We start from the raw sequence: 72,089 nt of genomic DNA, 5'->3' as shown, positions 1-72,089 counted from the left end.
CTCACATTTAAATAAATTAATATTTTTCCCCCAAAATCCCATCTCTCACATTTAAATAAACTAACATTTATTTAAATCACCTTTATCCTCCACCCACTTGCATTGTCCTACAAATACAAGTTGCACCACTATTTTAAATAAATAAATAATTTATTTAAAATACTATTTATCCTCACCCACTTCAAACCTTTAATGGCTTCCTTTAAAGTGTTCAATCCTTTAATGGCTTCCTTCTAGAGTCTTCTCAAGCCTTTAATGGTTTCCCTTAAAGTCTTCAAACCTTTAATGGCTTCTTTCTAGAGTCTTCTTAAGCCTTTAATGGTTTCCCTCAAAGTCTTCAAGCATTTAATGCTTTATCCTCTTTTTTCTCATTTAAATAAATTAAGATTTATTTAAATAAAATCCAAAATTCACATTCACACTTAAATAAATTAATATTTATTTAAATGTCTATCCAAATGCAAATTGCACCATTTAATTGAAATAAATGATTTTATTTTAATTGAAAATCCCAAAACTCCTCCCACTTGCATTCTCCTACAAAATCCACTTGCACTCCTAAACCCCTTCTAGATTCTTCTAATCACTTCCAATTTAGCCTAATCCTATCCTAATCATTGTCAAATTCCTAAATAAAAGGAAGTCACTTCTCAAAAACTTCCAAAGTCTTCAATAACCATTAAAGGATTTATGTCTTCAAATGGTTAACCTCTAAAGTCTTCCAAACCATTAAAGACTCTTAAATAACCATTTATTGTTAACTCACATTTGACCTTTGGTTAGAGACTTTCCTCTAACTTAACCATCCTTTTAACTCATGGGTCTCTTCAAAGAATTTATTTCTTTGACTAAGGTAACCCTTTAACCCTTGCACATTCATTTATCCCTCGGATAAAAGGAATATCCATTAACCTAACCCTAACCCAACCCCCTAGGGTAACCATCATGTCCCCTCAAGCATTTAATGCCCCTTATCTCTCCTCTCAAGCCTCCTCATGGTGACACTTGTCAACATGGGATTGGGTTGAAAGTGTCACATGGATTGAAGATCATTCAATCCTAACCCTTGTTAAGATTACTCAATCTTAACCATCCAAAACCCCATTTCTTCTATAAATAGATCTCATTTCCTTCATTATCATCATCCCATGTTTTTGCATCTGGGTTATGGTATTTTCTTGTGTGCAAGTTATCAAGGAGTCTCATTTGCCTCTCTTTTAAAGCTTAAGCATTTAGGAGGATTCTAGTATTAGAATTATCATGTTAGCATATCATATCATGTTAGCATAGCATGTTAGCATAGTATTATAGCATTATCATAGCATGCTAGTTTCTTTATCATAACTTAGTATTATCACAACATTATCATGTTAGGATAGCATATCATACTAGCATAATCTTCATTTTAATCTCATCATCTTGCACCATATCATAGATTTTCATATCCATATCATGCTAAGATCTTAGTTGCACTTGCATTTAGATCTTTTATTAAATATCCCTCATTCTTTAGGTAGTCATCCTAGAGATCAAGTGCTTTGCCAAGCTGAGAGCCACCTTGATTTGAATGATCCTTGGAGATAGAGAACAATGAGACGTGCTTAGAGATTTTATTTCATTTACTTATGTTTTATGTTTCATTGATCTCTAACATAATGTTTTATTGGTGTGCTTGAGTTGTTTGTGTCTTGTTTTGTAGATTCCACACTTTTCAATATACATTTTTGGCACCCACCGTGGGACAACCCAGAAATTTCTAACAAATTTTCTATAGGTTCACACTTGGATATTCCATTGCATATGTGGACCTTTCTAATCTAATTTGTCTTACTTTTTCTTAGCACATGGAATCATCAGAATAGTGCATACTTGCTCCAAAGTAGTGCTTTTGTAACAGGAAGAGATCTAATTTTTATAACACAACATGGAAATTTTAGGCTTTTAAGCCCACAATCTTGACTAACTTTTAAAAGGGGTTTCATATAGGTACTAATGTTTGTTGTAGGTCCAAAGGAGTTAGATTAGATTTTTTATTCAAGTTTTCATTTTACAAAGGATAAAAAGAACAATCAATCCTAATTATTGTAAGTTAAAAAGAACAAACCACCCCTTTGAGTCACCCCTTTGTTTTAGCAAGCGATTTACTTTTATTGACCATGCGATTTGCTTTTGTTGACCAGGATTTATTGCAAGTTCAAAAACAAATTTCTATGTGGGATTAAAAAGAACACCATGCTTGTTAAATAGAGGATAGAAAATCATTGCTTTGGAAGGATAAAAAGAACGCTTGGATTTTGTGTATCGAAAGTGGTAGGCATATGCTCTCCCCTTAATTGGGTGAAAAAAAATCAAAACCCACTCTTTTTATGCTTTTTTTTTACTTCAATCATTTTTCATCCTTTAGAGGGTCTACCTTCCCAAAGCCTTGAGGGGGCTAGTGAGAAGGGTACGGCCCAAGTGAGTACGGATAAACACAAGTAATCTAACTCACTATAATTAAATCGCCTTTTGAGATGAAAATATTAGGAGACGAAGCATATTTGAGTTATATCTTTTGAGTTATATCATATTGAGCACTTTGTAGGGCCTTGAGGTCTCAATCACGCTTGTGTGACTACATCTTGTTAGATATTTTGTTGGGCTATAGGCCTCAATCATTCTTGCGCGACTTCAAAGGATATCATCAAATGAAATCCTTATTACGAACCATAGAAATAGAAACTTGGAGCCGAGTCAGTTTCCATACATTAGCAATATCATAGTGCAAGGGTGGGGAAGAATTTTCCCCCAAGATTACTCACCATATATCTCCCAAGATAATTACCCAATTGTGAAACAATTCTCTTTGGGTTAATTTCTAGAAAAAGGCAAAAAAATGGGCGCCCTCTAGGGGTTGATAAGGTTGTTTGAGCTAATGGAGTATCAAGACTAGTGGGCTATGATATTGTTGATGACCTTTGAATAAAGTGTCTATCTAATGTGTTTTCATATTCTCTTTTAGCATGAGGGTTGGTAGGGGTTACTTGAGGAGTAGTATAACCATTTTTCACTAACATCCAGACATCAAAGCCTAGGGAAGACATGTAGGTTTCCATTCTTCTACTCCAAAAGGCATAGTTGGTGCAATCAAAGATAGATGCTTTAGAAGATGAGGATTCATTCCTAGCCATTATGTTCACTAACCAAAATCTACCCAAGCTAGAGAAATATTTTACTATAGAGGGAGCCTAGGCTCTAATACCAATTGATGAACATAAATGGGCACTGAGAGGTGGGGGTGAATTAGTGTATTTTTAAAACTTTTAAGTTCAGTGTGTAGGTTTTAGAAATGTAATGCAAGCATAGACACACACACACAAGAGAACATCAAATAAGACCAGATATATGAGGAAAACCCAATGTGGAAAAAATCTCGGTGAGAATAGCTACTGGAGTCTACTACTCCAATCTAGCCTCACAAGAAATCACTGATTACAATATGTTTTAGGGCAGCAACCCAAGGAGCACCAACCCCTAATATTCTGAGCACCAACTCAAGGAGCACCAACCCCTATTTTTAAGAGCTACAACTAAAAGAAGCACCTACCTCTTCTCTAAGCACCCACATAGAGATTACAATGAATATAGATTCAAATACAGGTTAGACACCTTGCTACAAATGAATTTTTGTAGCACCTTACTGATTACCCTTTTTTCTTTCCTCTCTTCGCTCACTGCACCTTGTTTAACTTTGCTCTCCTTATGTTGCTCTATTTGTTCCTGCTCAAATTCTTGTTGCCTCTACAAGTCTTTACCTTCTACACTTTGTTTGTTGATATTTTCTTCTCTTTGTCTCTAATTCTGCAACAACTCTAAGCTCACACTCTCTATTCTCTCTATTTACCTTGCTTCACTAGCTACAACTTCACCATTCTCAATCACTACTTTTCTTGGTTGTAACAAGCACTATCTGATCAACAACAACTACTAGCCAACAATTACCTCTCTACGGTACTTCATGTCTATCTTTGTCTCTTCAGAAACCACTACCTCTGTCCAATCTCATTTACTACTCTGCTCTATTAGTTCTTCATCAAAGAATTATTTTCCCTCTAGATCAGTATTAAAAAATGATTCATTATATCTGTCTAAGGATTTGATCAGTAGAAGATTAAATTTTCTCTCCTAAATAGACCAACTGAATTAAATGACTCTTCTCTGGTTTCCTGGACGTCCTCTATACTGGGTTGCTATTTTTAGCAATCTAAATTTTCCTCATAGATTTGATTCTACCATTTTCAATCACATCTAGCCCTCTAAAAATCTCCACCTAGTTCGCCATTAATGTCTTCTTCATCCTTTGTCAACCTACCCAAACAAGATCGACAACTACTTCCATCAGATGCACTAACTCTACAAATCTGATTTGTTCTATCCACCAAGGAGCCAAATGTCTTCACGTTCTTTGTCCAAGTCAGATGGTCACGATCGGTCAAAATCCATGTGGACAATTGGGTTGCTCAGATTAGTCAATTTTCATGTTGTGACTAACCTTCGTGTTACGCTGACATATCACACCTATCAGGTTTATGATAATCTATTATTTCAATCCACTATATTTCCATATTACTCATATTGGGTTAACTCATTCTGATACATCTCCTTGAAGCTCTTTCAGAATAGCTTTAACTATCTGGCTAACATCTAGCACTTACTCCACCTTCACAACTTATCATGACGACCATTTTAATACCTTTGATTCCTTTCGTGGGCATTGGTTACTCCAATGAAATTCTCACCTTAGATTTCTGCTATCGCCATAGGATATCTTGAAGCACAACCTCCATGTTGATTGATCTTATCGGCTTAGGTTACCCGAAATGGAAGACTATGAGTCAAACAACCACTCATCGGAATAGCCATAACTATCGGCATAGAGAAAACATGTTTGATCAAAGAACAAGTTATACCAATGCCACACTATCAGCCTCCCTTTATCGGAATAGCTATCCCAAAATCTCAACTTCATGGTGATAAACTTCATCAACATAAGTTACTCTGATGAGAACCTCCATCGAAACAACCAACACTATTGGTTTATCACTTTGATACTAACCCATCAAAACTAACCTATTCTAATGACCCAGCGAGAACATGCATCAGCATAGCCATTCTAAAATCAAACTCCAATTTACCTTCTCCATATCGGCATTTGTTATTTTGATTTACTCACCAAGGGGTCTTCTCAACATTTTTTTCTATCAGAATAGCATACACTATCGACATAGCAGAAATTTGTCATTCTGCCCTCAGTAGCTACTTTGATACACATCCTTGGTCTTCTAGTCGACATAGCTATTCTGACATAGTGATTGCCGAAGTAGTTAACACAATCAGTATAACACAAAATCTTTATGTCTTATTTGTTAGCTAACCTGATAAGTGGCTATTACATTATGATCGGTATTGCTATCCCAATATGATAACTTGCACAACACTTGATCAATATTGCTATCTCGATATGTCTGCATGATAACTCTACAACTTGCAACACTTGTTGTTTCTTTGCATCCTCAAGTCATCCCTTGAGCACTTGTTGACATCAATGAACAAGTTATACCAATCATTATATTGTAAATCAAACCAGTGATAACATTGGGGATTTGAAAACATCCTCACAAGAACATTCACTCAATGTTTAGCTAAGGGATGACCATTTTTTTCATGTTTTCTATGTCTGCTTGTCATGAATATTGAAACATCTTGCAAGTTACAAATCAACAAATACAACAATCAGTTTCAAAGACAAAGAGCAAAGAGCAACCTTAGAGAGAAGAGAATTTCCCAATCCAACTAGCACCTTTGGAAGGGGTATCAAATCTTTAACTATCTTAAAAGATAATATCTCATCCAACAAGATTAAGGAGTATCAAAGATAGTGATCAAAGGTTTCATCATCCAACGAATCTTATCAAAACAATACCAAGTTAGGTTCTCAAGTTGCCAAATTAAGTTTCCACATCGTGAAGCTTGACTCATATCATTTGACACACTTTTCCATGGGGGTAGATCAAACTAAACCTCTACTTGTCAAGTAAGCTTGATTATTCAAAACAAAGTATCCATATCAACCATCAAAATCAACATTGATCATTTTGTATGACCACTCCCCATATTTTGAGAAGAATAAGTCTTCATGAAAAGACCAAGTTGAAGAAGAGACAACCTAGTCCTAGGGCCCTTACCAAAATGAGTAAATTTCTCTACATCAACCACCAAATATTTAAATCACATCATGTTTTCTTGCATCATATGCAGTTGTATCTCCAAAGAAAAACCAACGAATTTGACAAAGAACCTTTGAGAAGTAGGGCTTACATGAACAAAAAGCAGCATTCAATCAACGCCTTAATAGTGGAGGAAGGATTAATCCTGCCTTATTTACAAAGTTTTACATCAATTACAACAAAGCTTGACCTGAGCCACCAACTCCACCAAGAACCCCAATAGAAGAGGAGGAATTCACTACTATAGAGGTATATTAATGCCCATTGGCCCTCAATCTCAAAAAGGCAAGGAATTGGATCCACAACCAAAATCTAGCATGAGTCGTAGGGAATCCAACCCTTTTGACGAATACGTGAATATGGAAGAAGAAGAGATCACCAAGGAACTCATCCAACAATGCCAACAAAGCATTGCCTTCCAAAAGGTCATGGAAAGGCTTATAGATGCAGACAAACAAACGTACCTCCTCGTGCTAAATAGCAAAGGAATCCCAATGCCTGATGATTTTGACATAGAAAATTGAAGAAATGAAAGATTCCCAAGAACAAGGCCAAGAGCCTACACATTAACTCAAAATCAAGAACACCTAGGAGGCAATGATACCCAAGACACTGCCCACAACTAAGACGATACCCACAATCATGATGACACTAGTGAACAAGGGGATGCTCATCATCGAAGGTCCAGAGAAGGAAATGTGCCTCTAGCTCTTATTACAAAACAACTCCAAGCACTCCAATGACAAATGCAAGTTATGCAACAATGGTCTACAATGAAGTATTCTTTGGAGGACATTTGTCCTTACCCTTTTGATAGGAGGTTAAACATGATAACTTTCCCACCAAACTTGAATATACCAAAGTATGATAAATATGATGGTAAGAGTGATCCGCGTGATCATGTCAGGGAATTCTGTACTATGAGCTTGGAGTTTGCTCATAACGATACATACATGATGAGGCTATTCCCAAGAAGTTTGGGAGGGAAAACAATGGAGTGGTTGTGAAAACTCACACCTCTCATCAGATCATTCTATGAGTTGGTGAATACATTCATTACACAATACTCCTACAATATCCAACATGAGATCACTATGCTTGATATATGCAACACGAAGAAAAAGAATAATAAAATATTCATGGTCTTCTTACAATGATGGAGATGTATGGTCTCAAGGTACCCGTGTGACGTACCTAAAATGGAAAAGATAGAGATCTTTATAGAGAATTTGAATAGTGAAATGAGTTATCAACTCGAACTACAATGTCTACCCAATTTTGCAAAGCTGATAAAAAATGACATCCAAGTAGAGGAAGCCTCCATCAAGAAAGGGACCTTGAAGTTCTCCAAGGAAGGTGTTAGTTCGTCAAGCAATAACACCTATAGCCATCAATATAATAATAACAACTCAGACAAGTCCAAGTTTTGGACGAGAAACAAAAATATCGTTAATGATGGTATAGTTAATGCCAACAATGTAAGGTCTAAGAAACCAATGTTGACTTTATCAGATAACACACCATCCAACAATGATCAAAGAAGTGCCAATCCAGGCACTAACAATTATCAATATGCTCCCAACCAAGGAAACAACAATTACCAAGGAAATAACAACCACAATCAGGGGAACAACAATAACCAAGGGGGACACGCTACCACTCCACCTCCCCTACATTGAAGAACATATACACCATTGGGACAAACCCTGTAATCTGCATTTTGAGAACTATTGGCAAACAAGATCATCACATTGCCAGTCATAAGCAAATTTCAACCCTGAGTCAAACCACCATGGTGGAATGACATATTATTGTGATTATCATAAAAAAAGGGGCCTACAACAAATGATTGCATGAGGTTGAATAAACTAGTTCAAGATATGATAGACAAGGGAGACATAACGATCAATTGACATAAAACCAATGGTGATCATGAGGCTTTCAAAAATCCTCTTGCTAATTATGATAAGGGAGGAGCATCAACACCAAACAATAACAAAGGAGACCGCATCAATCACATATACGAAAACACCATAAATCACATATAGGCATGTGACAATCAAATAAATGTCATAAAGATCAAAGATAAACAAGTGTTGGAAAATGCACACTCCAATGAGAAATTGTAGGTGATTGAAGGTATTTTCATTGATGGAAACCTTACAATCATATGACTCCGGTAGGTACTGGCACTGATAGACTCTACATCAACATACAGTTCACCGGCACCCTGGCTGACATGATTTTGTTTATTATATTTTGTAATTAATTGTAATATCTTTTTATAAGCCGACAAGGAATATTGTAATAAGGCTCATATATAAGTATGAGATCTTAGAGAACATTTTTAATGAGGATATGTAGATGGATATCATGTGCGAATATTCAAGCAGATTGTAAAGTAAGGTTTATGATTATTGGAGAGCTTAAACCGGTACTAAACCTGGCATAGCAGATGCTGATCCGAAGCAGTACATGACATTGGATTTATATAATCCATTTTTGTAAGTCAATGAGACTTCTCTTTTGTATTTAAGTAGTGAGCTTTAGGCAGTTGGCCTTCCTGCATGTGCAGGCCCCTATTGTAATAGTAATATTCACCTATTGGCCAGTAAGTGAATATTGTGGGTCACAAATCCCACTGAGGTTTTTCCCACACCGGGTTTCCTTGTTAAAAATATTGTGTTATGGTGTGCCTTCTATGTTGTGGTTGTTGTTCTTATTTACTGCATTAATTCTTGTTTACCGGTATACTATTTTGAGATGCAATTCATTTAATAAGTTAAGAAAATCCATTAACCGGTTAGATACTGATTCACCCCCCCTCTTAGTATCTTTCGGAATCCTAACAATTGGTATCAGAGCCCGGTCCTCTATTTTCAAAAGCCTAATAGCTAGAGTAAGATTCTGACACCGGTACAACTGAACAACTTGAATCTCTTGCAAATCAACTTTTCTGCTACTGCAAATCAACACAAGGAGAAATTCAATTAAAGTTCAGTTTAACTTGATGAAATGCTGAAAAATTAGAAACCTAATGGAGACACTAATGGCCTTGGCTTTGAAGTTGGTGAAAGCTCCGATACTGCAAACAATCATGATCATAGTAAATCGGTAAGATAACCTAATTCTTATAAATTCAATGGGAAATGCTTTAACTATAACAAGTATGGTCATAAAGAAAATTAGTGCAGATCTAGAAACCATTAGAATAATAATGCACCCACTGGTCAATGATCTAAATGCAACAAAATTGGTCATAACTCAGAAAATTGTAGAATGAATGTAAGATGTTATATTTGTGGAAGATTTGGACACTTATCTAATCAATGCAAAACACATACCGGCATAGGATATGGAAAAGCTATTTAGAAAAACAATGTGACTTGTTATGCATGTAACAAGATTGGACATATTGCAAAATTTTGTAGAAGTAAGGCATCACTGGCAAATAACAAAGGACCTAGTTTGAAAGGTAAAGAAAAGGTTGAAGAGGTAAATCAAGAATTTTCAAAACAATGGATTAGAAAGTCAGACATGAATGTTAGTGAAGCTATTCCTTCACCGGTAGAACAAAGTATCACTTCACCGGTAGGAGGTTCTTCATCTAAGTTAGAAATAATCCTTTTGGGGTATGGCAACAAATTGAAAAACATGCTAGTTTACCCTCGGTTGATGATGAGAAGTTGAAATACTTCTTTATCGGTAGATGAGTTAAGTTTTCACTTAACCGACAAGCATTAAAAGTGGCAGTTGAAGGAAATGATACTATAAAGCAAGTGTTTTGGCTCTTTTTTTATTCACCGAGCATTCAAACATCTAGAGAGTGCGAAAACCCCGAGCGAAGGCATCCATAGCGAGAAGGGAAGCAAATTATCCAAGCAAATCACCCTAAAGGCAGATTAAGGTATTTATAACTATGGCTTCCTCCTCTACACCTGAATTCATTGCAAACCCTACTGTGATTGAAGTTATTAAGCACCCTAGACCTGTGTTCAAACTTATTCTTGAAATCGTGAAGAAAGATGATACCCTAGGAGCATTTTCAAAAATACCTAAGGGAGTAGTTTATGCAGAAGATCCTAGAATCTATATACATTGTCATATTGAGGAACTAGGAGCTGAAGAAATAATGAGCTTACATAGAACTGTAATTTGTGATGAACATGGAAATGTTAAACTGGAACACAAGATAGTGGAAACCCTGGGTTTTGTGGGCATTCTTAATATCCCTGATTTTCCTAAGGATGTGATAAGGACTGTCTTGAGCAGAGTACATGGGGAGTTCTTTTGGTTGGATTCCATCCATAAGATTACCAAAGAGGCAGTTAGGGTAGTGACAGGCTTACCTTCCACCGGTAGTAGGCCTGACAAAACCAAAAAGGTTCCAAATGACACTGTGATGACCCTAACCAGTGCAACTTTTGACAAAAGATCCCTAAGAGTAAACGATGTAAAAGATATCAATGTTAGATTTGTTAGCATGATTCTTGGATACAAGACTACACATGCCAACTGACTAAACTCAGTTTCTAGCTTGTGTATCAAAAGTGCATATGACATGGTGAATAACAATGCAAAGATTGATGTATGTGAATGGCTAAAAGATGAACTGATAGACAATTTAAAGAAAATTAAAGGAGATAAGAAAGGGACTTTCATATTTGGCAACCTGCTTGTATGTTTAATGTTGTACATTACTAAGGAAGTTCCTAGTATTGGTAGGAAAGACTTTGGTTTTGATATACCGATAGGGAAACATCTATTAGACATACTGAACAACATGGGAGATGATAAGGAAAATAATATAAGTGAATATTTTCAAACTTTGAAGGCTAGGATGAAGACTAGAATAAGGCTATCTCAATCTATTGTTGACAAATACCAAGAGGAGATATGCTTTATGATCAAGAAAGATGAAATTTGGATGGAGGCAGTTGTCCCTAGGACTGTTTGGGTTACAGAGATGGGATATGAGGTAGATGAGAACATAGTTGAAACCTATGCAAAAGCCCTCTTAGAAGCCCCTAAGGAACCGAAAGAAAAAGTATTTAGAAATGCTGAAACCATAGAAAGAAAAATCCAATCAGAGAAAAGGATTAAGAAAACTGAACAGATAGTCAGGAAAGGAACAAGGTAGGCCAAAGAAATCAAAGAGGATGTATTGAACAAAACTAGTATTAAGGAGAGTGAATTGGAAGGACTACAACTGGAAACACATCTTTCACCGGTTGTTACTTCCTCAGACAGTGGGATTCCAACAAAATTCAAAAGGGTAGAAAGAAAGAGAAAACCCTCACTGGTACCCTCACCTACACCCAAAAGGACAAGACAAAAACTATAGGCAGTTAGGCCTCCGACTAAGAAATTGACCTCAAAGAAAAGAAAAGTGAAAAAGGTTATTCCTCCTTTTGACAAACTTCTGAATGAGATAACTGAAGATGGAAAATTCACAAACATTAGCAAGTTGTATAACACACTTTCAAATGATGAAAAAGAAAGTATAGAGAATAGTGTTATACTACATCTTGATATCTATAAGAAATTTTTGATGGAAATTGTTGATGATGTACCAAATGACTTGTACAGAAGGCTAGAAGCTTGAAGGGTAGCTATTGTGGAATTAGATAAAAAGATCAAAATAGAAAAACTACTTGCAGTTCACCCAGTAAACTCAACTCAAGAGATTGATGAGTTGATCAGTGAGGCCAACCGGACTGTATTCTCAACTAGTCATCGACATTTAGCATTAATGCCAGGAAGAATTAATGAGATATCAGAAGACATTGCAGATAAGTGGGACACATTTTTTGTTGAGAAAGAAAAACAAGAAGAGCTTAAGAGACCAATGACTTTTAAAGTGTATCAAAAGGAAAAAGATAAGGATAAGGGGAAAGGAAAGGTAGGTGGACCTCCAAGCATAAAGACAACTGATAACTTGCCCCCACCTCCTTCTGATACTCCACCAGAAATAGAGAGTATGGAAACACCACATGAGGATACAAATCCTGACTCTGAGGTGTTATACACAATGAACATTGACACATAGGAAGTCAATATTGTGGTGGATAAGGAAACAACTGACAAGAGGGATGTGAAAACAAAGCCACCAACAAGAAATATTGCAGTTGATAACACTGAAATTGGAAATGAGCAACAAACTGAAATATCAAATGATCCCCTAGATATAGGAGATGCAGGCACCATAGGTGCACACACTAATGTATCTACTGAGCAACCGGCAATTAACATGACTGAAAAATCTACTAAGTCACCGATAGTAGATTGTACAAAGGTAAATAAAGAGAAACTGGTAAATAAATCAGAGTTATAATAAGAAAAATCGGCAGTGGATAACATAGTAAAATCTTCAGTGGCACAAGCAAAGAAACCATCAAGAGAGAACACTGAGAAACTGATAGAGCAACAGGTTCATACTAAGAAAAACTTTGAGAAACAGGTAGAGCAACAGGCTCCTTCACAGACAGTGCCACCGACTACATCTGACAAGCCCAAACCTCTGGTAGTAGAAATGCAAACTCAAACAGATCCTCCAGAGAAAGAGGAAAGAAAAGCTATTACTACCACCAGTGGATTGCAGATTGTGAAGACAGTTGGACAGTCATCCAGAACATCCTTAACTAAATTTAGGCCTACTAATGTAACAAAGTGTAATGCACATGCATATAAGGCTATTGATGACACTTTACCAATTTTGAAGATGATAGCTCCAAAGTGTAACATAGAAAATAAAGATTCTTTGAGCCAATTAGACACATTGTCTAAGTATATAACTAGCAACCTAATAACACTGGATCAGATAAATGAAGACACCTTCAGAGAGAAAATGAATAAAGAGAAGGAAAAATTCTTTGAGGAAACAGTCAAGAAGAATAAGGAACACATGGAAACCTTATTACCAGTACTTGGTAGAACAATTTTGGAATTTAAGAAAATGTACAGAGATACATGTAAGACTAACCTTTTGACAGAGGACATAGATTTAGATATCAGCAAAGCACATAAGGAAATCAATAATATTGCTGACAATTTAATAGGATCATTAGATTCATTATCCATTGTTGAAAAGGAAATTGCAGCTTTTGAGGAGAAAATTGAAAAAATGGAAAAAGAAAAAGAAAGAATAAAATTTAAGGCAAAGGATTTGAAGTGCAAACTAGGTCCTAAACTGGATAACCTCATCTCTTTGAGAAAAGAGATTTCTGAGGCCCTTGTTCCAGGACTTAAGAAACCGAAAGAGCAAATGCACATACTCATCGGTACAATTCAGAGAACAAAAGCAACAATAAAGGACAGTGAAAGCTTCAGCAACAATCTAAATTTTGCATTAGTGGACATTTATCAGATTGTAACCCACCGGTTATAGCGAACCAGGCAGGAGCTACACTCAATTGACATTGAATGACCTTTGTCATTGATGCCAAAGGGGGAGTAGTTGAGGATGAGAAAAAGGATAGCAAAAGAGATCATCAGCTCAGGGGGAGTACTCAATTTTGAAACAGATAGTTTTGGTAACATAGTTTTGGTAAGACAAATTTTGGACAACACTTTTGGATATACTTTTTGGCTTTTTCTCATGAGTGTTGGCATCAATGCCAAAGGGGGAGATTGTTGGCAAATGCACACTCCAATGAGAAATTGTAGGTGATTGAAGGTATTGTCATTGATGGAAACCTTACAATCATATGACTCTAGCAAGCACCGACACCGACAAACTCTATATCGGCATACAGTTCATCGGCACCGAAAAGATTGATTACCAGTACCCTGGCCGACAGGATTTTGTTTATTATATTTTGTAATTAATTGTAATATCTTTTTGTAAGCCAACAAGGCATATTGTAATAAGGCTCATATATAAGTATGATATCTTAGAGAACATTTGTAATAAGGATATGTAGATGGATATCATGTGCGAATATTCAGGCAAATTGTAAAGTAAGGTTTATGATTATTGCAGAGCTTAAACCGATACTGAACTTGGCATAGTAGATGCTGATCCGAAGCAGCACATGCCTTTGGATTTATATAATCCATTTTTGTAAGTCAGTGAGACTTCTCTTTTGTATTTAAGTAGTGAGCTTTAGGCAGTTGGCCTTCCTGCATATGCAGGCCCCTATTGTAACAATAATATTCACTTATTGGCTAGTAAGCGAATATTGTGGGTCACAAATCCCACCAAGGTTTTTCCCACACCGGGTTTCCTTGTTAAAAATATTGTGTTATGGTGTGCCTTCTATGTTGTGGTTGTTGTTCTTATTTACTGCATTAATTCTTGTTTACCGGTATACTGTTTTGAGATGCAATTCATTTAATAAGTTAAGAAAATCCATTAACTAGTTAGATACTAATTCACCCCCCCTCTCAGTATCTTTGGGAATCCTAACAACAAGAACATGTATTGGTAAATGTGACAACGAGGGCTCAAAAATATGTCTTGAAGGGGAACACATCAATAACAACAATTATCCCCAAGACTCAATATAACTTGGTTGACCAACTATGGAGGACACCCACTCAGATATCAATACTTGAGTTGCTAAAAATCTCACCAAAGCATAAGGATATCTTTGAGAAAGCTCTTGTCGAAACAATAGTTCCAAACAATCTGTATGTCAGTTTGTTTCGAGCCATGGTGGCCCATATGACAATACCACATAACTTATCCTTCTCAAAACATGATGATGTCCTTGAGTCATCTGCATAACACCCCGCTCCATATCAAGGTACTAGTATACAAAGATCAAGTGAAAAGAGTGCTAATAGATGGAGGAGTTGGTCTCAATATATGTACCTTAAAACTTATATGTGTGTTGGGCTTCTCTAAGCAATCTATTGACCCTAAAAAGAAGATCACTATCAAAGCCTATGATGATGAAGAAAGGTCATCCGAAGGAACAATGGTACTACCCATTCAAGATTGTCCTTGGATCAATGAAATGCAAGCGGTACCTTCCACGTACCATCAATGTATCGAATTCCCATACAACGGACAAGACATTTCAATATCAGCAGATACTAACCCCTTTCAGTACTGCAATGCTATGGAAGAAATGCAAAATACCCTAGTTCCACACAACAGGGAGGCCCAAGCTTCCTCATCATTCAAAGATCAAGAAAAACTCAAAACATTATCCATAAACTTTGAGAAAAAGATGAAGATAAAGGACCAAGGTATGGGGAATACTCTTTTGAACCCCTATTTCTATCTAAATTACTAGCTTTGCCAAAGTCTCATGGACAACCTTCCACATCAAGACATCAGGCAACACAACCCATCAAGAAGTTTGATGGTAAATTTATCCAAATGGGCAAACTGGCTGAAGAATTAGACGACAAAGACATCCTCAACTGGCTATACAAGGATGAGGGAGAAATCAGAGCTGATGCCCTAGAAGTAGTTGTTCCCACAAAACAATATGGCAATGGGTTTAGAATCATGCAACACATGGGATATAAAGGAAAAGGACCTATTGGCAAGCATTAAGAAGGCATCATAGAACCCATGCAACCCATTCACAACTTGTAAAAGACAAATCAGGACTTGGGTATGGCCAACATATTCAACCTGTGCAAAAGAAAGACCACCATCAAAAATCCCAATGGAAAGAAAAGGTGATGCATAACAAAGACTCATGGAAAGAGGTGCTACACCATGCAACGAAAAAGACAAGAAAAGAACAAGAGTAGGAAGAAAATGGGAGACAACAAGAAGAGTTTTCTATCCAAAGAAAGGAGGCTTCTTATAAAAAAGTACATCGTGTACAAGCACCTAATCAAACTAAATGCAAGCCACAACCTGAGGAGATTACTACTCAAAGAGGGAAATCTGTGGATGAGAAAATCCAAAGAGTACAAGGAAACATGAAACTTGAATCAGAACAAGCTACCAAACTTGTGTCAATTATTAGTGACCTTTTCTCACCTTGTAATATACCTATTAGATTCAGTGGAGTCACCTGGGATAGCGATTTTGAAACAGATTCCAATGAGTATGAGTGGGACACTTGTTCTAATATTATTGAGGATATTGAGGTGGATACAATCTATGCACACACACCCATTCTTTATGAGGGACAAAGATCGAGCTCTAGATCATTTGAATTTGGACCATAACATATCTATGAGGCTAGTGAGAATGAACAACTTCAATATGAAAGAGGCAATATCAATGAGAGTACCATCGAAAACCTTGAGACTGTTATAGACCTTACCCATGCTATGCACAACTATGATAATTTATCTATCATGACCCTCATAGTAGAAGACCTTGACCCGCTAAATGACTATCAATGAGAGTACCATCGAAAACCTTGAGACTGTTATAGACCTTACCCATGCTACAGACAACTATGATAATATATCTATCATGACCCTCATAGTAGAAGACCTTGACTCGCTAAATGACTCCCTACCTCTTATATATCCCGACCTCATAGATTGGGAAGAACCGGAGCATAATATACCAATATTCTTAAATGATAAGGTCATTGTTTAATACGTCTTCTCTGTTAACCCAGAAACATGCTCCACCAATGAACCACATAGTGATATATGTGATCGAGAGAGTGCCAAGTCTCTCAGTTGCAAAAAGAATAAAATTGAAAATCGATCTACTGGTGAAAACCATCTAATGGCAATATTAGATCACAAAAAAGTAAAAACAAAGGATGCATCTAATGGTAAAAGCCTTTTTGAGGTACTTGAAGATGGGAGACTTGACATTCTTCTTGAACATTACCAGGAGAGGTCACCAATCTTGATTGAGCCAACTCAATCAATAAATATCAACACTCATGCAACAGGCAAAACCATACATCTAGTAGAAACACTCACAGAAAAGGAAAAACCAGACTTTGTCAAATTCTTCAAGGAGAAGCAAATCAATTTTGCTTGGTCTTATGGAGACATGTCGAGGGTAGATTCAAATTTCATCATGCATCACTTGTCTATCACTCTTGGAGCTAAACCTGTCAAACAAAAATTAAGGAATATGAACCCACATGTAGCCATATTGGTAAAAGTAGGGCTGAAGAAGTTACTTGATGTAGGATTCATCCAACCCATTGATTATGTGGAATGGATCCCTAACATTGTGCCAATATCTAAACTAGATAAAAGCATCAGAATCTGTATAGACTTCAGAGATATCAACAAAGCTTGTCTGAAAGATGACTTTCCTTTTCTAAGCATCGACACCATTGTCGATCTAATGACAGGACATGCTATGTTATCCCCATGGATGGATTTTATGGCTACAAAAAAAATCAAGATAACTCCGGAAGGTTGGGATAAAATGACATTCACGTGTTGATGGGGTACATACTGCTGGAATGTCATGCCTTTTGGCTTGAAAAATGCTGGTGCAACTTATCAAAGGGCCATGACAACAATATTTCACAACAAGATGCATACTTTTATGGAAGATTATGTGCATGATTTTCTAGCTAAATCATTCACAAGAGCAAAACACCTAGACATCTTGGATAAAATCTTTCAAACAATAGACTAATTTAATATCAGATTGAATCCTAAAAAGTGTGTTTTCAGAGTCACATCCGGAAATTTTTTAGGATACATTGTATCAGAAAAAGGCATCAAGGTGGATCCAGCAAAGGTTCAAGCTATTATGGAGATGCCACCTCCAAAGAATATAGTCAACTATGATCTCTTCAAGGCAGGCTACAATCTATCACAAGGTTCATTACTCAACTCATAGACAAATGTCTCCCATTCAACCATCTACTTCATAAAAATGTACCTTTCAGATGGGAGGACAACTGTGCAGAATCATTCCACCAACTCAAGAAATATCTCATGAATCCATTGGTTTTGGTACCACCAATAGCGGGAAAGCCACTCATCCTCTACATATTAACAACAAAAGTGTCATTAGGGGCATTACTAGCACAAGAAGATCCAAAAATAAAAGAAAGGGTAATATGCTACATCAACAAGACATTAAATGGATACGAACTCATCTATACATTCATTGAAAAAGCTTGTTTGGCAATGGTGTTTGCTTCTCAAAAGTTTTGCCACTACATGCTAGCCCACACAATTAAATTGGTAGCAAATATCGGCCCTCTAAAGTATCTACTTAGTGAAGCCACTCTCATAGGGAGGTTAGGAAAATGGGTCATGATCCTAAGTGAGTTTGACATTCAGTACACAGAACGGAGGGCTATCAAAGGACAAGCAATAGCAGATCAACTAGAAGAAGCACCACTATTAGACAAACACCCACTTTAGGTGGAATTTCTAGATACATATGTACTCACTGTTACACCAAAGCAATGGATCTTATACTTTGATGGATCCTATACAAACCATGGATCAAGTGTTGGCATCCTATTCATCACTCCAGAAGGACACACAATTCCGAGATCCTATAGGTTGATGTTCCCATGCACCAATAACATTGTTGAGTATGAATCTCTAGTGACAGGTATCAAATTAGCCATGGAATGGAGAATCATAGAGTTGAAAGTTTATGGGGACTCTCAGTTAGTTATCAATCAGATCAATGATGACTACCAGATGAAAGATGATAATCAGATGCCTTACAAATGCATGGTGGATGATTTTAAAAAGTAGTTTATACACATTACCTTTGAGCATATTCCAAGGTTGGACAATAGAGATATTGATGCAATGGACACCATTGCCTCATTCCTATAGATTCCAGATAAACAAAATCGATATGAATTCTTGGTGGAGCAATTATTTTCCCTGTCGTATGACAATTCAGGATCCCAAGTCATTTGTGCCCTGAACGGTTCTGATTCCCCCTTATACGAGAAGATCTATGTTTATCTTAAAGGTAATACCCTCCCACTAGACCTATCTCCTAACCAAAAATGAAGCTTTATACAACAAGTCGCCTGCTATACCTTAACCGCTGAAACACTTTATCACCAAGGTCTTGATGGTACTCTTCTTTGATGCCTCAATCGTAATGAATCTAACTCTTCCTTACATGAGCTTCACAAAGGTATTTGTGGCACACATTCATGTGGTCCTACTCTTTCCAAGAAACTTCTAAGGATGGGATATTTATTAGTCCCAACCAGTGCTGAGAGGGGAGGGGTGAATCAATACTTTGCTGGTTTTATGCAATTAAAACTTTTAACTCAAGTCTGCACTAACTTAATATTCATCAATATAAAGAATTACTGCAGAAGAATATGCATGCATGAAAAGATTCACATTGACACCAAGATTTATCTTGTGGAAACCCAAATGGGAGAAAACCATGGTGTGAGTAGGATCTCACAAAATTTGTACTCTTTTGGAGTACGCCCGGTGAAGAGCCATCCCTGTTAGGAGATTACAAAGACACTATTAGGTGCCACTTGGTTAAGGGATTTTGTTTAATGCCTCTTTGTGCCTTTACCCTGTTAAAGGTATACTGGTTAAAGAACTTAGGAACATCAATTAAGATGTCACCCGGTTAAGGGATTTAAGTTGCAATGGTTAGAAAGCAACAAAAAGATGATCTGTTGGAGTAGCTACTGATAGCTTGATCAGATCATAATGAAAATCATGCTCTGTCTACACTGATTGTGTCTGCTTTGCACAACATCGGTTTTCTTCTTATACCTTTGGCTCTGCACTCTACCGGTTCTTTGACCCTCAGCTCTGCACTTTGTCGGTCCTTTGACCCTTGGCTCTACACTTTGCTGGTCCTTTGACCCTCAGCTCTACACTCTGCCAATCCTCTGACCCTTGGCTCTGCACTCTGCCAATCTACCTCATACACTCTCTGCTCTGCTAAATATTTTAGCACTTCCTCTCACTCTACTCTACACTTCAGATCGCCTTTCATAGGATCTCCTCTTTGCAAATTTTATGATCAAGAATTTTTGAATGAACTCAAAAATACTTTATGCACTTTCTGTCGTCACCTTCAAGTGTTTCCTCAATCAAAGCAATCACAGATTTCAGAGGATTTCAAATTCAAAATCTCCCACTCTTTCTTTGTGTGCCTTGCAACAATTCCACCAACTACTCAACCAATTGTGCCACCACATTCCCCAAAACTAGTGACTTCTGGGTCAAGTTCAGTCTTTTAAATGTGAACCAAGAAATCCATAAGTAATCATGGCCTAACTACATGATGACTAAAGTTGAATTCACCAACCTTTAGTTTGGTGTAAACACAAGCTCACCAACTCACCTTTTGCTACTGCAATTGAATAACTAAGCATCACTCTAAGATTTTAGGAAAACACCTATCTTCCTTCTGCTTAACTCGTATACCACTGTGCTCTTATTTGTCAGTTCATCCCTTGATGTCGGTTTGTAGTGCTTCTATCAAGTCTCTTCTCCCATTTGCTAATGAGGTTCTAGTTTTCATACAACCTCAAGCCTTCTTGCCTAAGTCACCTTTTGTGACTTCATCATCATTAGAATGACCAACTTGAAGATTTGACCTCAACACTGATCTTCTTTAGTAACAAACCGGTTAGCTTAGTTTGTCTTCTCTTGAGCTGATTGAACCTTGATCACTTATCACTTATGTTGCTTGCATGTTGTTTAAAGTTCATCACCTTTTCTACTGAGATACACCACTCCATCGGTACAACTCCATCGGTCAGTGTTAGACATCAATGACAAAACTCAACAAATATACTGGTTCTCTAGATTAACCGGTTTTATCACAGCCAACAATATTATTGGCCAAGAATGGAGAAAGAGTCCAATCAGTTTGATACAAAATTCCCTAAGTGCCAAATTCATGGAAATCTCATACATGCGCCAACACAAGAGTTGTAACCATTCACCACATCATGGCCTTTTTGTCAATGGGGACTCAGCCTAGTAAGACAGATTCATCCTTCCTCATCAAATGGACACAAGTTTATCATCACAGCCATTTAGTACTTCAGAAAGTGGATTGAGGGAGTCCCATTGACTATAGTTATTGACAAGAAGATATCATCATTCATTTTGAACTACCTCATATGTCAGTGTGGCATCCCTAGTTCTATTATCACAGATAATGGACAACCTTTCAAGAATCAGGATGTCCAAGAGCTTTGTGAGTGATTCCATATCCAACATCATTTTTCAACACTATATTATCCACAAGGGAATGGCCAAGAAGAGGCCTCAAACAAAATGATCCTGGAGATCCTCAAGAAGATAGTGAATGATGTCGGTAAAGATTGGCATGTCCATCTTAACCCTACACTTTGGGCATACAGAACAAGTATCCGCACACAGGAGCTACACCATATTGATTGGTGTATTGATTAGAAGCTATCCTACCTATTGAGGTAGAAATTCCATCAGTCAAGGTATCATTGAAAGGCCTCATTTGAGATGAAGAGTATCGAGTCAAAAGGATGCAAGAGCTAGAGCTACTAGATGAATGTTGACAACGTGCCTTTGATCATCTTAAGGCATATCAACAACGAATGTGTCAAAGTTACAATCACAAGGTCATACCAAGGGCATTCAAAATTGGTGATCTAGTCTTAAAAGAAAATCCTTGAAATCAGAAAGATTGGGAAAAGAAGGGAAAATTTGAACCTAACTGGTTAGGACCCTTTGTCATCATATTGACTTATGGATCAGGAGCATATCAGTTATCAACTTCAAAAGGGGACGTTCTTGATGAACCAACCAACAACATCCATCTAAAGAAATTCTACACTCGAGTCATCCAATGCACAGATCAAGCGAAAAAGCAAAAAAATAAAAAAAAGTATCAAAAATCCTCACTAGGGTAAAAACCTAGCAAACAAGCACCTTGTGACACAAAAAAAATAAAAAATCAGAAAAATACAAAAAAATGAAAAACAAATAAAAAAATGCATTAAAAACAAATGGTGAAAATCTCTATCTATTGATACTCACATCATATCTTTGATCCATCTGATCTAAACCAATAGCCATCACTGAACACTTATACACGCAACTTTATCCCAGACATACTTAGCATAGTCACTATCCTTGATTATCTAAATCAGTTATCTCAATTATATCTCACCATGGCTTGGTAATCAATGTAAATATCCATATCAAAGTAGTATCAACATCAAGGGGCAAAATCCTGACCTCACTGGGGGCATTTCGCCTTGAGGGTTTTAGACATTAGACAAAACATGTAGCAAAACAATGAAGATGAAGACAACTAACAATGACCACAACAAAGCAAGAAGGCTAGACATCACAAACTTGAACTGATTTCAACTGGACAAATGGTCTATTTGCCAGATGTTTTATTTTGACAAGAATACATTTCAGATAGCATGCATGTTTACTTATGGTTGTCGATCTTTTTCCTTATCATATCTCCTAAGTGAATCAAGGATGTCTCAAAGACTAGAGAAGCAAGGGAGGAATGCGATGTTTTCTTTGTCTATTGTTTGGGAGTGAAGCCTTCTACTATACAAATTTGTCTGATGAGGTGATCAGGTAACATATCACTGAGGACATTTCGGATTTGTATTGGACTAAGGTTAACTCTTGTCTATTTTATGCAAGCAACACTTAGGTCATCTTGGTTCAATTATACCTCGATGCTTGTGTCATCTTGTAATATCAAAAATCATGTAAGTTATACTCGGGTTATCATGGTTCAAATATATCATGCTGCTTGTATTAAATTTCAACATATCAAAGGCTCAATGATGATAAAAAGGAACCAATACAAATTTGATCGAAAGAATGACTATCTTAGAGGGTACACTTCATATCATTATCATATCATTTTAAAGTAAATTTAGTTGCATTATCATATCATTTTAAAGTGCATTTAGTTGCATTATCATATCATTTAAAGTACATTTAGTTGCATTATCATATCATTTAAAGTACATTAAGTTGCATTATCAGATCATTTAAAGCATTTAAAAGCATGTTAAAGAGCTTCATCATATCAACAACACGTCTGTATTTCAGTATACATATCATCTGCACATGCACATCATCATCATACGTAAGTGCATAAAATCACCCCTTTGCTCCCTCAGATGCACCAACATCAACACATCTAAATCTGCCTACAACGTGATATCAACAAAATGCCAATTACCTATCAATCAATTAAATCAATCAATCAGTTATCCTATTCACTCACATGAGATCTTAATCAATCTCTTTGAGCACCTCTTAGTGATGAGAGTCATGCTATCATTCGAGAGTTTTGATCATAAACTCTTATCAATCAGGAGGGATCATCTTAGCCTATCCTATCAATGACATAAGTCATGCTATCATTCACGAGTTTTGATCAGAAACTCTTATCATATCTATCCTATCAGGGGAAATGCCATACAATCATCTAACTTGGATTTAAATCAATAACTCTTATCAATTGGAAGGTTCATCAAAACTATCCTATCAAGGGCAAAGCCATACAAAATTCAAAACCTAGAGTTAAATCAATATTGAAGTCGGTGGTCAGACAAACCTATCCTATCAGTGATGTGATCGCGATCATGTATCTTTGTCTTATACATGATGTATCCTTCCTAAAACCAGACACGATCATATATCTTTGTCTGATACAAGATGTATCCTTCCTGAAACTAAACACAGTCATCTATCTTTTTCTTATATAGGATGTATCCTTCCTCAAACCAAACACAATCATCTATCTATGTCTTATACAAGATTTATCCTTTCTAAAACCAGATGTTTTGAACTGTCTTTGTCTTATGCAGGATGTATCTTTCCTAAAACTAGACACAATCATCTATCTTTGACTTACACATGATGCATCCTTCCTGAAACCATATTGGAACTTAATCCACTCAATCCAATTAATTTTATCAATCATCTAACTGAGCAAACGCATCAACGCACTCAAGAAATTGACATTTTCTTAGAAGATCATATCAAGTTAATCAACAACATCAAGTATTTAATCAGGAAATGAATCGATTGTCCAAATCTCAAAAAATTATAACTCCTCGATTCATCTCCAGAGGGGGCATCATCATCGCATCATTATCATGTCAAATCCAACAATCAATATCAAGATCTAGGGCATCATATTGAAACTTTTGGCAAACAACACCATATCAAAAAAATTGGCAACATATCGAACAATTTTTCTTTGAATCAACATGTGCACACACATCACTTCAAAGAGGGGCAAAATGTAGACACCTATTTCTGTCCACCTAATTAAATGAATTTTATATTTATTTAATTACCATTCATCCAACTATTAATTAATTTCACATTTAATTAATCTTCCATCCTTTTTCAACTATTAATTAAATTAATACTTAATTAATTCATCCCAACCCTCTTCTCCTATTAATTAAATTAATTATTTAATTTATTTGATTTAATTCACTTAACCAAATTCAGACCATTAATTAAATAAATAAATCAGATTTGTTCAATTAGATCTTCTCTCACATTTAAATAAATTAATATTTTTCCCCCAAAATCCCATCTCTCACATACCTTTATCCTTCACCCACTTGCATTTTCCTACAAATACAAGTTACACCACTATTTTAAATAAATAAATAATTTATTTAAAATCTTATTTATCCTCACCCACTTGAAACCTTTAATGGCTTCCTTCTAAGAGTCTTCTCAAGCCTTTAATGGTTTCCCTTAAAGTCTTCAAACTTAATGGCTTCCCTTAAAGTCTTCAAACCTTTAATGACTTCTTTCTAGAGTCTTCTTAAGCCTTTAATGGTTTCCCTCAAAGTCTTCAAGTATTTATTGGTTTATCCTCCTTTTCTTCATTTAAATAAATTAAGATTTATTTAAATAAAATCTAAAATTCACATTCACATTTAAATAAATTAATATTTATTTAAATATCTATCCAAATGCAAGTTGCACCATTTAATTGAAATAAATAATTTTATTTTAATTGAAAATCCCAAAATTCCTCCCACTTGCATTCTCCTACAAAATCCACTTGCATGCCTAACCCCCTTCTAGATTCTTCTAACCACTTCCAATGTTGTCTAATCCTATCCTAATCATTGTCACATTCCTAAATAAAAGGAAGTCACTTCTCAAAACTCCAAAGTCTTCAATAACCATTAAAGGCTTTATGTCTTCAAATGGTTAACCTCTAAAGTCTTCCAAACCATTAAAGGCTCTTACATAACCATTTATGGTTAACTCACCTTTGACCTTTGGTTATATATTTTCCTCTAACTTAACCATCCTTTTAACTCATGGGTCTCTTCAAAGAATTTATTTATTTGACTAAGGTAAGCATTTAACCCTTGCACATTCATTTATCCCTTGGATAAAAGGAATATCCATTAACCTAACCCTAACCCAACCCCCTAGGGTAACCATCATGCCCCCTCAAGCATTTAATGCTCCTTATCTATCCTCTCAAGCCTCGTCATGGTGACACTTGTCAACATGGGATTGGGTTGAAAGTGTCACATGGATTGAAGATTATTCAATCCTAACCCTTGTTAAGATTACTCAATCTTAACCATCACACTCCCCATTTATTCTATAAATAGATCTCATTTCCTTCATTATCATCATCCTAGGTTTTTGCATCCAGGTTATGCTATTTTCTTGTGTGCAGGTTATCAAGGAGTCTCATTTGCCTCTCTTTTCAAGCTTAAGAATTTAGGAGCATTCTAGTATTAGAATTACAATGTTAGCATAGTATAATAGCATTATAGTAGCATGCTAGTTTCTTTATCATAACTTGGTTTTATCATAGCATTATCATGTTAGGATAGCATATCATACTAGCATAATCTTCATTTTAATCTCATCATCTTGCACCATATCATAGTTTTTCATATCCATATCATGCTAAGATCTTAGTTTCACTTTCATTTAGATCTTTTATCATATATCCCTCATTCTTTAGATAGTCATCCTAGAGATCAAGTGTTCTTCCAAGCTAAGAGCCACCTTGATTTGAAGGATCCTTGGAGATAGAGAAAAATTAGATGTTCTTAGAGATTTTGTTTCATTTACTTATGTTTTATGTTTCATTGATCTCTAACATAATGTTTCATTGGTGTGCTTGAGTTGTGTGTGTCTTGTTTTGCAGATTCCACACTTTTCAACATACAGTAGAAATTTTTAGAGAAGTGTAAAAAATGAGGTTCAAATGAAGGGGACCTTCGAATGAAGGGGGATTCAATTGAAGGCAGTTTCGAATGAACTACCCCAATATAATTAAAAATTAGCAAAATAATCATTAAAGGAGGTTTTCTCGAAAGAGGAGATTCGAACGAACCCCAAAGGGTAGTTCGTTTGAACACTCCTAGTTCGAGTAAACACCCTTCGATTTTTTTCTCACCATCGCATTTTTCCTTCATGGGTTAAAGTGAGAACCATTATTGTGAACTCACCCTGTTAAAGGGGGAGATTGTTGGTAAAATATATTTTAGGTATGTTGAGATGTTGTCAATGATGGCAACTCATATTAGTTTCGGTATCCGCACTTCATAGTTTCATCATTTTGAAAGATTGAATGGAGATTGATTAAGTCTGGTGAGCTCCAGTGATAAGGATAGTGTTTTCTGTAGAATGTAAAGTTTTGGTCAGCAAATTATCTTGGTTGTGTATTTTGCTTTGTGGATCTGGGAGAAGGTTTGTGGTCATGTAATTTGTCTTATTCCAAGGTTATAACCTTTGATGTTAAGTTTGGTGTTAGTTAGTAGATTGGGTAATCATGTTTTTGGTAAGAACAGTGTATATCTGTTGTAACATGTGGTGATTCGCTTTGTGGATTTGGTGGATTGATTATGCATTTGAGGATGATGAGCTATCATGGGGGAAGAATGTGGACATTTTTTTTTGGTCCGCATATGCATTGGAGTTGGATTTGAGCCAACTTATTTACACATTTCATCTTTTGTGTGTTGTCCTTGAAGTTGACTTGTTGGTAATCTAAATTTTTGTTGCGGATATATAAGACCGATTATTTGATGATTTCATATATCAATGGTTATGTGTAAAGCATATATAAGAGATTGTGTGCAATTTCATGTCTGCATGGACTTGATTTAAGCTCTGGTACAATATTGATTTTTAGATTAGAGTAGAGTTGTCGAGTAGAGAGAATATGAGTCGTGAGCTTAACCGGAACTATATTCAGGCATTTGTTGATGCTATTTCATAGTTAAAATAACATTTTAATCTCTTACAAATATTTGTAATGCAACGAGCCTTCCAGGTTGTAGCCTTTACTTGTAATTGGGAAATGAGCTCTAGGCAGTGTGCCTGAATACATGTGCATTCCCCTTATGTAATATTTTTATACTTCTAATAGAGTATACTACTATTTTGGGTTTGAATCCCATCATGGTTTTTCCCTGAACTGGTTTTTCATGTAAAAATCTTGATGTTATGGTGTTATTGATCTTAGTTTTGTGTTTCTGCACTTTATTTTCTTTCATATGGATTAAGTGGTTTAAAAGATAGATTAACAAAGTTAAAATTTGTAGAATACTAATTCACCCCCCCCCCCCTCTCAGTGTTCATTGATTCCAGCACACTAAACTCAAACCGGGTGTTGGCAAGACACACCATAGGTCACACCGAAATGTCCATTGTCACCAAGACATGAAGCCTGCTATATTGAAAAACAAGCATGTCGATGTAACATATAGATGCCAATGAGAGATGAAAATAGTCTTGCCAATAGTGCAAGCTATATCGAACTCCAAACACATGTACCAAGTGAGCTTATCTGAGGTCCCACCAAAGGGGAACATATTGGTTACATACACTCCTCTATGTGGACTTCCATATGCTGATGTGACAAAGCACGTGTCACATCAGCCCCTTTAGCCATCCTCCATGGGCCCCATTTTGGTATAGCTCTAGAGGTTTGCAAGAGGCATTTTAGTGTCATATTGAAATGTTGAGTTTGTTAGGTCCCGGAGACAACTGAGAGGGGGGGGGGGGGTGAATCATTTGTCAAATAAATTCAAACCAAAAACTACTTAACCAACCTTAATGCTTAATACCGGTAAACCAAACTCAATGCCGGTAAACAGTTTATCAGTTAATTGCAGTACTGGTAAAGAATAATGCATGAAACAAAAAAGACAATAACATACACAACGCATAACACCAATATTTGTACATGGAAACCCTGTAAGGGGAAAAAACATGGTGGGAAACCTTACCCACAATTAGATGATACTACTACAAATAGTATGTGTATATAAATGGGTTCTGCACATGTAGAAAGGCCAAGTGCCTAGAGCTCACTACTCAAACACAAATAGGAGTCATACTGACTACAATTGGATGGTTAAATCCAATAATGATGTACTGCTCAAAATAGCATCTTCATATGTTGGATTCAAGACCGGTTTAGTTCTGATATGCCTTCAGAAAACCTTACCTCAACCTTCAAATGATGTCTACATGTATAGCTCTGTTTATTCTCGCATATACCGAATTACAACCCTTTTTACATTCACACACTGATCTCACAAATGAGATCTTACATTTATACCATAACCTAAGACCAATTTTAGTAGGTAGACTCTAAAAGATATTACAATAAAATCAATTACAAATAAAACAATAGCCGATGCAATATTTGATGCATGATGTCAGCTCAATGCATTTACAATAACAACAAAATCATCTCCATAGCATGTCGTGCTGATCTGGAATAGAGAAGCTTGTTGGTGCTTATCCTAGACCTATTTGCCGATAACAACAAATATGCAAACTCAAATATACCAATGACTAAATCTTCAAGACAAATTGTCCAGATGATGTATTTTCCATAACCAAGTCTTTTCCATATCATTCCAAGTGTCGGTGAACAATATATCCTGCTGGTGTACCGGATACCGATGACTGTGCATAAGTCACTTGCTTGCTAGTGAAAATTGCCAATTCTCCAAGTGCCAGAGTTGATAAGTGTTAATAGGTGTTGACATCAATGACAAAACCATATCAACATATCCAAAATACCAACAATATCTCCCTTTGGCATTGATGGCAACACAAGATGGAAAAACCATCAAAGTGCCAAAATAGAAATACCAAATACCAAAAACCAACGATCTCGCAAAAAGAGATCAAATCTAGAAATCAAAATTCAGGTACAGAGAATAATCAATCTCTCCCAAAATAACAATCTCTCTCCCTAGGAGTTGTTGAGACATGGACCAGCTAAGACTCGAACCTAGGACCTTCCATATGCTACTAGAGTGCTCTACCACTGAGCTACTGGCCCCTCTTGGACCAGTCCATCATCGGTCCGGGTGTGGCTTATTTCCAACACCAACACCCCCCTTAAGCCACACCTCTCGTGTGCTTGGGGCTCCTAGCCTAGAGCTGGCTCTAATACCATGTTGAGACATGGGCTAGCTAGGACTCAAACCTAGGACCTTCCATGCGCTGTTGGAGTACTCTACCACTGAGCTACTGGCCCCTCTTGGACCAGTCCATCGTCGGTTTGAGTGTGGCTTATTTCCAACACCAACAAGAGTAACATGTGTTTTTCCATATCAATCTCTCCCCCATTGACATCAAATTCCAAAGCAATACAAAAATCAAGTTCAAATACAAAATACCAACTTATTCAGTATACGAACTACTCCCCCCTGAGAAGTAGCTCACCTCATCAAAGCCGGAATAAAAGATTTCTCTATTAATTCTATCAGTTGATGACAAACATCAACTGTCTAAGTCTCTACCGGTGGGGGTATGACCCCAAGCTGATCTCTGAGATATTCAAAAAGTCTCCTTAGGCAAAGGCTTAGTGAAAATATCTGCAATTTGCTCTTTAGTATTCACATAAACCAGTTTTACTTCTTTTGCTTCAACATTCTCCTTTAGAAAATTCAGTTTGATAGAAACATGTTTAGTTTTAGAATGTAGTACCGGGTTCTTAGATATATCAATTGTTGCAGTGTTATCACAATAGATAGTTATAGGTTCCTTGAATTTTACCTTTATGTCCTTCAACATTTGCTTAAGCCATAATACCTGTGTACAGTTAGTTGCTGCTGCAACATATTCTGATTTTGCTATTGATAAAGATGTGCAACTTTGTTTCTTACTCAACCAAGAAATTAATCTGCTTCTAAGAAAAAATGCTATGTCAGTGGTTCTTTTTCTGTCATCTACATCTCTTGCCCAATTTGCATCTATGTATGCACATAATTCAAAGTTTTCATCTCTAGGATATGATAGGCCAAGATTTGCAGTGCCTTGTAAGTATCAGAAAATCCTTTTTACTGCTGATTCATGATTTTCTCTAGGATTACACTGAAATCTTGAAACAATACATACTGTATTCATAATATCAAGTCTTGTTTGTGTCAAATACAGTAAACCTCCTATCATAGATTTGTAACTAGTTGGATTAATAGGTGTAGATTCATCCCTTAGTGATAATTTGTCATTTGTAGTCATAGGTGTGCTTACTAGTTTAGAGTTTTCCATCCCAAATTTCTTTAGTAACTCCTTCAAGTACTTAGAATGACTCAAGAATATACCTTTATCAGTCTATGAGATCTACAACCCTAAGAAGAATTTTATCTCTCCAATCATAGACATTTCAAATTGTTGTTGCATTTCAATAGAGAAGTCTTTGCATAATCCATCTTCTCCTCGAAAGATTATATCATCAACAAAAACTTCTATAACCAAGATGTCATCATTAGTCACTTTATAGTATAAGTTGTTGTCAGTATTACCTTTAGAAAAACCAATCTTCAAAAGATATTTATCCAATCTAGCATACCAAGCTCTTGGAGCTTGCTTCAATGCATATAAATCTTTCCTTAACCTACAAACTATATCTTTGTTATCTGTCAAAGAAAATCCATCAGGTTGCTCAATGTAAACTTCTTCTTCAAGATCTCCATTCAAAAATGCACATTTAATATCCATTTGATATACTTTGTAGTTCTTGTGTGCTGCAAAAGCTAAGAATAATTTGACTGCCTCAATTCTAGCTACCGGTGCAAAGGTTTCATTATAATCAATTCCTTCTTTCTGAGAATATCCCTTACACACTAGTCTTGCTTTATTTCTAATTACCTTACCATCTTCATTAAGTTTTTTTCTGAATACTCATTTTGTTCCAATTACATTTTTGTCTTTAGGCCGAGGAACTAATGTCCATGTGTTATTCTTTTCAATTTGTTCTAATTCTTCTTCCATAGCTTTGATCCAGTGTTTATCTTCACATGCCTCATTAATTGATGATGGTTCAATTTGATAAATAAGGCATACCTCTTCATTTTCCAGTCTTCCTCTTGTCATAACTCCTTGATATTTGTTCCCAATTATCTGATTTTTTAGAGTGGTTCAATCTTACATATCAAGGTGTCTTTGTTTGCTGCAGTTCTTCAGTTACAGTGGAATTTTCAGATGATACCAGTGTAACTGGATTTTCATTCTGTACTGGTGGGTTCAATGTAGGTTCATTTGTCAGTATCTCTGTTGCCGGTTTAGATTCTATATACCTTGAAGTTCCTCTAAACTGTTCATCAATTTTCACATTTGTACTCTCAACAATTTTCTGCAATCTCTTGTTAAAACATCTATATGCCTTTCTCTTAGATGAATAACCAAGAAATATTCCTTCATCACTTCTAGGATCAAATTTGCCAATATACTCATCTCTTCTAATATAGCATTTACTTCCAAATATTCTGAAATATTTAAGAGTAGGAGTAATACCAAATCATAGTTCATGAGGGGTCTTACTAGTTTCACCTTTGATGTGAACTTTGTTGAATGTGTAGACTGTTGTGCTTACTGCCTCTCTCCAATATACATGTGGTAGATTTTCTTCTGATAACATACTTCTAGCAGCATCCAAAATAGTTCTATTTTTCCTTTCTACAACTCCATTCTGTTGGGGTGTCTGGGGTGTTGATAGTTGTTTTCTAATTCCATTTACTTCACAAAATGTATTAAATTCCTTAGATGTGAATTCACCTCCTTGATTTGATCTCAGACATTTGATTTTCTTACCGGTTTCATTTTCTACCATCACCTTGAATAGCTTAAATTTTTCAAGTGCTTCTGATTTTTCTCTGAGAAAAGTAACCCAACACATTCTAGAATAGTCATCAATGATTAGCATGAAATATCTATCACCTTGTAAGCTTTTAGTTCTAACTTGACAACATAAATCAGTATGAATTAAGTCAAGAGCATTATTGGATTTTTCTGGAATACTTTTAAAAGATGCTCTAACTTGTTTCCCAAATTGTCATTCCTTACATACTAGATTGTGAGGTTTAACAATCTTAAGTAAATCTCTAAATGCTTTAGTTGTACTGATTTTCACAATGCAATCAAAGTTTACGTGACAGAGTCTCTTATGCCATAACCAACTTTCATCAATATGTGCAATCAATCATGTCTTTTCATTGTTATTCAAATGAAAGATATTACCTCTAGTTTGATTACCGGTTGCAATTTCCAAACCAATTTTGTTCATAATTTTGCATTTCCGATTCTTGAATTGTAACTGAAATCCTTTTTCAATTAATTGACCAACACTCAAAATATTATGCTTTAAACCTTCAACATAGTAAACATTGTCAGTATTATGCATACCATCAAGAGATATAATACTTTTACCTTTGATAGAACAAGCTTTATCATCTCCAAATCTTACTAAACCTCCATTATATTCCTGAAAAGTCAAGAATTTACCTTTATCACCAGTCATATGATGTGAACATCCTGAATCAATGATCCATTCATCCTTAACTTCAACTTTAGCTGCTAGGGCCTGCTCTACCGGTTGAACAGTAGGTGTCGGTTGATCTTCTATTATAGCAACAAAAACCCATCCATTGTCTTCCAGATCCTCATTAGAATCATCAGTGACTCCTTCATCAGCAAGATAACAAGGTTTTTCTTTATTCTTCTTAAATCTGTATCTCTGATATTCAGGGTTAGGCTTGTATGTTCTTCTAGATTCTTCTCTCAATCTAGCATGTATATTAGGGCATCTTGAAGCCATATGACCAATCTTATTACAGTTAAAACATTTAAAGGGTGCTTTACCTTCATACTTACTTCCAACTGGACCTTTAGGAATTTTCCTTGCAAATAGTGCTTCTAGTTCTTCAAGTTCTTCATTTTCTCTCCTACTTTCTTCAAGTTCTCTTGCATAAAAGGCTTTCCAATCAGATTTGTCAAATGATGATGCAAATGATATTGATGCCTTAAAGCTAAATCTATCTTTATAGTAGCAACAGGACCAAATTCCTCAATTTCAAAAGTTGAAAGTTTTCCAATCAATGTATCCCTAGTTACTAATGTATTAGGCATTGTTCTCAACTCATTTATAGTAGTAACTTTCATTTTGTATGCTAGTGGCAATCCTCTTAAAACTTTTGAAACAAGTTCATCTTCACTTAAGGTTCCTCCACAACATTTAATACCCAAAATAATTTCATTTACTCTTTCCATAAAAGCAGAAATCCTTTCATCTTTTTCCATTTTCAGATTTTCATACCTAACCCGGAAGCGTTCAAGTTTTGCAATTTTGACTGTGGAATCTCCTTCATTCAATGTTTCCAAATGGTCCCAAATAGCTTTAGCAGTAGATCTATCACATAATCCCATGATTTGTTGATATGATAATGCACTCAAAAGTGCTTCCCTTGCTTTGCAATCATTTTCCTCATCTTTAGCCAAGTTAGGTGGATTAGGTTGACTTTGAGTAGGAGCAGTATAGCCATTCTTTGTAACATCCCAAATGTCCTTTCTAATGTAATTCAGATGTGTCTCCATCCTAATCTTCCATATGCCATAGTTGGTTCCATCAAGTTTAGGACTGTTGTTCCTGAAATAGTTAGAAGATATTGGATCTCCTCAAGCTGTTAAACTTATGCAAAACGAGGACTAAGCTCTGATACCAATTGTTAGGTCCCAGAGACAACTGAGAGGGGGGGGGGGGGGGGTGAATTAGTTGTCAAATAAATTCAAACCAAAAACTACTTAACCAACCTTAATGCTTAATATCGGTAAACCAAACTTAATGCCGATAGATAGTTTATCAGTTAATTGTAGTACCGATAAAGATTAATGCATGAAATAGAAAGACAATAACATCCACAACACATAACACCAATATTTGTACGTGGAAACCCTTTAAGGGGAAAAACCATGGTGGGAAACCTTGCCCACAATCAGATGATACTACTGTAGATAGTATGTGTATACAAATAGGGTCTGCACATGCAAAAAGGCCAAGCAACTAGAGCTCACTGCTCAAACACAAATAGGAGTCATACTAACTACAACTGGATGGTTAAATCCAATAATGATGTACTGCTCAAAATAGCATCTTCATATGCTGGATTCAATACCGGTTTAGTTCTAATATACCTTCACAAAACCTTCCTTCAACCTTCAAATGATGTTTGCATGTATAGCTCTGCTTATTCTCGCATATACCAAATTACAACCCTTTTTACATTTGCACACTGATCTCACAAATGAGATCTTACATTTATACCATAACCTAAGACCAATTTTAGTAGGTCGGCTCTAAAAGATATTACAATAAAATCAATTACAAATAAAACAATAACCGATGCAATATCCAATGTGTGATGTTGGCTCAATGCATTTACAATAACAATGAAATCATCTCCATAGCATGTTGTGCTGATTTGGAATAGATAAGCCTATCGGTGCTTATCTTGGACCTATTTGCCAGTAACAACAAATATGCAAACTCAAATATACCAATGAATAAATTTTCAAGACAAAGTATCCAGATGATATCTTCATCATAACCAAGTGTTTTCCATATCATTCCAAGTGTCAGTGAACAATATATCCTGTCGGTGTACCAGATACTGGTGACTGTGCATAAGTCACTTGCTTGCCGGTGAACATTGCCAATTCTCCAAGTGCCAGAGTTGATAAGTGTTAATAGGTGTTGACATCAATGATAAAACCATATCAACATATCCAAAATACCAACAGAGTCATGCCAAACTCAAACCCTCATAGACAAGATAACCACTTTGTCATACTAAATAAGTAGATGTTTCTAAGACTCGATAGCAATCACACTTAAATGAAAGAGTTGTCATTGTAACCAAAACTATTTGCATAGACTGAAACAATTCTCACCGAAGTGGTGAGTCACACTAAAAGAAGAGAGATGTTGGTATAACAAGAATGCTCTATGAAGCTAGATAAAAGTCATGCCGATAGAAGATGTCATATCAAAATCCAAACAATATCGCCAAGAAACCTTCACGGTCACACAACCATCCTGTTATTGACAACCCAATCACATAATTATTGTGTTATTGACATTCCTTGTCTTATTTTATAGTTAAGTATATATGGATAACCTGCATGTTATGTGCTCCACCTGTAACATCTGCGTAATTAACATGATGTGTTATACATAGCTACAACTGATACTCCCTGTAACTATATAGTGATAACCTACATGCTATGCACAACCTTTTTCTTATTTCATTAGTCTTTGGTCAACTTTGACCTATGTCTTCTTTGTCCAAATGCACATATACTCTATTCTTTCCCTTTCTATCCCCCTTGTGTGACTACCACTGCCTATAACTTAGTGCAACTAACCTGGTGTGTTATGTATTTCTGCAACTTCCCTTTGTGTGTTACCTACTCTAAGACACTTTGATCTTTAATTGCTACATCATCTTAACAGTTGACATCAATCATCTTGTCTGCAACCTACAAACTTGTTGATATCTACAACCTGTAACTTCATCAAATCAATCCATGCACACACATGCTGACATCAATGACAACCTCAATGCCAACAATCTCCCCCTTTGGCATTGATGTTAACACCAATCATCATTATCTCCCTTTGACAACAATGGAAAAGGGGTTGGATGCTAGTGAAAATTCATCTGATTCTCAAATTGACTGCCACCATGGATATCAATAAGCTTCCCCTCAAGCAATATATTCTATCAAAAAACATTCAACCTACAACAAACTTGTATCATGTAATTGAAACACTTCTCCCCCTATGACTATATGTGCATACATAAATTTGGATAGCTTGTACCACTTGAAAGCTAGATGAACCATTATTACAATATAAAAGTAGTGCAAATACTACCTATAAAAATTGCTTATCTTCCCCGAGGACTATAAATGTCATTTTTTTGTTATCCACTTGAGCAATGGTCTCCCCCAATGACTAATGCATCAATATGATTATGTTACTTTAGCTTCCTATATGCTAGATGAACCATCATTGGAATATAAAAAATAGTACCAATGTTGCTTATACAAATTTCTTCTCCCCCTGTGAACAAAAATCAATATACTCCATTTGCCCTATTTTCTTCCATTTGTCTTCATGTTGGCTTCTCCTTTGGACTACACATTGCATACCTTCTTATGCATCCACTCTCAACACTACTTTTTCCTTCATTCCTGCTACAATGTTTAATCCTCTTGCAACCCCTGTCCTTGCAAGCACATAGTATAGTATCAATTGTTTCATGCACACAACTGTTGTTTTCACATTCATTGTCCACTCAAGTTCAAGATACATTATCTTCAACCATTCAACCTCTTCATAGTGTGGACTATCTTCAAAATATCTTCAACACTTGCAACAATACTCACCCTTATGTATGTAAGTGTGCAACCATGAACTAATGCCTATTCACAGTGATCTATCTGCCAATAATGTTAAGCAATGATATGCTACCGTGCCATATTCATCTTCACTAAAAGTCGTGTTACAAGTGTGGTTGTCGTTGCACTAAAAGATTGACTTGTTAATGCTCAATACAACCACTAGACTTATAGAATCCATAGGAGGCAGTTAAGCCATGTCACAAACCTGAGCACTACATTGCACAACAAAAGGAGACCAAGGGCGCACACCTTGCAACAATCCCCCCCTAGTGCAAGCGAGGGGTTTGAATTTGTGACCAAGCTCTGATACAACTTGTTACAAGTGTGGTTGCCATTGCACCAAAAGATCAACTTGTTAATACCTGATACAACCACTAGAATTATAGAGTCCACTAGAGTCGGTTAAGCCATGTCACAAACCCAAGCGTTGCGCTACACAACACAAGGAGACCAAGGGCTCACACCTTGCAACAAGTGTCTACAGCAGACATGCACAATCTTAACCAACACAGACTCAGCTATAATATGTGTAGACACATAAATCTGTCCACTAAATTGAATAAATATTTAATATTTATTTGATACACTAATATTCCTCTATTAATTAAATCCACATTTAATTATTTCATTCAACCCCCATTCTGCTATTAAATAAATTACATAAATTTATTTAAATAAAAAATCCCTATCTATAACCTAGTTATTAAATAAATCTAATTTATTTAATTTCCCTTATTCCGCTCATTTAAATAAATCAATATTTACTTAAAAGCACAAATCAAATTCCCCTTTTAAATAAATCTAAATTTATTTAAAAATTCCCCCCCAACTTGCAAAATCCCACAAATGAAAGTTGCAATCAATAATTAAAATAAATCAATTTTATTTCTAAATAAAATCCTATTTTCTCTCACCCACTTGCCTCCTAAACTCCTTCTAGATTATTCTAATCCATTCCAATTTAGCCTAATCAATCTCCTAATTATTGTCACATTCCTAAGCAAAGAGAAGTCACTTCTGAAAACCTCCAAAGTCTTTGAAATGCATTAAAGGTTTTTTATCTTTCAACAAGTTAACCCCCAAAGTCTTCTAAATCATTTATGGCTCTTACATAACCATTTATGGCTTTTACATAGCCATTAATGGTTAAACTCAACTCACCCACATGGTTAGAGGCTTTCCCTCTCACTCAACCCTCATTTAACTAATGGGTCTCTTCAAGCATTCATTGTTTTGACCATGGTTATCCCCACTAACTCTTGCACAAGAGTTTACCCATTGGATAAAGGCATTATTCATTGGATAAAAGCTTTATTCACTAACTAAAGCCCAACTAAACCCTCCCAAGGTAACCTTCATGTCATCTCAAGCATTTGATTCTTATTCCCTCTTCTCTCAAGCCATCTCATGTTGACATTTGTCATCATGGGATTGGGTTGAAAGCCATCACATGGATTGATTAACTTTCAATCTTGGCCCTTGTTAAGATTACTCAATCTTGACCATCTATTGCCCTATTTCTCCTATAAATAGAGCCCTTATTCTTCATTTTTTTAGGATAAAAAGCCTTTTTTGCATCAAACTTATAGTCATTTTAGAGAGCATTAAGAAGAATTTACATTGTTATTATACTAAGATTTACATAGACTAATTAGGTGCTTTCTCATAAGTAAATCATTTACACTTGCATAAGCATTTGTTTTTATTTCACACCCATTTTGAATCTTCATATGGCATCCATGGATAGTGCAAAAAGCTGAGAGCTACACTCATGTGGGACTTGGAGAGGAGAGGAACAAGGGAGGAATATCTATGAGCATTTTGGGGAGCATCTTGGGGGATTTTCTTTCCTTTTTTCGTTTATGTATGCTCCTTATTGTGTGCTTTTTATCTCTCTTGATATGCATGCTAAAGTTTCTAGGTTCATTTGTGTTTTGTTTTGGTTGTGACTAATCTACTAACATTTGAACTTGTCTTTTGTGCCTTTTGCCCCTTTTAGCGTGTATCATTTGGTGAACCTGATGTGAATTGAACACGCAACCTTTTGATTATTGATTTTAACTGTTGTTTTTATGATTTTTATTATTTTCACGCACAGATTGTGCTTTGGCACTTTTGTTCCATGTTTTGATGCCTTTGACAAACAGTTGATGCTCTGCAAAAAGGATTAGAAAATCTGTTTGATGACAACACACACAAGAGCACAAGAAACAAACGTTAGTGTTAGCAACAAAAGATTATCCTAAACAGGCATATCAAGAGAGATATTAAGCATGGAATAGAAAGCATATAAACATAGAATAAAATAACTAATCAAGATGCTCATAGTTGCTCCTCCCTTGTTCCTCTCCTCTCCAAGTCCCAAATGAGTGTAGCTCTCAGGTTTTAGCACTAGCCATGGATGCCATATGGAGATTCAAGATGGTTGAATATGATAAGCAAATACTATGCAAGAGTAGATAGTGATGCTATGAAAAAGCTCTATGCTAATGCCAGTATAACAACAATACTCTAAATGCTTCTTTCTTGCTTGAGGAGAAGGGTTCTATTTATAGAAGAAATGGGGAAATGAAGGGTTAAGATTGAATGGTTTAATCAAGGGCCAAGTTTGAAAGTTGGGGATCCATATGCACAATTGGCACCAATAAAATGGTGACAAGTGTCAACATAGGATTGGGTTGAGAGAAGAGGTTGGAGGCATTAAAGGCCTGAGAAGACCTCATGGTTATCTAGAGGCTAAGGGTCAAGTCCAAATTAAGATTACCCACTGGATTAAGAGTTAATCCAAGGATAAACCTTTGTGCAAATGTTTAAGAGATAATCATGGTCAAAGCATTAATGGCCTGATGAGACCTTTGGGTTGGGTAGAGGTTGAGTCAAAAAAAATGTTTTAACCATGTGGGAGGGTTTGAGGTAACCATTAATGGTTATTGGAGACTTTGGGGATTAAGTGGTTGAAGGTTGAAAGCCTTCAATGTTTATCAAAGACTTTGAGCCATTTAGTGGTTGAAGCTTGAAAGCCTTTAATGGTTATCAAAGACTTTGAGGGTTTGAGAAGTGACTTCCCTTTTGCTTAGGAATGTGACAAAGTTTAGAGAAGGGGTTAGGTTATTTAGAAGTGATTAGAAAATTCTAGAAGGGGTTTAGGCATGCAAGTGGATTTTGTAGGAAAATGCAAGTGGGAGAAATTTTGGTATTTTCAATTAAAATAAAATCATTTATTTCAATTAAATGGTGTAATTTGCATTTGGATAAATATTCAAATAAATATTAATTTATTTAAATGAGAAAAATGAAGATAAAGCATTAAAATGCTTGAAGACTTTGAGGGAAACCATTAAAGGCTTGAAGACGTTAAGGAAAACCATTAAAGTCTTAAGAAGACTATAGAAGGAAGCCATCAAGTTTGAAGACTTTAAAGCCATCAAGTTTGAATACTTTAAGGGAAACCATTAAAGGTTTCAAGTGGGTGAGGATAAATAGGATTTTAAATAAATAATTTATTTAAAATAGTTGTGCAACTTGCTTTTGTAGGAAAATACAAGTGGGTAGAGGATAAAGGTGTTTTAAATAAATTATTTATTTAAAATAATTGTGCAACTTGCATTTGTAGGAAAATGCAAGTGGGTAGAGGATAAAGGTGATTTAAATAAATGTTAATTTATTTAAATGTGAGAGGTGGGATTTTGGGGGATTTAAATAAATATTAATTTATTTAAATGTGAGAGAATATTTAATTAAATAAATATGATTTATTTATTTAATTAATGGTCTGAATTTGGTTAAGTGAATTAAATCAAATAAATTGAATAATTTATTTAATTAATAGGAGAAGAGGGTTAAGATGAATTAATTAAATATTAATTTAATTAATTATTAATTGATGGTTAAATAATCAAATAAATACTAAGTATTCATTTAATTAAGTGGACAGATTTATGTGACTACATTTGCCCCTCTTTGAGACGGTGCGGTTTATCGCGTCGTTTCAAAGAAAGAAAAATAGGTGTGAAGAAATGCCCCATAAAATGTAAATTTAATGGGTGGTATGCCCCCTCGAGAGATGGGCCGAATTTTTTTTTTTGAAAAATCGGGCGATCTCTCGAAAAAGAATGAAAAGTGGAGGGGAGGTAGAATAGAAGAAATTAGAACTAATGATGAAAGAATGGGAGAAAATGGATTGAATATGAAGAAACAACAAGCCAGCGAGTATCCTGAGGTCATGCAAGAGATACATAGCAGATGTAGTGTGGGGTTTTGATTGATGCTATACAATTGATCAAAATTGGTTGGACAATCTGGTGCAATCGGTTTAATTGCCCCAGTCAAGTCAAAGCATGACAGTTGATGTCAGTTGGTCGCTTGGACATGATAAAGTCTGAGTAAGTGAATCAAAGTGACCTGATGGTGACTTAGACAATTGATGCAATTGCCCGATGAAGTCAAGGTATATGAAGCAAAATACTCGTTGAGACGTAGACAATTGATGTAATTGTCCGATGTGATTGTGTTTGATTGGTTTGATCAATTGATAATGTGTGCATGTGATGGATGGTTGTGGGGAATCATGGTAGCCCCGTTGAGACTAGGTCATTATGATAAATGCCTGATGTTGTCTAGGATTACCATGATCGATTACCTGTTGAGACCCAAAGATACTTGATCAGAGTATCTGTTGATAGTCTAGGTGTGTGGGAGTCGATGTATCTATGTAGACAGAGTAACTGGCTTAATTTTGTGGATGAGTGAGGAGGGGAAGCGATGAAGGGATTAGGATGATGTTGATGATCAAGATAGGGAGGGTGGGGTGATTTGATGTTAGATAGAAGATATGGAGGACTAGGACCGAGTCCTATGGAAGAAGAGGAGTAAAATAGAGTATGCATTATTATGACTATGTATGCATGATATGCAGCTATTATGAATGTAGGGATGGGTGGAATGCAACGAAATGCAATATATACAGATGAGATGGAATGACGATCCATGGTGCTTTATTTTTCATCATTGAGCTTTAAAATGTTGTAAGAAAATACAAGCAACTTGACATAAAGATTCAAGATGACCAGAGTATTTCTTACATGGATTTTGATATAGCAAGTTAATACAAGCAACTTGATATAATGGATCAAGTTGACCCGAGTATTGCTTGCGGAACAGACAAGGATTATCTCCTTTCATGCATGACTTGGAACGTCCTCCTTGATCTTAGACTAATCAGATCCTGAGACAAGTGCATACCGTACTAAGAGATAAAACCTTTATCCAGTTTGGATGAGGTAGGAGGAACCAAAGAAAGAGAATTGTACCTGCAAACAAACAATATATACATAAAGAATAAAGAATATGGATCCTTGGTAATGGTTCATGCTCATATGGTCAAGGTATACGCTGTAGTCAGCAAGCCGTAGTGATCTATGACTGCATTTTGCATAAGATCACGTAGCTTAGTGAACTTCCCACGTAGACACCATTAGTACATGCCCCAGAACTTCATCAGAAGTAATGCGCAAACGATACAAAACAATGCTGAAAGATCCTAATATAAATTACTAGACCATAAATCAACCAAGTATTTGATAGTGTAAACAGAATTTTCTTGTCAAAGAAAATGTCATCTTGTCTTTGTTTTTGTAAGGAAGGATGCATCCTTGTTTAAGACAGTTTTGAGTGTTGATGTTGTTGGGTTTGATTGATAAATGGTCATTTTGTTAAGTATGTCGCAATGTTTGTTTGGTATCTGCATGGACGAGTATGTACAATGTGTTGCCATGTTTTTGTTGGATTTTTCAATGGTTTGTCGATGTTTTTGGATTTTGAATTGTTTTGAATATTTTTGGTATTTTTGCGAGATATTTTTGAATGTTTTTGGGTTTTGCGAGACATTTTTTTGAAAGTTTTTGCCAATGAATCACCAGTAATGTAGAATCCACTTCCATCAATAGGTTAAAGGCATTGCCCCCAGTTTAGACATGACTATAAAAAAACGGGATGCCAGATGCATGAAGTACTTTCTTGGATTACAGATCAAATAACAAGCCATGGTTAGATGGATGGATGTGTGTATGTATGAATGTGATCGCAACGAGCCTGAAAGATATTGGAGCCATTGCCTTTACGAGTGGCGCCTGTTTGCCAGGTTTTCGGCATCGCACTTACCCAAGGTGCCACCGAAGTGGTTGTTCACCGTTTGGATGCATGATTTTTCTTTACTTTTTTGAATGTTTTTGTATTTTCTTTAGGACATTTTTTGAATGTTTTGGGTATTTTCTGATATGCAGGGGAGCCTGATGCTCTGTAGACCTTAGGTATAAAACCTTTTGAGGTGCATGCTATTGATTGGATCTGCGAGCGGTTCTCCTTCTGATGTAGCCAACTGATATTCCCCGGACCCGAATACAGCAGTGACAACATATGGGCCGAGCCAGTTTGATTCAAACTTGCCCTAATGTTCTCTATTTGGTTGGTTGCGAGGATTCTCTCGAAGAACAAGATCACCTACCTCAAATGTACAAGATCTAACTCGGTGATTGTAGCTTCTACTCATGCGCTGCTGATAGGCTTTGAGATGGTTGTATGCAGCTTGTCGCTTTTCATCAAGTAACTCCAAGTCTTGAAGACGGGATACTCTGTATGCTTCATCATCGATGAGATTGTGCAATGAAACCCATAAGGATGGTATCTCAACCTCAATAGGTAAGATAGCTTCTGCACCTATGTGGGGGAAAAAGCGAGACTAGGTTAACATGCCCTAATCCTACCTTTTGACACACATTACGGAATACGAAAGAGCCTAGAGATATCGCACAATTGGCTACTTCTTTTTGTGAAAGAGAGAGCCACGGGATATCTATTAGGATTTCTATTCCTTTGTTGAAATTGGAAGATCAAATGATGCAAGTTCAATCCCTAACCTCAAAATGCAAGTAGGAACTAATGACAAGATTGCAGAATTGAACTTAAATGATGGAAAGCTGTAAACACAAGGATAAGACAAGAATGAAAATGCGTACCCAGAGTTAAAATCTGATTGAAAATGTTCGGGACAGGGGCGCGGGCGCCACTGTCCTAATTCTGGCCCTAAAATTGCTCCGAAAACTGTTGTTTTTGCACTTTGGAAAAAGCTATCAAAAATGCTGAAAATGCTGTCGGACCAGGGCGCCCAGCGCCCCTGTCCCAGGGACCAGGGCACCCAGTAGGGACCAGGGTGCCTAGAAGGGACCAGGGCGCCCAGCGCCCCTGTCCTGGTAGGACCAGGGCGCCCCACGCCCCTGTCCTGGTCTTTTTCTCTGAAATTTGGTGGGAAGGTCGGTCTCAGTCTGCTTCTCCCGGATCTGCAACCTGCGGCGTCGTCCGAGTCCCGAAACCTGCACTTATATCTGAAAAGGTGTGTGGGCGGCTATATAGGGTTTTGCCTTAGTCAAACCCCCGCTTCGGTGATTTCCACCTCCACGAATAGCCAAGTTGTATTGTAAAATGTATTGTGTGTGCAGACCTAGTGTGTGTGCAAGGTCCTTAAATGCAAGAAAGCAAACTAGAGCAACCTAGAAAGTAAACCCTAATTGCTTGTAAATGATAATGTAAATGCTCTAAATCAAGATGCAAAGTGATCTAAAGCATGAATAAAGGATATATTGAAGCTTATGCAAAGACATGAAAACAACATGAAATCATACCCAACCCTCAAGGGAGGAGTACAAGCCAATCTTCAGTCGGTAATTTCCTATTGTTCTTCAATGTCTTCCAAGCCCTAAGTGGATGAATGAATTTGATAAGTGCTTGATAGAGGAATGTTGAATGTTGTTGAAGTCTTCAAAGATCTGCTCTTTCGCTGCATAGAAGGTCCTTGAAAGCCAAAAATCGGATCCTTTCCAATGAGGAAAGAGAGCTTTTATGTATGAAACCCTAGGTTGTAAATTCGTATTTTGGCCGACCTAGAGATTGAATGTCCCGCCAATTTCTTGGGGTTAAGCTTGATTTTATGATTGGATCGTGCTCCCAAAATTTTGGGAAAAATGTCTGAGACCATGTTGCACGGGCGCCATGGTCCCGACAACTTTTCACCAAATTTTCAGGGCCGTCAGATATGATGATTTTAGAGAGAATCCCGAAGTTACAGGTGATTTCGAGATGTTTTGACCCCCGAAATCAAGCCCCCAAGTTCAAAATAGGACCTAATTAGGGTTTTTGATTAAATGATGTATTGGAAGAATAAAATGAAAGGGGCACACTTTAATGAAAGGGCCCAACTTTATGATATGGGAGATGATAAAATAGGACCTTAGACCTAATTAATTTAATTAATTAAGTGCTAAAGGGGAAATGCAATGCAAAATGCAAAATGCGCCAAGGCGGGTGCTAAACTAGGTGTGAAATTGTACCGCCCTAGCAAGTGCGTACAATTTACGATGCTACAGCACCATAGACCAATGAATAAGGAGTTGCACCTGTAGGGGTTCGAATGCTAGTTCGATATGCCCATAGTGTTGGATTCAGTTGAACATGCCAATCACGACCGGCATCATTGACTGTCTTCTTTAGGATCCTCAATATGTTTTTATTGGATGCTTCAGCCTGACCATTGCCTTGTGGGTAATAGGGAGTGGAAAAGCGGTGTTGGATATGAAATTTCTCACAAAGTTCATGGACATCCTGATTTTTGAAAGGAAGACCGTTATCTGTGATGATGGACATGGGTACACCATACCGGCAGATGATGTAATTGAGGATGAATGAGGCAATCTTCTTGCCAGTGACTTGGGTAAGTGGAACAGCTTCGATCCACTTTGTGAAATATTCGGTGGCGGTAATAATGAATTTATGGTCATTGGATGAAGATGGATGAATCTTACCCACAAGGTCAAGGCCCCATTGACAAAAAGGCCATGGTGTTGTGATTGGTTGCAGTTCCTGGGCTGGTGCATGTATCAGGTCACCATGAATTTGACATTTCTTGCACTTCTTGACAAAGTAGTAAGAGTCTTTTTCCATAGATAGCCAATAGTATCCAGCTCGCATGATCTTTTTGGCTAGTGATGGACCGCTTGCATGAGTCTTGCAAATTCCTTCATGTACCTCTTCCAAAGCCTTTGTTATCTCATCTTGTTCCAGACATCGAAGGAGAGTACCATCAAGACTACGTCGGTATAGGGTTTCGGCAATAATGGTATATCGAGCAGTTTGGCAAATGAAGGTTTTTCGTTGGTTATTTGATTGGTTGGGAGGAAGGGTGTGATCGCGGAGATAGGTGTAGAACTCACCATACCATGGGGATTCAGAACCAACAAGGCGACATATCATTTCGGATTTGGGGATATCATAAGCGGGAATCCAAAGCTATTCTACCAAGAACTCGTAGCGTGTTGAATTCTGTGGAAGATCTAGTAGAGATGCGATAGAAGCCATAGCGTCAGCAGCTCGATTCTGATCTCTTGGTATCTGCTCAAAGGTGATAGTAATAAATGATGTCTTTAGATTGTCCACCATTTGCTTATATGGCATGAGTTTATCATCCTTGGTCTGATATTCATCTGTTGCTTGTCGAATGACCAGTTGTGAGTCGCCATATACTTGTAGTTCTTTTAATTTCCATTGTATGGCTAGCCTGAGTCCTGTGATCAAAGCCTCATATTCTGCTATGTTGTTTGTGCATGGAAATGTGAGCCTATAAGACTTCGGGATGCTATCACCTTGAGGTGTGATAAACAAAATGCCTGCCCCTGAGCCATGCCTAGTGTATGAACCATCAAAATATAGTTTCCATGGTTGTGCTTCTATGATCATAAATATCTCTTCATCTGAAAAATTGGAAATGAGAGGATGATCGCCTATGAGTGGTGCATCGGCCAACTGATCTGGAATAACCTGACCTTTGATAGCTTTACGGTCCACATACTCAATGTCAAATTCACTTAGAATCATCACCCATTTGGCCAAGCGACCTATCAATGCTACTTTGCTAAGTAAATACTTGAGTGGATCAATCTTTGCGATGAGTTGTACCTTGTGTGTCAATAGATAGTGCCTCAATTTAGTGGCTGCCAGGATTACTGCTAGGCAAGCTTGCTCAATAGGTGTGTAATTGAGTTCATAGCCCACCAGTGTGCGAGAGATGTAGTAAACAACACACTCTTTTCCTTTCATATTATGTTGTGCCAGTAGTACACCCAATGTTGTACTTGTCACTGAGATATAAAGTAACAACGGTCTACTTGGATCTGGTGGCATCAACAATGGTGGATTCATGAGATAGTCTTTAAGCACCTGAAATGCTTGTTGGCATTTGTCATCCCACTGAAAGTAGATGTTCTTGTGTAGCAGGTGTGTGAATGGGTGACACTTATCAGCCAATTGTGCAATGAATCTGCGGATGGATTGAAGCCGTCCTTGTAGTGTTCTTAGCTGACTGATATTCCTTGGAGGTGGCATGTCCATGATTGCTTTAACCTTTGCTGGATCGACCTCAATGCCTTTGCTTGAGACAATGTATCCTAGAAGCTTCCCGAAGGTCACTCCGAAGACACATTTCTTTGGGTTGAGTCGAACATGGTATTGTTCCAGTCTATCAAAGATTTGATCTAAGATGTGGAGATGCCCATCTCTAGTGAGTGATTTTGCTAGTAAATCATCCACATAATCTTCCATCATAGTATGCATCATGTCATGGAAGATGGTGGTCATTGCTCTTTGATAGGTCGCTCCTGCATTCTTTAGACCAAAAGGCATTACATTCCAGCAGTATGTGCCCCATGGACATGTGAAGGCTGTCTTATGTTGGTCCTCTGGTGCGATCTTTGTTTGATTGTATCCTGAAAAGCCATCCATGAGTGAAAGCATGGCATGTCCTGCTGTCAAATCCACTATGATGTCGATATTTGGTAGGGGGAAGTCATCCTTAGGACATGCCTTATTCAGATCTCTGAAGTCAGTACAAATGCGGATGCCCCCTTTTGGTTTGCCAACTGGCACAATGTTGGAGATCCATTCTACATAATCAATTGGTGTAATGAAACCAACATCCAGGAGTTTCTTGAGTTCTGTTTTGACTAGCACTACAATCTGGGGATGCATCTTACGAAGTTTCTTCTTGATAGGTTTGGCTCCTTCTGCTACTGTGAGGTGATGCATAACTAAATCCGGATCAAGCCCAGGCATGTCTGCATATGACCATGCAAAGTTGATCTGATGCTTCTGGAAGAACTCTATAAATTGAGGCTGTTCCTCTGGAGTGAGAAGAGATGCCAGATGTATGATATGAGGATTTTCAGGAGTCCACACATTGTATTCTTTGGTTTCCTCGATGAGAATCGTTGATCGTTCCTGTTGTGTGTTTGTAGGGAGAATGTCAAACATTTCATCCTCAGGCGCCTCAGAGAGGTTTTCACCGTTGGATACGCTCTTTCTTTTTACTTTTGTCGGATCAAACAGTGCCACAGTGTGGTTTTCACTAGAAGATCCATGTTTTATTGTTATATTTTTGCAGTTGAAAGGTTTGGCATCCACCCCGAAGTATGCTGCGCTATTAAGTTCAATGGCGAATCCAGCTTTGTGATCCCCGCTTGGTAGGTTATCCCTTAATTCCAAAAAGTCAATGATAGCCTCATCATTTTGGAAGAGGTCAAGACATGGAGGATTTGATTGGTTCCATTCGATGAGTTCAGGGTGGATAATGGGCATTACTTCATCTTTTAGGTTAAGTGCGTTAGATGTATCAGTGAGGGTTAAGACATTATGGTGAAGGTCGTTAATGGTACTCTCCCTATCAGAATCAGGCGTAGGATGAGACGTAGGGTTTGTGAAAGATGTTTCCAGCTCAGGTACCCAAGTGGTCTTTATCTATGCTTCTCTATAAATAGGGATGTCTTTGCGTGGTGGAGGTGGTGATGTGCCTTCCTCATCTGAAGTGTTAAGCTGTACAGAATCAAATTCCCACTCATGTGAGTCGGTCTCTGAATCACTTTCCAGCATCCGATTGCTATACCATACTGGGATGTCGCTGGAGTTGAATACTGCAGGCGTGATTGGTTTATGTACCTTTGTAGTGATCGGTGCTATAGGAATTTTGATGGGGATTAAAGGATTTGTTACTGGAAGTATCGGCAGTGTTGACTTAGTGGCTTCTATTGGAATGGTTGGTGCCATAGATGTTGCTGCGAGTTCGGATATAGTTGTTGCTACGAATGGTTATATTGATGTGATGGCTGTCGTGGATGGGATTACTGGTTCGATTGGTGGGATGTTTGGCATTGGTGATGGTTGCGGTGGAGTTGTGAGCCTTGATGGGGCAGTGGGGATAGTGCTTGATGGTGCTTTGATTATGAAAGGTGTCCTCTTTGCAGTAGGTGGGAAAAATGCTTTGCTGGGTTTTCCTTTGAATTTGAGTTTAGGAAATATTTATTTCTCAAAGCCTAGGCCTGTATTACCTTTGGGCTTGAATTCTGGCAGCAGAGGTTCATGTCGTCCTTGTTTACAATATCCCAAAGCACTTTGACCATCATATCCCATTCTTTGCATAATGAGGAGGCCTTTGCCATACTGTTCCGTAGGAAGTGTAACTCACTGTTTATCAGTGGTGATGGGATCTTTATAGATCCAGTCCACTAGGTCCTCATCTTGGGTTTCTTCCTCTTGACTCTTTCCAAGGACGAAAGGCATCAAGGCACATGTGGGCGTGATTAATGGTTGCTGGAGTAACTGCTGTGGTTTACCATGTGTTCTAGGAGAAGTGGGCATTTGTCCCACACAAAAGAGTTGACTCAAGTTGTATTCTCCAGGACCTTCCTCTGCTACTTTCATTTTAAGCTTTTCTTGCTTGGGTATAGGGGTGTTCGAACTGGCAAGAGAGGCAGGACTTACATATAATGTGGAGGAAATGGCTTCCCTATTATTAGGAACAGTAATCTCTGGTTGATGGTTGATATTATGGCAAAAAGCAAAGGGATTTGCATCGCCCAGGATTGTGATCTCTGTACAGTTATGTGGGAACTTGATACATTGATGGTAGGTAGATGGAACAGATTGCATGGCATGTATCCAAGGTCTCCCTAATAATAGATTATATGGTAGAGGAAGGTCCAGAACCTGACAGATGATGTGCTTTACCACAGGGCCCACTCGGATTGGTAGTACCACAGCTCCTTTGGATGAATGCTCTATGTCATCATAGGCTTTGATTGTGATCTTCTTGCAAGGATCCACTGATTCTATTGCATATCCCAATGTTGTGACCAACTATAGTGTACAAATGTTTAGGCCTGCTCCATTATCTATCAAGACTCGCTTGATCTTGTGTTGGTTGATAAAGCCTTCAATGTGTAGCGAAGCATTATGAGGTTGCTGGAAGGAAGAGTTGTCACTTTCAGAAAAAGTGAGACAAGGTGATGACTTTAGATTTCCAACCATGGCTTGAAACTGGTCCGTATTCAGGTTTGCAGGGACTGACGCCTCTTGGAGTGCTTGATCCAAGATTGTTTTATGAGATGGCGATAGGCGCAATAGCTCTAAAATGGATATAAGCGCAGGCATTTTATCTAAGTGTTCCACAAGATTGTACTGCTTTGGGACGGAGGTGGTGCCCTGTGGAGCTGCCTTGATGGTGACCTTGCCACGACGTGTAACAACATTGCAATTTGAGGTGGGATTTTTGAAGGTTATAGTTGCAATTTGTTCACTGGCATCATACAGGTGATTTACAGTATAGTTATACGCAGCCTGTGTATAATCAGTGGTATCAGTGCCTCGCCGGGAAGTGGAAGGACCCCTTTGATCTTGTGATGGAAGTGGATTCTTGAACATCAGATGATCATTATTGGTCATTTTTGGGTCATGTCCTTCAATTTCAATTTCTCCTCGATCAATAAGATCCTGAATGAGATCTTTCAATCGGTGACAATTACTTGTCTTGTGTCCTCTTCCTTGATGGAACTCACAGTGTTCAGTATCTCTCCACCATGCCGGTTTGACCTGAGGCTCATAGTTTGATAGCTTAGGTAGAGTGATCAAATTTTGAGAAATGAGTTGTCGCAACATTGTTTCAATGGGTTCCCCTAAGGGAGTGTATGTGCATTTTTGTTTTTGCTGACGAGGTCTAGGTTCATCGTGAGATGTGATGCGACCTTGATTAGAAGGAACATTTGTGTTGTTCTGAGGTGGAGGATTTTGTCCTGCAAATCAAACCACAGGTTGTGCATTTTGGATAGTTCGAGCATCTACAACCCCATCATTGACGATATTCTTATTCTTGTTCTAGAAGTTTGGTTTATCACTATTGAAGCGCGAGCGAGGACCATCTTTTGGTTCATTAAAGATTTTGATGAGTCCTTTCTTGATGAGTGTCCTTTCACATTTTAAACCCTTGGTGATCATATCGTTAAAAGAGTCTGTGTCTTTGACATCCAGGTGAAATTCCATTTCTTCGTTTAAGTTGGAAATGAAAATTTCCACTAGTTCTTGTTCAGGTAACTGAAGAGAATGTCTGCAAGACATTTGGCGCCATCGTTGTAGGAATACTGAGAATAATTCACCTGGTTTTTGTTTGGTGTTGCATAGATCAACCATGGTGATGTCACGTTCAATGTTATGAGAGTAATGAGATAGGAACTTCTGGATGAGTTCCTCAAATGTTCTAATGCCACCCGATAGTCGGGAAAACCATGATGTGGTTGTTCCTCCAAAGCTTTGGGGAAAAAGGCGCATTAGGTATGTGTCTTCGTATGCCACTTCAAGACAAGCGGAATGAAATTCTTTGACATGATCATGAGGATCTCCCTTTCCCCTATATTTTTCAAATTTGGGTGTTTCGAATCCTCGTGGAAAGGGTGGCATATAAAGATTCCTATCAAAAGGATAGGGATAGATGTCGTTAAGTGAGAATTGATTGGTCTTAACACCACTATGAAGTTGTTGGGTGAGATTTTTGACTTGTTGTCGCAACATCTCCATTTCATTTGGAGGAGGAGGTGGTGGGTTACCTCGAGGAATGTTATATCTGATGTGATCTCTACCTCTTTCCTCCTCATGGCGACTTTGTCTTTCTAATGCTTGTCTTAATTGGGCAAGATCAAAGTCAGAGGGGAGTTTTGCTCCTTCTTGAGCAAGTCTTAAGAAGTGAGCATCCGCATTGCTCCTGAGTATTTCGTCAAACAGTCTATTAAAGAGAGGGTTATGTTGAGCCCTTTCTATTGTTGCAGGAGTAGGAGTACTCGGGTTTTCATCATTTGCATTTCCTCCAAGTGCTTCTTGAAATTCATTGAGATTGTCCTCTTCTTCTTCTTCCATTTCTATTTCTCGTTGTCTTGACTGTGATTGGGTTTGAGCCATTTTGTTTATGAGTCTTTGTTGAAGTTGAGTGAAAATGATGAGGAGTTGTTGATGAAATGAGAGATTTGATGATTGGTGAATTGTGTTGCATGTGGATCTCTTAACACTTTTAAAGGTAGATGTAACCGAAATTCCTTCTTCGAATTGCTTGCTTGTTTGATAAGATTTGATGTGATAAGGTGTAGAGAAATCTGAGATGTGTTACAGATTGAACTACCTAGCAATGAGAGGATTCACTCATGGACTAGTTTTAACCTGCGTAGATGTGTCTCTTAGGATGAGCTTATCCTAGATGTAGAAACAATCTAAAAAGTGATGTGATGTGTTTGATTTCAAGCAATATCTAAAAAGGAATCTTGGGACAAGAACCTCTTAATGTTTTGAGAGTTGGGATGGATTGATGATGAAGTGATGATGTATGAGTGAGATGATAGATGAAACGTTTTCAACTTTCAATAAAAACTTTGTGTTACGAATGGGACAAACTCTACCTCTTCCCTTTTAGGTGTTGGAGGTATTTCTCGAGCTGTGTTGTATGTGATACAGATGTTTGGGAAGAAGTTGGGATTAATCCTTCCTCCTTGATTTTTGTGATAACTCAGAGCTCTATATTGCATAAAAGCTCTACGGTTCAATGATTCTGAATCAAACTCGTTTGTTTTACCTTGAAGCTATAGACGCATGCGATGTAGAAAGACTCTATGTGAGACAAAAATTTGTCTATTGAGATAGAAGAATTTCCTCCTTTAGATCAAAGCCTTTGAGCTTAATGGTCTCCTTTTCAAGTTGATATTCTGATGACACTTCTTCTTTCGCAAGATGTGAAGAATGGTCATAAAATTTGTCTCTTTGTTGTTTGCACTTTGTTTTTGGTATTTTTGTTTGTTTTTGAGAAATGTTGGATGAATACTTTGTTTTTGGGATTGATTTTCTGATTTTTCTTTGACAAGAAAACAAAGCAAGCACACAAACACAAGAATGTTGCCTCAAAGGCACAAATGAGTATGGGTCTAGATCAACCCAATCGTTGGACTTGTTTTTGACCCTTCCTTTAGATGTATTTTAAGGTGTATTTCCAAAGCCTGAAGTCGGCTCAATTTGCACTTGGTCTTGACTAAAATGAACACACTTCAAACACTTTTTATCCCTAAGGTCAAATGGCCAGTTGTGATAAATTTAGCCCACATCTTGATATTTCTTCGACTTTGGTACTACATACCTTATGAATCCCGCCTTGGCAGGTAAGGATGTGATATACTAAGTCTTGCATGAGCATAACAAATAGATGATCCCTATGATGGGGGAGTCACCACTTTTATCAAGCCACAAGTGACTTTTCAAAAAGCTATGTTTCTACTCAAGGAAATATGTATGGTGAGTATCTTGGGAGCAAAACCATCTATGCTCTTGCACTAAATTATATTGCAAATATCCTCAATCAATAGAATGGGTGGGCTACTACTTAAAGGTGTTTAGTCATGTTCGATGTTTTTGGACATAAGTTCATTCTGCAGTGACTCACTTAAGAGCCTTGTAACCAGTGGTGGGGCCCATTTGTCCTTTCGGCCAGTTACACTGTAGGAACAGCTATACCCAAGGCTACAACTTTCGCTCACACCTGATTTCTATAGCGGCTCGAAGGATTTACCGCTCGAGGTCGTTCCCAAGAGTGATGTGTCTCTTGGCAGGCCTTTCTTAAAAAGATAAAATTTTGAGTGTTACTAACACTTTTCTCTTGCACCTAGGACCACGAAAGCCAAGGGAGAGGATAGTGTGTGTTAGAAGTAGGACCACTCGACCAACTCTTTGCACAAGTGTGCCAAGCATAAAAAACACTTGTTCTTTTTAATCTATCATTGCAATGTGATCTAACTATTTGGAGATGTTGCTCCAACAATCATGGTGTTCTTTTTAATTTTCAAAGGCAATTGTTTGAGTAAACTAGAATTTGAAAATCCTGGTCAACTTAATGAAAAACATGTTTGCATGAAGTAAAATTGCTTTAAAAATGAGACAAGTTGATTGTGAATTTTATTTGCACCAAAAATGGAAGTGTGGATTGTGAGTTTTATCTTGATGCAAGAAATAAAATTTGCCTTGTTGATTTTAAGCACCAAAACGAAGTTTGTTTCCTAACTTGCAAAAAAAAAATAAAGTTGTTTTTGTATAAGTTTGTGGTTCTTTTTACCTTGGAACAATGAAATTCTTTTTAAGAGCCCCAAACAAATGTATGATTCTTTTTTTAAAAGCCCAAATTTGAAATGTGAAGTTAATTTTAAACCAAAATAAAAAGTGAATTCATTTTTAAAACCAACTTCAAAAAACAAGTTAGTAAAAAATATAAATCTACTTTTTAATCTAATTTAAATCTGCACAAAAGAGAAAAATAGTTAGTAAAATTTGCCTATTTGGTGGGCTTCTACAAGCCTAATTTTTTTTTTTTGGTTTTTTTTTTTTTTTTGGTTACAAGGTGATTTGTACAATGTTTTGTTACAATAGCGCTAGTCTGCGTTTGAACAGAGGCACTATTTAACACAAACGCACTAAAAGAAAGGGAAAGACAGAGAAGGAAAAAGCACTAAAACAAGGTGAATAGTGCCAAAATAATGTCAAACGTACCAAAACAGTGTCAAAAGCGCAACCTGTGTGACATTTTCAACATTCAAACATGTTATTGGTTAAAAAAAAAAAAAGTTGATCTTTTTGGTGTTTGGATTCACGTCGGGTTCACCAAATGATGCTCTGCAAAAAGGATTAGAAAATCTGTTTGATGACAACACACACAAGAGCACAAGAAACAAGCATTAGTGTTAGCAACAAAAGATTATCCTAAACAGGCATATCAAGAGAGATATTAAGCATGAAATAGAAAGCATATAAACATAGAATAAAATAACTAATCAAGATGCTCATAGTTTCTCCTCCCTTGTTCGTCTCCTCTCCAAGTCCCAAATGAGTGTAGCTCTCAGGTTTTAGCACTAACCATGGATGCCATATGGAGATTCAAGATGGTTGAATATGATAAGCAAATACTATGCAAGAGTAGATAGTGATGCTATGAAAAAGCTCTATGCTAATGCCAGTATAACAACAATACTCTAAATGCTTCTTTCTTGCTTGAGGAGAAGGGTTCTATTTATAGAAGAAATGGGGAAATGAAGGGTTAAGATTGAATGGTTTAATCAAGGGCCAAGTTTGAAAGTTGGGGATCCATGTGCACAATTGGCACCAATAAAATGGTGACAAGTGTCAACATAGGATTGGGTTGAGAGAAGAGGTTAGAGGCATTAAAGGCCTGAGAAGACCTCATGGTTATCTAGAGGCTAAGGGTCAAGTCCAAATTAAGATTACCCACTGGATTAAGAGTTAATCCAAGGATAAACCTTTGTGCAAATGTTTAAGAGATAATCATGGTCAAAGCATTAATGGCCTGATGAGACCTTTGGGTTGGGTAGAGGTTGAGTCAAAACAAATGTTTTAACCATGTGGGAGGGTTTGAGGTAACCATTAATGGTTATTGGAGACTTTGGGGATTAAGTGGTTGAAGGTTGAAAGCCTTCAATGTTTATCAAAGACTTTGAGCCATTTAGTGGTTGAAGGTTGGAAGCCTTTAATGGTTATCAAAGACTTTGAGGGTTTGAGAAGTGACTTCCCTTTTGCTTAGGAATGTGACAAAGTTTAGAAAAGGGGTTAGGTTATTTAGAAGTGATTAGAAAATTCTAGAAGGGGTTTAGGCATGCAAGTGGATTTTGTAGGAAAATGCAAGTGGGAGAAATTTTGGTATTTTCAATTAAAATAAAATCATTTATTTCAATTAAATGGTGTAATTTGCATTTGGATAAATATTCAAATAAATATTAATTTATTTAAATGAGAAAAATGAAGATAAAGCATTAAAATGCTTGAAGACTTTGAGGGAAACCATTAAAGGCTTGAAGACTTTAAGGAAAACCATTAAAGTCTTAAGAAGACTATAGAAGGAAGCCATCAAGTTTGAAGACTTTAAAGCCATCAAGTTTGAATACTTTAAGAGAAACCATTAAAGGTTTCAAGTGGGTGAGGATAAATAGGATTTTAAATAAATAATTTATTTAAAATAGTTGTGCAACTTGCTTTTGTAGGAAAATACAAGTGGGTGGAGAATAAAGGTGTTTTAAATAAATTATTTATTTAAAATAATTGTGCAACTTGCATTTATAGGAAAATGCAAGTGGGTAGAGGATAAAGGTGATTTAAATAAATGTTAATTTATTTAAATGTGAGAGGTGGGATTTTGGGGGATTTAAATAAATATTAATTTATTTAAATGTGAGAGAATATTTAATTAAATAAATATGATTTATTTATTTAATTAATGGTCTGAATTTGGTTAAGTGAATTAAATCAAATAAATTGAATAATTTATTTAATTAATAGGAGAAGAGGGTTAAGATGAATTAATTAAATATTAATTTAATTAATTATTAATTGATGGTTAAATAATCAAATAAATACTAAGTATTCATTTAATTAAGTGGACAGATTTATGTGACTACAACAGTTTTAGCACTTTTGCGCATTAATTAGCATTGTTGTAATAATTTAGCACTTTTGCGCTCTCTGTCAGTCAGTCTTTAATTCTGTCAAACATTTTACATTAGTGCTTTTGTTAATAGGTTGGCGTTATTGTTAATATTGTTGTGCTTTTGTGAGTACTTCGATGCTTTTGTCCGAAGAAGTGCTTATGTGTTCTCACAGAATAACACTTTTGTTCAAGAGAGCTCAAAGTTGTAACTGAAAACTTGAATTTAGGCTTGTGGAAGCCCACATCGGGATTTGGGATTTTACTAACTTATTTATTTGCAAGTTCTTAACAATTTCTTGCAGGTTTTGGAGGAGTTAAATTAGAAGCATTTTTTTTGTCTTTGAGTTTAAAATTAATCTTTCATGTTTTTCAAACAAAAGTATTAAAATTAACCTCACAATATTTTTGGTGCAACTAAAATAAACTTCACTTTTACTTTGGTGCTTAAAACAAACTTAATTTTTCATGTTTTTGAAACAAAAGGGATTAAAATGAACCTCATAGTCTTTTTGGTGCACCTAAAATAAATCTCATTTTCACTTTCGGTGCTTAAAAAAATTTCACCTTTCTTGTTTTCAAACAAAGGGATTTTAAAATCAACTTCACTCTTTTGGTGCACTTAAATCCACTTCATTTTCTTTGGTGCATAAAAAGAATCTCACATTTACACTTTTTGCTACAAAGGCTACACGATTTCATTTTGTTGACCAAGTTTATTTTTAGTTTGTCAAGTGTCCAAAACAATTTTTATCTTGGCTAAAAAGAACACCATGGTTGTTAGAGCAACATCTCCAAGTAGCAAATAGATCACATTGCAATAAAAGGTTAAAAAGAACAAGTGTCTTTTGTGTTTGGCACGCTTGTGCAAATTTGTAGAGTGGTCCCATTTCTAACACACACTATCCTCTCCCTTAGCTCTCGTGGTCCTAGGTGCAAGAGAAAAGTGTTAGTAATGCTCTAAATTTTCTATTTTTAAGAGAGGTCTGTCAAGAGACACATCACTCTTGGGATGACCTTGTGCGGTAAATCCTTTGAGCTGCTATAGAAATCAGGTGAGAGCAAAAGCTATAGCCTTGGGTGTAGTTGTTCCTACAGTGTAACTTTTCGAAAGGACATATGAGCCCCGCCATGAGTTACAAGGCTCTTAAGTGAGTCACTGTCGAATGAACTTACTTCCAAAGACATCGAACATTACTAGACACCTCTTATTTTAGAAGCCCACATGTTCTATTGATTAAGGATATTTGTGAAAATTTTAGTGCAAGAGCATAGATGGTTTTGCTCCCAAGATACTCACCACACATATTTCTTTGAGTAGAAACAGGGATTTTTGAAAGGCTACTTGTAGCTTAATGAAAGTGGTGACTCCCCCATCATAGGGATTATCTATCTGTTATGCTCACACAAGACTTATCATATCACATCCTTTCCTACCATGGTGGGATACATAAGGTATGTAGTACCAAAGTTGAAGAAATATCAAGATGTGGGCTAAAAATATCGCAACTGGCCATGACCTTAGGGATAAAAAGTGTTTGAGTTGGCTTCATCTAGTTTCAGACCAGTAAAAATTTGGGCCGACTTTAGGCCTTGAGAACTTACATACATTTATAAAGGGTCAAAAAGTTTGTGATTGGGTTGATTTAGAGCCACACTTGTTGTGCCTTTATTGAAAAGGGGAAAGATTATATGTGTGTACGCTTGCTGTGTTTTCTTATCAAAGGGTTCAAAAAAAAATGAAACAAAGTATCCATCCAACAAATCTACATCAAAATTTCCAACAAATCTACATCAACATTGATAAACAAATCTACATCAATAATTGGAACATTGATCTCAGTTTGTATGACCATCACTCATATCTTGAGAAAAATAAATCTTCATCAAAAGACCAAGTTGAAGAAGAGACAACTTGGTTCAAAGGGTTTTATCAAGAAAACAATTTTTTTCTATATCAATAGACAACTCTTTCTCTTAGATAGAGTATTCTTGTGTCATATGCACTTGTACCTTCAGGGAAGATCCAACAAATTTGACAAAGAGCCTTTGAGAAATAGAGCTTTCACTCAGTATAGAGATTTTGATTATCACAAGAACAAAGGTGGCAAGATCAATCCTGCTTTCTTTCCTAAAACTTGTATCATATACAATGAAACTCGAGAGGAACCACCAACCCCTGTAAGAGAGGAAGAAGTAGAAACCTTTTTCATAATGGAAGAATTTTATTGAGACACATATCCTACCCACTTTCACATTCAAAAATCACAAATTCACTCAACTCTCAACACAAAGAGGTCTTGTCCTTAGTCCTTACAGATATTGCTTAAACAAACCAACAAATCATTTTAGAGTGTCTCTATATCTAGGATCAATCATCCCACGAGGCATTTCTACACATCTAGATAGGTTAAAACTAGTTTATGAGTGCATCCTCTCATTACTAGGTAGCTTGGATTGTAACACATCTCAAACCTTGCTACACCTCATCGCATCAAATTGTTGAAAAACATAAAAGAAATTCACAAAGAACTCTGTTGACATCCAACCTTCAGTATTAGAGATCTATCTTCTACCAAACATTTCACAAAAACTTGTCTTCCATCAAACATTTCATCACCACCTCATAGTCATTTTCACAAACATCAACTTTTAAAACATGGCTCAAACAAGATCAATGAGAAATCGACAACCAAAAGTTGAAGAGGAGGAAGAAAACCTCAACAATTTTCATGAGGCCTTTGGAGGAGGCACTAATGATGAAGAAACCAACAGTCCAACTCCATAATATATAGAAAGAGCACAACATAATCCAAAATTCAATAGACTCTTTGATGAAATTCTTAGAAACAATTCCAATGCTCATTTCTTAAGACTCGCTCAAGAGGATGCCAAACTTCCCTCCACCTTTGATACAATAGAATTATGATAAACATCCGAGTAACATAGCCATCATGATGGTGAAGGAGGTAGAGGCTGCTTCCGCTATGACCGTAATCATCAAGGGAATCCTCCACCTCCTCCTCCTCCTTCAGAAATAGACATGTTGAGGCAACAAGTAGAAAATATCGTGCAACAACTGAATAGTGGTGTGAAGACCAATCAATTCTCACTTAATGACATTTGTCCCTATGCCTTTGATAAGAACATGCTTATGCCACCTTTTCCATGAGGGTTTGAAACACCCAAATTTGAAAAATATAGAGGTAAAGGAGATCCTAGGGACCATGTGCGAGAATTTCACTCTATTTGCTTAGAGGTGGCCTATGAGGACACATATTTGATGTGCCTCTTTCCTCAAACTTTTGGAGGCACAACCACACAATGGTTTTCACAATTGCCTGGTGGTATTAGAAAATTTGAAGAACTGGTCCAAAAATTCATCGCTCATTATGCACACAACATAGAATGTGACGTCACCATGGTAAATTTGTGCAACACAATAAAAACTAGGGGAGTTGTTCTCAACTTACCTACAACGGTGGAGACAACTGTCTAGTAGACACTCCCTTCATCTACCTAAGCAAGAATTAGTGGAAATTTTCATTTCTAACTTAAATGATGAAATGGAATTTCATTTGGACATGAAGGGCATAGAATCCTTTGAAGAAATGATAACTCAATGCTCAAATGTGAAAGAGCCCTCATAAAAAAGGGACTTATCAAAATTTATAATGAAAACAAAGATGGTCCTCATCCACACTATAATAGTGACAAACCAAAATTTTGGAACAAAAACAAGAACATTGTCAGTGATGGGATAGTGGATGCAAGAACAACAAAAATTGCACAACCTCTGGGTAGGTTTGCAGGACAAAATCCCCCTCCTAACAACAACACCATCAATAATCCACAAAATCAAGGTCACAATACACAACAAGAGGAACCAAAATGAAAGCAACAAAACTACAAGCCAAAATGCACATATACACCCTTAGAGGAACCTATTGAAATGATCTTATGCCAATTAATATCCTCCAATCTTGTGACCTTACCAAAAATATCCAATTATGATCCTCAAGTCAAGCCTCCATGGTGGCGAGATCATGAACATTGTGAATTTCACCAAGGAAGAGGGCATAAAATAAGCAATTACCATCGGTTAAAATATCTTGTTTAGGATCTTATTGATAAAGGAGAAATGAAAATTGAGGGATATGACCCCAAAAAATCCAATGATGATCACTTAATGTTCAAGAATCGAGTTCCATCACATGATCAAAGGGGTCCTTCCACCTTAGGGAGAAACACAGATACCACAACCAATTACACACAAGTCACATACAATTATACTATGAATCACCTTTATGATGCAGATGAACAAGTTGCAACTCTTACCATAAAAGATACAAATCCTACATGCAACATTGTTACATGTCATAGAAAGATTACTATTTGAGTGACACCACAAGGAATGACACCCCTCCCCAAACAATATAATCTTGTAGAGCAATTGGATAAGATGCTAGCCCTCATTTCCATATTAGAGCTTTTATGCTTATCCCCCTCACATAAAACAACCTTGGATCAAGCTCTCCAAGAAGCATCTGTCCCCACCAACCTCAACACAGATCAGTTTCAAGCCATGGCTGGTAGTTTAAAGTCATCCCCATGTCTTACTTCTACCGAAAGTGACAACACATCCTTCCAACAACCCCATAATGCCTCCCTCCATATTGAAGGATTCGTAAACCAACATAGAATCAAGTGAGTCTTGATTGACAATGGAGTTGGCTTAAACATATGCACCTTGCAGTTAGTCACAACATTGGGTTATGCAACAAAATCAATGGATGTCAGCAAGAAAATAACCATCAAAGCATATGATGATGCAGAACATTCTTCTAGAGGAGCTGTTATATTACCCATCAAGGTTGAGTTAGTGGTGAAGCATATAGTTTGCCAAGTTATAGACCTTCCTTTGCCATACAATATCTTGTTAGGAAGACCTTGGATACATGCCATGCAAGCCATTCCATCTACCTATCACCAATGTATCAAGTTTCCATATAATGGGGTAGAAATTACAATCCTCGGTGATGCTAATCCATTTGTATATTGTAATAATATTCACCATCAGCTAGAGATCACCATACCTAACAATAGGGAAGTTATCCCTTCCTCATCATATGTTAATCCAGCCTCTCTTTCTACCTTAACAACCCCTACACCAAAACAAGAGAAATTGAAAATGAAAATGGCTGAGGAAGGTCTCGGTGAATATAATCTTAGCCAACTCTTTTGTGTTGGGCAGTTACTCACGGCAAACCCCAAGGTTTACTTCAAACACTGCTAGCCAAAAGAACTTGCACTTTGGCACAATTCACACCTGGTAAAAACCAAGATGAGGAAACCATGGATGAAGACCTAGCAGAATGGATCTACGCAAACCCTCTCACCAAAGAAAGCCCAAAGGCTAAGCTCCCCACTGACAAATATGGCAAAGGATTCACTATAATGCAAAGAATGGGCTATGATGGACATAGTGCTTTGGGACCATGCAAGCAAGGATGACAAGAGCCCTTACAACCTGAGTTAAAACCAAGAGATAAAACTGGAGTAGGTTTTCACAGAGAATCTGTTCCTAAGCTTCAATTCAAAGGAAAACCCAACAAATCTGTGTATCAGCCAATTACTCCAAGGATGCAATCCTTGACTATATTTGTAGCACCAACAACACCAATAGCACTAGCAACACCAGCAACACCGACAACCCCACCTCCAAAAGTACATAAGCCAATAACTAATGCACTATTCAATTTAAAAGACATCCCAGCTTGGTATAGTAATAAGATGCTAGAGAGTGATTCTGAGACAGACTCACATGAGTGAGAATGGGATTCAATGCATTTGAGTACTTCAGATGAGGAAGAAACATCACCTCCACCACCTCGTCAGGATATACCTATTTATGGAGAAGCAAGGATTAAAACGTTTTGCGTTCCTGAGCTAGAAGAAACTTCCACAGTCCCTATGTCAAATCCTGCACCTGAATCTGACAAGGAGAGTACCATCGATGAACTTCACGCCTCCATATTAACCCTCATTGATGCCTCCTATGAACTCAACTTAATCGATGAAGTAATGCCTATCATTCATCCTGAACTCATTGAATGGAACCAGCCAAATCCCCCATGCCTTGACCATTTCCAAAATGATGAGGCACTCATAGACTTTATAGAATTATGGGATAACATACCAAGCGGGGATCATAAAGTTGGGTTTTCCATTGAACTTAATAGCGCAACATACTTTGGAGCATATGCCAGACCTTTCAACTGCAAAAATATAACAATAAAGCATGAATCTTCTAGTGAAAAGCACACGGTGGCACTTTTTGATCACAAAAGAGTAAAAACAAAGAGTGTATCCAAAGGTGAAAATTTCTTCGAGGCACCTAATGATGAAAGGTTTCACATCCTCCCCTTTAGTACAAATCAAGAGAGATCAACCATCCTAATAGAAGAAACAAAAGAATTCAATGTGGGGACCCCTGAGACTCCTCACAAAATATATTTGGCATGTCTTTTAACTCCAAAAGAACAACCAAATTTTGTGGAATTCTTCTAGAAGCGCCAAATCAACTTTGCATGGTCTTATGTAGACATGCCCGACTTAGATCTAGATTTGGTCATGCGTCACCTAACTGTAGTAGAAGGAGATAAACCTGTCAAACAAAAGCTCATAAAGATGCACCCACAGATTGTCGTTCTTGTCAAGGTTGAACTTAAAAATCTCTTGGATGTTGGTTTCATCAGACCAATTGATTATGTAGAGTGGATCTCCACTATTGTATCTGTTGGTAAACCTAATGGGGGCATCCGTATCTGTACGGATTTCAAAGATTTAAACAAGGCATGTCCTAAAGATGACTTTCCCTTACCAAACATCAACATGATTGTCGATCTAACAATAGGTCATGCGATTCTTTCTCTTATGGATGGATTTTTAGAATACAACCAGATTAAAATTGCTCCAGAGGATCAACAGAAAATTGCTTTCACATGTTCATGGGGAACGTACTGTTGGAATGTAATGCCATTTGGTCTAAAGAATGTAGGGGCAACATATCAAAGAGCCATGACTACCATCTTCCATGATATGATGGACACCATAATGGAAGATTATGTGGATGATTTACTAGCTAAATCATTAACAAGAGAGGATCATCTTGCAGTACGGGATAAAATCTTCAACAGATTGGAACAATACCATGTCTTTCTCAATCCAAAGAAATGTGTCTTTGGAGTAACTTCTGAGAAGCTCTTAGGATACATTGTCTAAAGTAAAGGCATTGAGGTAGATCCTACAAAAGTCAAGGCAATCATGGACATACCACCTCCAAAGAATATCAGTCAATTGAGGACATTACATGGGCAGCTACAATCAATTCGGTGGTTCATTGCACAATTGGTTGATAAATGTCATCCCTTCACCCATCTATTACCTAAAAATATCCACTTTCAATGGGATGCAAAATGCTAGCAAGCATTCTAAATGCTTAAAGACTACCTAATGAATACACCATTATTGATTACACCAGATCCAAGCAGATCTCTATTGTTATACAGTTCAGCTACAACCACAACATTAGGAGTATTGCTTGCACAACATAATACGGAAGGAAAAGAATGTGTTGTCTACTACATCTCTCGAACACTGGTAGGCTATGAACTCAATTACACACCTATTGAGCGAGCTTGCCTAGCAATTATCTTGGCAGCCACCAAATTAAGGCACTACATGTTAATGCACAAAGTATAACTTATTGCCAAGATAGATCCACTCAAGTACCTACTCAGCAAGGCAACATTGATAGACTACTTGGCCAAATGGGTTATAATCCTAAGTGAATTTGATATTGAGTATGTGGACCGTAAAGCTATCAAGGGAGAGGTTATTGTAGATTAGTTGGCTGATGCACCACTGAAAGGCGACCACACTCTTATTTCCAACTTTTCGGATGAATAACTTTCATGATCACAGCTACACAACCCTAGAAGCTATATTTTGATGGCTCATTCACCAGACATGGCTCAAGGGTAGGTATTCTTTTTATCACACCTCAAGGTGACAGTATCCCGAAGTCATACAGACTCACTTTCCCATGTATAAATAATATAGTAGAATATGAGGCCTTGATCATAGGACTTAGATTGGCCATACAATGAAATCTAAAATAGCTACAAGTATATGGATATTCCCAGCTGGTCATCCAACAAGTCACCAATGTATACCAAACAAAGGATGGTGGATAGTTTCAAAGAATAATTTACAACTATCACATTTTATAAAGTACCAAGATATCAGAATCGAGTTGCCGACATAATCGCTATAATTGCATCTCTCCTGGATCTTCCACAAAATTCGATGCACTATGAGTTCTTGGTAGAACAGCTTTGGATCCCTGCTTATGATATCCCTGAATCTGAAATGATATGTCGCCTTACTAGTTCCAACTCCCCATGGTATGGTGATTTTTTCACTTACTTATGTGACCAAACACTTCCCCCTAACCAATCAAACAACCAACAAAAAACCTTTATCTGCCAAACCATTTGATACACCATCATTGCCAAAACCCTATACAGATGAAGTCTTGATGACTCTCCTTTGATGTTTAGAACAAGATGAGATAACAAAAGCCTTGGAAGAGGTACATGAAGGAATTTGTTGGACTCACTCAAGCAGTGCTTCATTAGCAAATAAAATCATGCGAGCCGGATACTATTGGCCCTCCATGGAAAAATACTCCTACTACTTTGTTAGAAAATGCAAGAAGTGCCAAGTTCATGGAGATCTGATACATGCCCCAACATAGGAATTACAACCTATCACAACACCATGGCCCTTTTGTCAATATGGACTTGAGCATGTGGGTAAAATCCATCCATCTTCATCTAATGGTCATAAATTTAACATTACTGCCACATAGTACTTCACCAAGTGGATCGAATCCGTTCCACTCACCCAAGTCCCCGACAAGCAGATTGGCTCATTCATCCCCAATTACATCATCTATTGGTATGGTGAACCCATGTCCATCATCATAGATAATGAACTCCCTTTCAAAAATCAAGATGTTTGTGAGCTCTGTGAGAAGTTTCATATCCAACACCATTTTTCCACCCCATATTACCCACAAGGCAATGGTCAAGTCGAAGCATCCAACAAGAATAAATTGAGGATCCTCAAAAAGAAAGTCAATGATGTTGGCCATGATTGGCACATTCATTTCAATCCAACACAATGGGCTTATCGAACAAGCATTTGAACTCCTATAGGCACAACCCCCTACTCACTGGTTTATGGAGTAGAAGCCATGTTGCCTATTGAGGTTGAATTAACATCTCTGTGGGTCTCCTTGCACAATCTAATAAATGATGAAGAATACCAAGTCTCACATCTTCAAGACTTGGAACTGCTTGATGAAAAGCAACAAGTTGCCTACAACCACCTAAAATCCTATCAGTAGTGGATGAGAAGAAGCTACAATCATAGGGTCAAACCTCACACATTTGAAGTAGGAGATCTTGTTCTCAGGGAGAATCCTCACAATCAACTAAACAGAGAACACCAAGGCAAATTTGAATCCAATTGGCTAGGTCCATATGTCATCACTATCATCTTTGGGTTTGGGGCATATCAATTAGCAACTTTGAAAGCAGAACCACTAGTAGATCCGGTCAACAACATGCATCTCAAAAGGTTTCATACATAAACCGTGTAGAGCATCAGGTTCCTCCAATATCAAAAAATACCAAAAACATTCAGAAAAATCTTGAATAAAATACAAAAACACAAAACAATCAAGAAAATAGTAAAGAAAAATCATTCATCCAAATGGTGAAAACCACTCCAGTGGCATCTTGGGTAAGTACAGTGGTGAAAACCTGGTAAACATGTGTCATTCGTAAAGGCTATGGCTCCATTGTCTTTTAGACTTGTTGCAATCACATCCATTGCATCCATTCATCCATTGTTTATACCATGTGGTTCAGGGCACCTAACACTCCAAGCATGCAATTTTGGTTTTTTTCCAAAGTTTTTGTGTTGTCTTTCATGATGTAATAATGGACCAAGCATTTGGGACTTAGTAGATCCATGGTTGAGTTGTCCAATTTTTTTGGTTGTCATTTGTGTTCAGGATGCTATCAGCCTAGGAGGTTGTAATGCTAATGTTGACCACAGGAGTAGTACTCTAGATAATTTTTGTCATGTAATAGGGGTCTATTGTATTGTTTTTAGGTCTTCTAGGATTCTTGAGGGCCTTTGGGAGCCTTGGAATGCACTTGAGTGCAAAGTTGCAACCAAGGTGTCAAAAAGATCTAAAGGTTGTCGAGCAACATTTTTCAACATTTTGCAAAAGTTGCATTTTTTATGATTGGTGTTGCAAATTTGGTTCAACCAACTTAAACATGAGGATATAAGCAAAAATCAACTTCATTGTACAATTGGAGAATTTGGAATGCAAGAACAAGTTTTTGAGTTGTAAGCAAATCTTGTTTTCTTCATCGTTTAATAGTTTTCTTGGTTTTTGTTGCATTGTACGGTCTAGTATGGACTTGTGAGTAGAATATCATTGCAGGGCATGAGACTTTGTTGAAAAATATTTCCAACAAGGTAGATTAGCAGTTCTAAGTGTGTTTGGTTGCATAGATCTCATTCATTCTCTGTAACTAGGTGTAAAACCCTTGCAAAGTAGGGTTTAAGAGCAAAATGACTCTAACCTGAGAATCCCTTGATGGCACCAATTGAAATCAAATGGAATGCTAGGTTAGGGTCTATACATATTATTAGAGTAGGTTTTTTGGTTTTGCAGGCCTTTGTGGTGTTTGTGCAATGAAGCCCTAGACTCACTGCTAGGAGTTAGTGAGTTAGGACAACAGAAGATGTCCAAAGTCTGAGCACATGTGGATTGGTGGAAGAGAAATGGACCCATTGTTAGAATTCCCTTTGAGTTCCCTTGAATAATCCATGATTAGATTCAGCAGATTTTTTGACTGGTGAACCTTTTTAAGCACAAATTGGTGAGTCACCTGGGTAGGCCTAAACCCTTGAAAATAGGAGATTTTTGGTTCCCACCTGTATATGGGAAACCCAGATGCAATTCTTCAATATTGTATACAAATCTAAAAAGGTTACTTGAATCTGAAATTTATTTGTGGCCTTGTTTAGGGAGATTTTAAACTAAGCCTTGAAAATCACTAATGGAGGGCTAATTGAATTAGGCCTATTTTGGAGCAGGTAGAGACAAAGAGAGCTTAGGAAAACTTGGCGATGGGTTTGAAGATGCCCAAACCCCTTAAAGACATCAAAGACATAATGTAAATTCATTTTGAACACAAAGAACTAATTACTGTATTGTGATCCTTTGCAAAGGTGATTGGAGCCTTAGGAGTGGTGTTGGGGATTGAGGTGGAAAGCTCAACAGGAGGTGTTGTGGTGCAGGTGCACCTAGTTGAGTAAAACTCCCATTTTTGACTATTTAATGCTTTCATTTTTGTAATGTCTTGTGTTAGGTTCTTAATTTTGTTTTAGGTTTTTTTGTGTAATGTTTAGTGGTTTTGATCTCATTTTGGGCTCAAGAGATCAAGTTTTGCCTTTCAGGCTTTGAGTTGACAATTTTTGGCAAAAATGTGCAAACTTGCCAAAAAGATCTTCTAATGCTTTCCAAATCATTGCAACATGTTTGATAAGTGTTTTTAGGAATATCAAAGTTTTTTAGACAAGTTGACAAGGTTAGATTGTCAAAAATGCCTCATTGAGCAAGAAAAGTTGTCATTTTTGGGTTTTTCTTGCAAAATGTAGTTGTGAAAGCCTCCTATCCATAAAGGGATTGATAAATAATTAGATGGAATGTAAAAATACCTCCCTTTGCCTTGAATAAGGTTGGTGATTGTATGAGCAAGAGCTTTTTAATGAAATCATAAAATTTTGGCTTTTATGACTGGTTTTTCCTTCCTTTATGAAACAGTCCGTACTGTAGCTCCATAGTCCATACTGTACCTTTGGGAAGTGTGCATAATAGTTGTATAATGCTCTCTAGTTGATTTTGTATTGGTTTCTCTTGTAAATTGGATTGTACAAAATTAATTGCAATCTATGTGCTCACTGCCTTGTCAAGGGTTTGAAGTTCTAAAATGTCACCACTTGACTAATCCAGGTATAGGATCCCACAAAATGGATTTAGTCAAGTTGTAATTAATGTATATACTATACATATGCTCTATTTTATGCCAAGAGTGTGTTTGGAAGAAGCACTTGAGTGAATACTAGGCAAGTATTGGTTATTTGGCTAGTAGCATGAACAAAAACTCAAGATTTGCACCCAAAAGTAATTTGGAGTGGACAAATGAATGAGGCAGAGGTCTAGGCTTGTGGCCAAGGATGTCTGGAATCATCTTGAAGTGTTAGAGTAGCTTTTTCCATTTATTCATTCTCGTTTTGTAAATAAAATAGTGAGTTCACTATTTTTATGAATTGTGTTGTCAATATGCTCATGGAATGCTTCAATGCATCATCCAAGCCTTGTAACTAAGAAGGCTATGTAATAGGAAACTTATTTAGTATCTTGTAGACCTAAATGAGGTGTATTTTCCAATTCAAAGTCTTTGTCATGTAGGTCCAAAGGTGTAATCATTGCTGACTGGTAAAAGGGCAGCGTTTGACAGTGACAGTGGCAATTTTATTGGTTTTTTCCAATTGCTTGCCAAGTGTTTGGCATAATGCTTATATGGCAGAGGTAGGGGACATCTATTGAAGACATATCAGGGTTCTTATGAATATCTAGGCACTTGAAGAGGTGCACAAGAATGCAAACCTAGTGATTACACTTCAAAACCCTCCAAAACCCTACAATTATGCCACAAATAGTGGACAATCCTCATTTTGCACTAACAGAGGCCTAGACCATGAAAATATGTTATAGAATACCTCCAAACCACCATCCAAACCAATTTTGTGGAAGGTTTTAGTCATCGTTGAGCAGGACAAGAAAAAAGAGTGGCAATTACCCCTCCATGGGCTCGTAGCCCTTTGACTGCATAACACACAAGGAGGACTTGGGGACCCTTGGAACTTTGTGAGAACCCAATTGCAAGGAGGACTTGGGGACCCTTGGAACTTTGTGAGAGAAACCTAGAATAGTGAAATTGATGGCAAATAGGTCCTTGGATAGTGTGTAGCCCCTTTTTGAGGTTTTGACCCTTGGTTGGCGAGTTGAGTAAGCCAAGGCTATGGGCTTTAAACTAAATTGTGAGCATCATAACTTGAATAAAACCTTGTTGCCCCTACATGTCCATGTAGAAGACTCCTAATGCACTTTGAAACAGAGATTGAGAATGTGTAGGTGGGTGGAGTGAGCAATTTGAGTAGATTTGGGCATGGGTGTGAGCAATCATCAAAAGGAGAGGTTGTTAGTGAAGACTTGTTGAGAGACCTATCAAGTGTAACTAAACTTGTTATTGCAAACATCAGGAGTAGACACAAATAATACCTCTTGTTTCCTTCAATGACCTTTTGACTCAAATTGGCCTTTTGAGCACTTTCCTAGCAATCTCCCTATCATAGTGGTATCAGAGCCAACGAAAGATTCAGGAGAAAAGGATCATTAGGAAAACATGGTGACTAATGCAGAATTAGCTAAGAAGGTTGAAGATGAAGAAAAGGAAAATAGGGCACTCGGAGAAAGATTGGAACAATTAGCAATGAAACTAGCTTAAGTAGAAGTCAAGACTGAAGGGGTAGAATGGTAGCCATAGAAGATGAGGTTCCCATACCTGACCCTATTATTGAGCAAGAACCATTCTTGAAAGCCTTGAGAGCTATGAGTGGTAAAACCTTAGAAGGAGTGGTCCTTTTCAGTGGAAAGATGGATCCAGATACTCTAATAAAGTGGACTGAAGGTCTAGAAAACCACTTTGAATGTGATGGAATAACCGAAGCACAGAAGGTTAAGGTGGAAAAATCAAGGCTAAGAGGGGCAGCCTTAACTTGGTGGAAGTTAATCCAAGAGGAAAGGGTGAAAGAAGGTAAGCAACCACTAGCCACCTGGAAAGCAATGGTAACCAAAATCAAAGAAACCTACCTTCCTGAAGACTATGAAATACAACTTCACAATAAAAGACAAATTTGAGACAAAAATACCTAGATGTTAGTAGCTACACTGAGGAGTTTCAAAAACTGTGCATGAGATCCAGAGTAGTGGAGGATGAGAGCATAAAAGTGGCAAGGTACTTGAATGGGTTGAGGTGGAACATCTAGAAAGAGATGAGCTTGTTATGCCCACAAACAGTACACAAGTGCTATCAATTGGCACTTAAAGTGGAAAAGAAAGGTAGGAGGAAGCAAGATCAAAATAATAGAGGAAGAGGTAGGGGAAGAGATGGTAGAGGAAATAGAGGTAGTTTTGGGGGAAGGAGCATAGATCAATGATCCAAGGGAGAGTCTAAACTTATTGAGAAAAGTGGGGATTCTTAGAGAAAACCCAACTATAGGGGTAGATCTAATGGACCAGGGAGAGGGTCCTACTTCTCAACCATGAAGTGCTATAACTATCAAAAGTTGGGTCACCTTGCCTATAAATGCCCAGAGAAGCCTAGTTCATCCTATGGTGGTGAAAAGAGGGTAAATTATGTTTAGGAAGATGGAGGTAATACCAAAACTTCAGCATTGAACAACCTAGCTTCAGAAGATGGTGAGAGTTTAATGATCAAGAGAGTGTTAATGAAGAAGCCACATAGTACATAGGTCTCATAGAGAAGAGCATTGTTCAGGATTAATTGTAAAATCATGGGAAAGGTGTGTAAGGAGATTATAGATTTAGGATCCACAGATACATCATATCAGAGGAAGTAGTAAGCAAATTGAAACTACCTAGGATACAACACAAGGAGCGATACAAGGTCACATGGTTAAATAAGGGACAACATGTGTTAGTAAATGAGCAAGCCTGGGTATATTTCCACATAGGTGGATATGTAGATAGGATCCTATGCGACATCCTTCCTATGGATGCTTGCAACCTACTGTTGGGTAGACCATGGCAGTTTGACAGAAAAGCACACCATGATGGGTAAAGAAACTCCTATTCATTTCAGAAAGATGGAGTAACCTATCAGATTCAATCCCTCATTGAAGAAGGAGAGAGCAACAACAAAGTACCTAACATCTTGTTAGTGAATGAGAAAGAGTTCATAAAAACACTAGAAGAAGGTGAAGGAGTGGGATTTGCACTCATAGTGAAACCCAAGGAAGAAAAGGTAGAAAAGAAAGTTGAGATACCATATGAGGTACAACAAATCCTTGATAACTTCAAACAAATAATCAATGATGGTACACCTACA

Source organism: Cryptomeria japonica, chromosome 4 (assembly GCF_030272615.1).
Source record: "Cryptomeria japonica chromosome 4, Sugi_1.0, whole genome shotgun sequence".
NCBI lineage: Eukaryota > Viridiplantae > Streptophyta > Pinopsida > Cupressales > Cupressaceae > Cryptomeria > Cryptomeria japonica.
This window is presented reverse-complemented; position numbering follows the sequence as displayed.